The sequence below is a fragment of the Aquarana catesbeiana genome, linkage group LG10, assembly GCF_042186555.1.
Source record: "Aquarana catesbeiana isolate 2022-GZ linkage group LG10, ASM4218655v1, whole genome shotgun sequence".
In the NCBI taxonomy this organism is placed as follows: domain Eukaryota; kingdom Metazoa; phylum Chordata; class Amphibia; order Anura; family Ranidae; genus Aquarana; species Aquarana catesbeiana.
Genome location: NC_133333.1, coordinates 207712028 through 207784116, shown reverse-complemented (window position 1 = coordinate 207784116; position 72089 = coordinate 207712028).

Sequence of the window (72089 nt, the reverse complement as noted above, 5' to 3'; positions counted from 1 at the left end):
CGGTGCCCGAAGCGGTCCCGTTCTGTTCCCCGGCGATCCGAGATGAGGGGGAGGCCATCCGTTCGTGGCCCCCCCCTCGCGATCGCCGCCGGCCAATGGGAACACTCCTTTGCTGCTGTATGCTAAACAGCAGCAAAGGAAATGATGTCATCTCCCCTCGGCTCGGTATTTTCCGTTCCAGCGCCGAGGGGAGAAGACATCAATGTGAGTGCACAACACACACACACACAGTAGAACATGCCAGGCACACAAAACACCCCGATCCCCCCCCCGATCGCCCCCCGATCCCCCCCCAATCACCCCCCCCCCCCTGTCACAAACTGACACCAGCAGGTTTTTTTTTTTTTTTTTTTTTTTTTTTTCTGATTACTGCATAGTGTCAGTTTGTGACAGTTACAGTGTTGGGACAGTTAGTATTAGCCCCCTTTAGGTCTAGGGTACCCCCCTAACCCCCCCTAATAAAGTTTTAACCCCTTGATCACCCCCTGTCACCAGTGTTGCTAAGCGATCATTTTTCTGATCGCTGTATTAGTGTCGCTGGTGACGCTAGTTAGTGAGGTAAATATTTAGGTTCGCCGTCAGCGTTTTATAGTGACAGGGACCCCCATATACTATCTAATAAATGTTTTAACCCCTTGATTGCCCCCTAGTTAACCCTTTCACCACTGATCACCGTATAACCGTTACGGGTGACGCAGGTTAGTTCGTTTATTTTTTATAGTGTCAGGGCACCCGCCGTTTATTACCTAATAAAGGTTTAGCCCCCTGATCGCCCGGCGGTGATATGCGTCGCCCCAGGCAGCGTCAGATTAGCGCCAGTACCGCTAACACCCACGCACGCAGCATGCGCCTCCCTTAGTGGTATAGTATCTGATCGGATCAATATCTGATCTGATCAGATCTATACTAGCGTCCCCAGCAGTTTAGGGTTCCCAAAAACACAGTGTTAACGGGATCAGCCCAGATACCTGCTAGCACCTGCATTTTGCCCCTCCGCCCAGCCCACCCAAGTGCAGTATCGATCGATCACTGTCACTTACAAAACACTAAACGCATAACTGCAGCGTTCGCAGAGTCAGGCCTGATCCCTGCGATCGCTAACAGTTTTTTTGGTAGCATTTTGGTGAACTGGCAAGCAAGCACCAGGCAGCGTCAGGTTAGCGCCAGTACCGCTAACACCCACGCACGCACCGTACACCTCCCTTAGTGGTATAGTATCTGATCGGATCAATATCTGATCCGATCAGATCTATACTAGCGTCCCCAGCAGTTTAGGGTTCCCAAAAACGCAGTGTTAGCGGGATCAGCCCAGATACCTGCTAGCACCTGCGTTGTGCCCCTCCGCCCGGCCCAGCCCAGCCCACCCAAGTGCAGTATCGATCGATCACTGACACTTACAAGGCACTAAACGCATAACTGCAGCGTTCGCAGAGTCAGGCCTGATCCCTGCGATCGCTAACAGTTTTTTTGGTAGCATTTTGGTGAACTAGCAAGCACCGGCCCCAGGCAGCGTCAGGTTAGCGCCAGTACCGCTAACACCCACGCACGCAGCATACGCCTCCTTTAGTGGTATAGTATCTGAACGGATCAATATCTGATCCGATCAGATCAGATCTATACTAGCGTCCCCAGCAGTTTAGGGTTCCCAAAAACGCAGTGTTAGCGGGATCAACCCAGATACCTGCTAGCACCTGCGTTTTTCCCCTCCGCCCGGCCCAGCCCACCCAAGTGCAGTATCGATCGATCACTGTCACTTACAAAACACTAAACGCATAACTGCAGCGTTCGCAGAGTCAGGCCTGATCCCTGCGATCGCTAACAGTTTTTTTGGAAGCTTTTTATTGAACTGGCAAGCACCAGCGGCCTAGTACACCCCGGTCGTAGTCAAACCAGCACTGCAGTAACACTTGGTGACGTGGCGAGTCCCATAAGTGCAGTTCAAGCTGGTGAGGTGGCAAGCACAAGTAGTGTCCCGCTGCCACCAAAGAGACAAACACAGGCCCGTCGTGCCCATAGTGCCCTTCCTGCTGCATTCGCCAATCCTAATTGGGAACCCACCACTTCTGCAGCGCCCGTACTTCCCCCATTCACATCCCCAACCAAATGCAGTCGGCTGCATGAGAGGCATTTTTATGTGCTCCCGAGTACCCCTACCCAACGAACCCCCCCCAAAAAGATGTTGTGTCTGCAGCAAACACGGATATAGGCGTGACACCCGCTATTATTGTCCCTTCTGTCCTGACAATCCTGGTCTTTGCATTGGTGAATGTTTTGAACGCTACCATACACTAGTTGAGTATTAGCGTAGGGTACAGCATTGCACAGACTAGGCACACTTTCACAGGGTCTCCCAAGATGCCATCGCATTTTGAGAGACCCGAACCTGGAACCGGTTACAGTTATAAAAGTTAGTTACAAAAAAAGTGTAAAAAAAAAAAAAATATATATAAAATAAAAAAAAATAGTTGTCGTTTTATTGTTCTCTCTCTCTATTCTCTCTCTCTATTGTTCTGCTCTTTTTTTACTGTATTCTATTCTGCAGTGTTTTATTGTTATTGTTATTGTTATTGTTATTATGTTTTATCATGTTTGTTTTTCAGGTATGTAATTATTTATACTTTATTGTTTACTGTGCTTTATTGTTAACCATTTTTTTGTCTTCAGGTACGCCATTCACAACTTTGAGTGGTTATACCAGAATGATGCCTGCAGGTTTAGGTATCATCTTGGTATCATTCTTTTCAGCCAGCGGTCGGCTTTCATGTAAAAGCAATCCTAGCGGCTAATTAGCCTCTAGACTGCCTTTACAAGCCGTGGGAGGGAATGCCCCCCCCCCCCCACCGTCTTCCGTGTTTTTCTCTGGCTCTCCTGTCTCAACAGGGAACCTGAGAATGCAGCCGGTGATTCAGCCAGCTGACCATAGAGCTGATCAGAGACAAGAGTGGCTCCAAACATCTCTATGGCCTAAGAAACCGGAAGCTACGAGCATTTTATGACTTAGATTTCGCCGGATGTAAATAGCGCCATTGGGAAATTGGGGAAGCATTTTATCACACCGATCTTGGTGTGGTCAGATGCTTTGAGGGCAGAGGAGAGATCTAGGGTCTAATAGACCCCAATTTTTTCAAAAAAGAGTACCTGTCACTACCTATTGCTATCATAGGGGATATTTACATTCCCCGAGATAACAATAAAAATGATTTAAAAAAAAAAAAAATGAAAGGAACAGTTTAAAAATAAGATAAAAAAGCAAAAAAATAATAAAGAAAAAAAAAAAAAAAAAAAAAAGCACCCCTGTCGCCCCCTGCTCTTGCGCTAAGGCGAACGCAAGCGGCGGTCTGTCGTCAAACGTAAACAGCAATTGCACCATGCATGTGAGGTATCGCCGCGAAGGTCAGATCGAGGGCAGTAATTTTTGCAGTAGACCTCCTCTGTAGATCTAAAGTGGTAACCTGTAAAGGCTTTTAAAGGCTTTTAAAAATGTATTTATTTTGTTGCCACTGCACGTTTGTGCGCAATTGTAAAGCATGTCATGTTTGGTATCCATGTACTCGGTCTAAGATCATCTTTTTTATTTCATCAAACATTTGGGCAATATAGTGTGTTTTAGTGCATTAAAATTTAAAAAAGTGTGTTTTTTCCCCAAAAAATGCGTTTGAAAAATCGCTGCGCAAATACTGTGTGAAAAAAAAAAATGAAACACCCACCATTTTAATCTGTAGGGCATTTGCTTTAAAAAAATATATAATGTTTGGGGGTTCAAAGTAATTTTCTTGCAAAAAAAAAAAAACTTTTTCATGTAAAAAATAAGTGTCAGAAAGGGCTTTGTCTTCAAGTGGTTAGAAGAGTGGGTGATGTGTGACATAAGCTTCTAAATGTTGTGCATAAAATGCCAGGACAGTTCAAAACCCCCCCAAATGACCCCATTTTGGAAAGTAGACACCCCAAGCTATTTGCTGAGAGGCATGTCGAGTCCATGGAATATTTTATATTGCGACACAAGTTGCGGGAAAGAGACAAATTTTTTTTTTTTTTTTTTTTTTTTGCACAAAGTTGTCACTAAATGATATATTGCTCAAACATGCCATGGGAATATGTGAAATTACACCCCAAAATACATTCTGCTGCTTCTCCTGAGTACGGGGATACCACATGTGTGAGACTTTTTGGGAGCCTAGCCGTGTACGGGACCCCGAAAACCAAGCACCGCCTTCAGGCTTTCTAAGGGGCGTGAATTTTTGATTTCACTCTTCACTGCCTATCACAGTTTCGGAGGCCATGGAATGCCCAGGTGGCACAAAACCCCCCCAAATGACCCCATTTTGGAAAGTAGACACCCCAAGCTATTTGCTGAGAGGTATAGTGAGTATTTTGCAGACCTCACTTTTTGTCACAAAGTTTTGAAATTTGAAAAAAGAAAAAAAAAAAAAGTTTTTTCTTGTCTTTCTTCATTTTCAAAAACAAATGAGAGCTGCAAAATACTCACCATGCCTCTCAGCAAATAGCTTGGGGTGTCTACTTTCCAAAATGGGGTCATTTGGGGGGGGTTTGTGCCACCTGGGCATTCCATGGCCTCCGAAACGGTGTTAGGCAGTGAAGAGTAAAATCAAAAATTCACGCCCTTAAAAACGCTGAAGGCGGTGATTGGTTTTCGGGGCCCCGTACGCGGCTAGGCTCCCAAAAAGTCCCACACATGTGGTATCCCCATACTCAGGAGAAGCAGCTAAATGTATTTTGGGGTGCAATTCCACATAGGCCCATGGCCTGTGTGAGCAATATATCATTTAGTGACAACTTTGTGCAAAAAAAAAAAAAAAAAAAAAAAAAGTGTCACTTTCCCGCAACTTGTGTCAAAATATAAAATATTCCATGGACTCAATATGCCTCTCAGCAAATAGCTTGGGGTGTCTACTTTCCAAAATGGGGTCATTTGGGGGGGGGTTGTGCCACCTGGGCATTCCATGGCCTCCGAAACTGTGATAGGCAGTGAAGAGTGAAATCAAAAAGTTACACCCTTAGAAATCCTGAAGGCGGTGATTGGTTTTCGGGGTCCCATACGCGGCTAGGCTCCCAAAAAGTCCCACACATGTGGTATCCCCGTACTCAGGAGAAGTAGCTGAATATATTTTGGGGTGCAATTCCACATAGGCCCATGGCCTGTGTGAGCAATATATCATTTAGTGACAACTTTTTGTAAATATTTTTTTTTTTTTTTTTTTTGTCATTATTCAATCACTTGGGACAAAAAAAATAAATATTCAATGGGTTCAACATGCCTATCAGCAATTTCCTTGGGGTGTCTACTTTCCAAAATGGGGTCATTTGGGGGGGTTTTGTACTGCCCTGCCATTTTAGCACCTCAAGAAATGACATAGGCAGTCATAAACTAAAAGCTGTGTAAATTTCAGAAAATGTACCCTAGTTTGTAGACGCTATAACTTTTGCGCAAACCAATAAATATACGCTTATTGACATTTTTTTTACCAAAGACATGTGGCCGAATACATTTTGGCCTAAATGTATGACTAAAATTGAGTTTATTGGATTTTTTTTATAACAAAAAGTAGAAAATATCATTTTTTTTCAAAATTTTCGGTCTTTTTCCGTTTATAGCGCAAAAAATAAAAACTGCAGAAGTGATCAAATACCATCAAAAGAAAGCTCTATTTGTGGGAAGAAAAGGACGCAAATTTCGTTTGGGTACAGCATTGCATAACCGCGCAATTAGCAGTTAAAGCGACGCAGTGCCAAATTGGAAAAAGACCTCTGGTCCTTAGGCAGCATAATGGTCCGGGGCTCAAGTGGTTAATCTTCTTCTGGTGAAGCCATTCCTTTGTTGATTTGGATGCATGCTTTGGGCCGTTATCATGCTGAAAGATGAAGTTCTTCTTCACGTTCAGATTTCTATCAGAAGCCTGAAGGTTTTGTTCCAATATTGACTGGTATTTGGAACTGTTCATAATTCCCTCTACTTTGACTAAGACCCCTGTTCCAGCTGAAGAAAAAGCTCCAAAAGCATGATGCTGCCACCACCATGCTTCACTGTGGGTATGGTGTTCTTTTTGGGATGTGCAGTGTTGTTTTTGTGCCAAACATATCTTTTGGAATTATGGCCAAAAAGTTCAACCTTGGTTTCATCAGACCAGAACACATTTTCCCACATGCTTTTGGGAGACTTCAGATGAGTTTTTGCAAAATTTAGCCGGGCTTGGATGTTTTTCTTGGTAAGAAAAGGCTTCCGTCTTTCCACTCTACCCCATAGCCCAGACATGAAGAATGCAGGAGATTGTTGTCACATGTACCACACAGCCAGTACTTGCTAGATATTCCTGCAGCTCCTTTAATGTTGCTGTATGCCTCTTGGCAGCCTCCCTGACCAGTTTTCTTCTCGTCTTTTCATCAATTTTGGAGGGACGTCCAGTTCTTGGTAATCTCACTGCTGTGCCATATTTTCTCCACTTGATGATGACGGTCTTCACTGTGTTCCATGGTATATCTAATGCCTTGGGAATTCTTTTGTACCCTTCCTTCTTCTGACTAATACCTTTTAACAATGAGATCCCTCTGATGCTTTGGAAGCTCTCTGCAGACCATGGCTTTTGCTGTAGGATGCAACTAAGAAAATGTGAGGAAAGACCTACTAGAACAGCTGAACTTTATTTGGGGTTAATCAGAGGCACTTTAAATGATGGCAGGTGTGTACTGACTCCTATTTAACATGAGTTTGAATGTGATTGCTTAATTCTGAACACAGCTACATCCCCAGTTATGAGTGTGTGCAAACTTATGCAATTTTATTTTTTTATTTTTACTCCCTTGAGTTGTACGGCTTATAAGTCACATTAAAGGTGGAAAAAGTTCTGAAATGATTTCTCTTTTTTACACCACAGAAACCTGACATTTTAACAGGGGTGTGTAGACTTTTTATATCCTTTGTAGCTGTTAAAAAATACATTTACATGAAAGTTTTTGTGTCCTGAGTTCAGCTTTATGTCACATGGAACTTGGCAATCTCTGGTTTTGGTTTTACGATTCTCGGTTCAGTGCCCCAGTCACCAATCCTCCTCCCCGTGTCTGGGCCCTCTGTGCTGCGCCCACCTTTAAAGTTTGTCCAAAAAATTATCAAATCTTTTCAGATCAAACGCGATGGTTCTTCACAAAGCTTGTCAGAAAGAATGTCCACAAAAGTCGGTCAGGGCTTCTCCCCCCACTGGGGCAGACACAGACTGGACATAGGGGTTCACGGGTGTCTTTGAGGGGGCCACTGACTGGCTTCTGAGTGAAGAATGATTCAGTAAATTAAATTTTTGGCAGCATTATTTATGTCAGCGTTTCAATCTTTACATTTCATTTAATTAGATCGGTTAACCAAACGTAATTACTTTGTAAATAGTGCAAACAAAGCTTCTTTAACATTCGCTGCTCCACGAATCTTGTGGCACGCGGAAATATCCAGTCATTTTATCATTCAGCCTTCCATCCAAAATGTACGTGTGTGGGGGGGGGGGGGGGGGGGGTGAAAAACCTTCTGAAATATGCTGCAAAGAATTTCTGAAGTTTTGCAGCCTGTGGGGAAGGTCGCCAAAAAAAAATCCATAAACACGCTAGAATTTTTTTCTCGATAATTTAATGATTTTTCTGTTTTTATCTTGAGTCTGCAGGCTGATGTCACGCAGGACTTTGATGCTTCATCTTTTTATCCTTTAATTGATATTAGAGAAGTCATTATCTTTCTCTCCTCCAGAGCTGCTGAATTTAGTATTAAATACCAAGTGGGGGAGGGGCAATCAGCACTTTGAGGGTCTGGATTCCCCCACTGCAAATGTGTGATGGCAAAAGCAACATTTATGATTACCATTAATGAATGGACATACAACCTACCAACCTAGCAAAAAAAAAAAAAACGCTTTTTTTTTAATTGCAACAGACATTTGAAGAACAAAGAAAAGCAGCACTGGTCAAACAATCCCTCTGTGTCCAATCTCTAAAATAAACCCGTGAATGAAATCATACCCAATTAGCAATCAATATAAAAAAAAAACAAATAAAAATGCGATGCACCAATGTGCAAAATCCGTGTCAATAGTAAAGTGCAAAGTGCTCAAACAAAGTGCAAATTATATCAATGATCAAAAAAAATCTGTGCAAACAGTCAATTAAAAAAAAGTCCATAAAGTGATCCAGAAAGATCCCAAAAAGTGCCAGACTTCCAATGTTTGAGTAGTGATCCTTGTGCTTTAAAGTGCACCACTCCACCATTCACAATAAAGTCAATTAAAGGGTAACTCCACTTTCGTGGGGAAAAAAAAAATGGCACAGAAAAAATAATATAGCGTATACAATTGCGACACAAGTCATATTGTAATTGAATGTTATTACAAAATTACCTTTCCTTTTCGACCTGCTGCTCTGTAATTTTGTGAAAATGCAATATGGCTATCTGGAGGTGTTCTGTACACAGATTGTGTATAGAACACCCCCCAAAGACATCATTTTCTGCTTGTGTGATTGGCTCACTGATTTTCCCAGAATTCTGCAAGATACAAGTCAAATTTAAGGCATCCCCTGCACCAAAAATTTTATTTTTGGTGAGATACTCCCAATAGGAAATCACATCTAAAGGGATGCAGGCCCAGCAGCTTTCCTCATTAGAGCCCTGCAGGTGCACAGCTGATTGATAATTATGAAATCACTCCTTTTAGGAGTCTCATGCACAAGGAAGCTGATAAACTGACGTTTTTGGGAGTTTGAGCGTTTTTTTTTTTTAACAGCCCTTAAACTCCCCTCTGTGCTATCCTATGTGTCCATGCACACATGGACGTTTATTGAAGTTTATCAGCAGGGGAGTTTATGGCCTATTGTCTGAACGCCCTATAACCGCATTCAAGAGCAGTTCTTCTGATCACAAAAAACGATAAACGCTGAAAAACACATATTTTATCAGCGTTTTTTACATTGTAGAGCTGAATGTAAGCTGGGTGTAATTTTAAAAAAATGCCTAAAAACACTGACGCTGAAAAACATGCAAAAATGTGCATAAACGCATTTAAAAAACACTGTTAAAAGCATGTTTTTAAAGCAGCGTTTTCCTGCCAGCATCTCATCCGACCAGATGAGATCTGATGAAAACAGACATGCTGTTCGTTTTGGTCCGATCTCCCCACAGAAATCAGCGGGGCTCTGACAGGTCCCATCCCGCTCAGTGAGCAGAGACGGACCTGTCATCCGCCGGCTCGGCGGAGATCAATGGAGTGGTTCATCCATAAGGGCGCACGGGCACCACCCCTTCTCTCCAGCCACCCCCTCTGTCACCAATAGATGATGCAGGAATCTATCCATGGCCGCCGCTGCCACCCCCTATTCAGGCGCACGCCCCCTTTTTGGCGCTGGGCGCCTAAATTACAGCAGCGGGGGGATTTTTTTTGAAGCACCTGATTAGAGCCATAGGCTCTAATAGGTGTCAAAAAAGGTATGGAGCTCGCAATTCACCCAGCTGTGTTAGAAAAGCGAATGAATATTCAGTTTCCTAACACTGAACCACCTTTCCGCCAATCAGGTGCTCGGGTCTGTTATCCATCACCTGATTGGCTGAAACGACAGGCGCTGTGATTGGATGCTATCAGGCGTCCAAACATAGGAGAGGACAGGAGGAGAGGACGGGAGAAGAAGACATCGAGGACATCACTTGTTGCCCGCTGCCGTCACCCGCTGCCCCACCGGGATAGGGTAAGTACTGGGCAGGGGGGCACAGTGGCAGCATTTGATGGGGCCCAGTGAGAGCATTTGATGGGGCACAGTGGGAGCATTTGATGGCACAGTGGCAGCGTTTGATGGGCACAGTGGCTGCATTTTATGGTAGAGTGGCTGCGTTTGATGACACAGTGGCGGCATTTGATGGGCACAGTGGCAGCGTTTAATGGGCACAGTGGCTGCATTTGGTACAGTGGCTGCGTTTGATGGCACAGTGGTAGTGATTGATGGGCACGGTGGCTGCGTTTAATGGGCACAGTGGCTGCATTTAATGGGCACAGTGGCAGCATTTGATGGGCACCGTGGCGGCATTTCATGGGCACAGTGGCGGCAAATGAAGGTCACAGTGGCGGCAAATGATGGGAACAGTGGCAGCGTTTGATGGTACAGTGGCTGCGTTTGATGGGCACAGTGGCTGCGTTTGATGGGCAGAGTGAGGCTGCAATTGATGGGGTTTTTTTTCAGAATTTTTCAGTTTATTTGCGCCCCCCAAAAATTTTGAGCACCAGCCGCCACTGGGCCTTAGACTCACTTTCCCACATTGATACAGACAAACACAGGGATTTTTTCAGAATCTGCAACAAAGCTTGTTAAAATCCTTGTAATGTACATAGATCACCCAGAGGGGAATGTTTTTTCTCAACAAAAGTGGCGTTACGCTTTAATGGCTGCTAATATTATCTCTTGAATGGATCCCCAAAAATACTGCAGATTCTCACGATTGCACATGAATTCAGAATAGAAGGAAAACTGCCATTGTGTAATAACGTTTAATGCTTTATTAAATAAAGGATAAAACACTCACAATTTCATAGTGTCCAATGTACAATGTCATAGTGTCGGGTTGGACACTGAAATTGTGAGTGTTTTATCCTTTTTTAAATAAAGCCTTTTTAAACGTTATTACACTAGGGCAGTTTTCCCTCTTCTATTCTGCATTCATGTGCAATCGGGACCTGTATGAGATGTTTAGTGAGAGAATCTGCAGTATATTCAGGGATCCATTCAAGACATTGTTCAAAGGGGCAGTTGCTGGTTTATATTATTACCAGCCATTAACTCTGGTGAGTTAATTTAGTGTGAATGTTTTTGGGAGACTTCAGATGTGTTTTTGCAAAATGTAGCCAGGCTTGGATGGGCTGTGGTGTAGAGTGGCAAGACGGAAGACTTTTCTTACCAAAAAAAAAAACATCCAAGCCCGGCTACACTTTGCAAAAGCAGCAAAGTGGAGGGTTACTGCTGAGTGGGGGGGTCAGCAGAGCTGGAGATTACTACTGAGTGGGGGGTCAGCAGAGCTGGAGATTACTACTGAGTGGGGGGTCAGCAGAGCTGGGGGTTACTACTGAGTGGGGGGTCAGCAGAGCTGGAGATTACTACTGAGTGGGGGGTCAGCAGAGCTGGAGATTACTACTGAGTGGGGGGTCAGCAGAGCTGGGGGTTACTACTGAGTGGGGGGTCAGCAGAGCTGGGGGTTACTACTGAGTGGGGGGTCAGCAGAGCTGGAGATTACTACTGAGTGGGGGATCAGCAGAGCTGGGGGTTACTACTGAGTGAGTGATCATCAGAGCTGGGGGTTACTACTGAGCAGAGGTAAATATTCTGGAAGTGTCTGGTGCAGACATCACATCTGGTGTGCAGCAGGAAGGTGAGCGGGGTCCAGTCCGGAACAAGCAACTAGCAGATGGCACAGGTGGTGTGCAACAAAACAATGCTATAGCGGAAGATGACCGGGACTGGAGAGAGAGGACTGAGTGGTGGAGGATCAGTAGAGCTGGTGGACCAGAGCAGGAGAAACTAGCAGGTGTCACATGTGGTGCACAGCATAGGAGCAATATAGGAGGAGCTGAGAGGGGACCGGAGAGAGGTGAGGAGCTGAAAACCAGTGCATCAGCAAAGCTGAGGGTTACTGCTGAGTGGGGGATCAGTAGAGTTGGAGATTACTACTGAGGGGAGATCAGCAGAGTGTGGGGTTACTACTGGGTGGGGGATCAGCAGAGCTGGAGGTTACTAATGAATGAGGGATCAGCAGATCTGGGGGTTACTACTGAGCAGAGGATCAGCAAAGCTGGGGGTACTACTAAGTGGGGCATTAGCAGTGCTGGGAATACTACTGAGCAAGGGATCTGCTGAACAGGGGTACTAATGAGCTGGGGATCTGCTGAACAGGGGTACTAATGAGCTAGGGGGTCTGCTGAACAGGGGTACTAATGAGCTGGGGATCTGCTGAACAGGGGTACTAATGAGCTGGGGATCTGCTGAACAGGGGTACTAATGAAACAAATTGAAACTAAAAAAAACACACAGGGCATTTGCCAAGTTTAATTAAAGCCTCATAAAAGCCACGCTTGTTTTGTCATTCATTCTTAATGGCACCTCAAACACGGCAAAACAGTTGCACATTTTTTGTTGTCATGGGACCCGGGGGTCCAAGAAAGACAGCTTCCATCTGAAACTTCTTGCGTTGTGCGATGGATTCTGAAAACGAGAATGTTTTTCCTTCCCTTCCACCCAACTGGAGAGAACACAAAAAAAAAAAGTTCTTTCTTGTTCAAAAGCACCTGACGAGCTCTCAGCCAAGAAAAAAAAATTCGGATACGGCCTTGGAAAAGAGGTCACGCACACGGTGGGTGGGCCTCCCCACACTTTTTAACGCGCTGCATTACGAGACCACACGGCGGGAGCCGCGCGATCTGCCACTTTAACACACTTTACAGAACATCATTAAAAAAAGTGTGACCCGCTCCGAACCGCCTATAAATAAATCTATAATAAGTGAAAGGGAGGGGGATGAAAAAAAATATTTAACCCCATCGTGTCTGAAATACTGCGAAAACTGCTGGACTCATAAAATGAGTTAAAGTTTTAAAGTGACAAATTCATAATGTCACTAGTAAAATAAAACTTTTTTTTTTTTTATAAACGAGCTTGACGGATTCTTTAATTAAGTGAAAAGCGCGGCAGGGCCGGAGCGCTGGCAGCTGCCCAGCGGGAGACAAGGGGAGCAGTATTCACCGCAATGCTTTAAAAGGGGAGACAGAGGGGAAGTGTGTAATTTCAGGAGATCGCCTTTAACTAAATGAGCCTCTCTGTGCCTTTCAATGGCTCCTTGTCTGTAGTTTGCTTTCACTGGGAAACCTTATCGCGTTGGAGGAGATTCATTCATGTCTTATTATGCAATGACCGCATCCCAATCAAAGGTGGAGAGGCGACTTTAAAGGGGAACTCTGCTGAGCATCCTGTGTATCCACGCTGAGCATGTTAACTCGCTTTCTCAATAATAATAAAAAAAACCTATGTACACACAGTCTAACAGAAAAAAAAGAATTTCAAGCACTAGAGTATATCCGCAGCCAAAAATAATAAGAATGGATAGCCCATTAGAAGATAAAATCAAAAAGTAATTTTGGCTGCAATATAAATATTTTTAATCCAGAGCGATGCCCTGCAGTATTTCGGTTCTGCCACTAGATGTCCTCAGTCTGACAGCCAGCATCATTCAACCCACTCAGTCTGAGCCCGCGTTGTCCTGGGTCCACCCATAGCCTGTGAATGGACAGCAATGAGGTCACCAGGTAATAGGAAATTCAACATTTTACAGTTGTCACCAGAAAAGTGAGGGAGGGGAAATCTTCCAACTGTCTAAGAGGAAGGGGAATCCTGCTGCTTGATGACATCGCTCCACTCCATTATGTAACTCTCCTTTCCTGAAATACTCTGCTCTGCTGGAGGACTCTGCTCCTTCCTCTAACTCTCCTCTCATGGAATACTCTACACTGCTGGAGGACTCTGCTCCTTCCTCTATCTAACTCTCCTCTCCTGAAATACTCTGCACTGCTGGAGGACTCTGCTCCTTCCTCTAACTCTCCTCTCCTGAAATACTCTGCACTGCTGGAGGACTCTGCTCCTTCCTCTAACTCTCCTCTCCTGAAATACTCTGCACTGCTGGAGGACTCTGCTCCTTCCTCTAACTCTCCTCTCCTGAAATACTCTGCACTGCTGGAGGACTCTGCTCCTTCCTCTAACTCTCCTCTCCTGAAATACTCTGCACTGCTGGAGGACTCTGCTCCTTCCTCTAACTCTCCTCTCCTGAAATACTCTGCACTGCTGGAGGACTCTGCTCCTTCCTCTAACTCTCCTCTCCTGAAATACTCTGCACTGCTGGAGGACTCTGCTCCTTCCTCTAACTCTCCTCTCCTGAAATACTCTGCTCTGCTGGAGGACTCTGCTCCTTCCTCTAATGCCCTGTACACACGAGCGGAATGTCCGACATAAAAAGTCCAACGGAAGCTTTTCATCGTATATACTGATCGTGTGTATGCCTCATCTGACTCTTTTTTCGAAAAATCTGACGGACCTAGGAATAGAACATGTTTTAAATTTTTCCGACGGACCCAATTCCTAACGGGAAAACCGATCATCTGTATGTTGGTCCGACGGACCAAAAACAACGCATGCTCTGAAGTACGAGACGGAAGCTATTGGCTATTGAACTTCCTTTTTCTAGTCCCGTCGTACGTGTTGTACTTCACCACCTTCTGGACGGTCAGACTTTGGGTTGGCCGTGTGTAGGCAGAACCGCTTGAATGGAATTCAGTCAGGGTTATGTCAGAGAAACCGCCGGAGTTTATTACGACGGCTAAACCGGTCATGTGTACGCGGCATTACTCTCCTCTCCTGAAATACTCTGCATTGCTGGAGAACTCTGCTCCTTCCTCTATCTAACTCTCCTCTACTGAAATGATCTGCTGGAGGACTCTGCTCCTTCCCTGAAATACTCTGCACTGCTGGGGGACTCTGTTCCTCCCTCTATCCAACTCTCCTCTCCTGAAATACTCTGCACTGCTGGGGGACTCTGTTAATTCCTCTAACTCTCCTCTCTTGAAATGCTCTGCTGGAGGACTCATCTCCTTCCTCCATCTAGCTCTCCATATATTATACATTCAGATTGTACAATCTCCTTTATAATACGAACACTATGTAATATGAGGAACTACCTAAACAACCCATTTAATTTGTATCCAATCAGGCAGGCCCCTGCCCAGGTGATGGCAGAACTAAAAAAAGATTGTACAATCAGATTGTATAGTATATGGTCACCTTTATACTCTTGCAGTGAGTTAATGCATGTGTGTTAATAGGTGTTGAAATTGATGGGCTGAAAATGCACCAAAACCTCCCTGAAAGTTGGACGTGTCATTCAATTTTTAATACAACACATTATGGTGTGTTCTGGGGCAGTGAATGTACATTGCCCTGGTGCATTGGAGTTGCTGCATTGCACCAGATTGCGTATTACAGTGAAAACGCATAAATAAAACAAAACGAATCCTAAAAGTTTTAATCGACAGATGACTTTTCACATAAATTAAGAACAACTTTGTTTCAGAAAATGAAAAGGTTTCTTGGACTTCTGATCTGATCACTCCCGCTGTCGCTCTCCTCATTAACATCCCGCATAAATTGCACGATGGTGGCAGAGGAGAACGGTGCGCCAAGTACAGAAATTCAAATCGACGAGGGAGAAAAGCCGAGGAACTTAGCATTAAAAAGGAGTCTGGGCACCCCGGCCTGGGAAGGGGGCTGTTAATGAAGTTAGCAGCCTGGGCCAAAGATAAATTAGTGCTTCATTAAAAGCCTCTTATAGTTCTGGCCGAACAATCGGTTAACACCAGGCGACAAAGGGAGCCCAATTGTCCACCAAAATCAATACGACGTGGCACAAATTAAATCTCTGCCTGCAGGCACGGACAGTCATGGGATGGAGACGGGCCAAGAGCGGCTCAATGGGCTGCAAATCACATTCATTTTCCCGACACACAATGGGCGGCCAGAACTGGCACGGAGCACGATGTGTCGCTGGGACTCGGAGATGGTGAAGCTATGGTGGTGAACCTGAGAACCGGTCGCAGATGTTAAAAATCCCATATTCAAAAAAATTAGATGTTATTTTTTATGTTTGCCAAGTATTGACAATTGTTTTAGGCTGTTGGCCATTTCAGGCTTGAAGCTGCCAATACACTATACAATCTGATTGTACAATCTCCTTTAGATCTACCATCAACTGTAGTACAGGGGCCTGCCTGATTGCATATAAATTGGTTGTATAGATTGGGTAGGTCCTCATATTACATTTTGGTAATTATAAAGCAGATTGTAGTCTGATTGTAACCTGTATGGTGACCCCAAATATGATCGTATTGAGACTGTAAAATCAGATAGTATAGTTCAAGGCTCTCCACACTACGGCCCAGGGGCCACATCTGGCCCACTATGAGGTTTTATCTGGCCTGCAGTTAGGGCCAATGGTGTATCCTGAAATTGCACAGATTGAGGATTAAGGTCAGCAGAGACTGAGGGCCCACGCTGATGTAAAGGGAGACTCTGATGGGGATTTTGATGTAATGGGGTACCTCTTATGAAGGGAGGACTCTATTAAGACCCTGATGTAAGAGGGGGACTCCAATGGGGACTCTGATATAAAAGGGGACTCTGATGGAGACCCTGATCTAAGGAGGGGGAGACTCAGATGGAGATTCTGATGTAAGGGAGGACCCTGAGATAAGAGGGACCTATGATGCAAGGTGGACTCTGATGGGGACCCTGATGTAAAGGGGGACTCTGATTTAGACCCTGATGTAAAGGGGGATTCTGATGGAGACCCTGATGTAAAGGGGGACTCTGATGGAGACCCTGATGTAAAGGGGGACTCTGATATAAAAGGGGACTCTGATGGAGACCCTGATCTAAGGAGGGGGGGACTCAGATGGAGATTCTGATGTAAGGGAGAACCCTGAGATAAGAGGGACCTATAATGCAAGGTGGACTCTGATGGGGACCCTGATGTAAAGGGGGACTCTGATGGAGACCCTGATGTAAAGGGGGATTCTGATGGAGACCCTGATGTAATAGGGGGACTCTGATGGAGACCCTGATGTAAAGGGGGACTCTGATGGAGACCCTGATGTAAAGGGGGACTCTGATGGAGACCCTGATGTAAGGTAGGGGGTTACTTGGATGGAGATTCTAATGTAAGGGAGAACCCTGAGGTAATAGGGACCTAAGATGCAAGATTGGCTCTGATGGGGACATTGATGTAATGGTGGAGGGGACTCAGATGAGGACCCTGATGTAAGGTGGACTTGGATAGGGACATCGATGTAAATGGGAACTCTGATGGGGACCCTGATGCAAAGGGGTACCTCTGATGTATAGAGTACTCTAATGAGACCCTAATGTAAGAGGGGAGCTCCAATGGGGACCCGGATACAAAAGGGACCTCTGATGGGGACCTTGATGTAAGGGAGGGGACTCAGATTGAGATTCTGATGTAAGGGAGGAAACAGGTAAAAAGGAACCTATGATGTAAGGTGGACTTTGATGTAGACATTGATGTAAGGAGGGACTCAGATGGGGACCCAGATGTAAGGGGGGACTCAGATGGGGACCCAGATATCAAAGGGGACTTTGATAGCGACCCTGATGTAAGGGAGGGGGCGGACTCCGATGGAGATTCTGACTATGATGCAAGGTGGACTCCGATAGGGATATTGATGAAAGGGAGGACTCCGATGGGGACCTGGATGTAAGGGGGGCTCTGATGTAAGGTGGACTTGGATAGGGACATTGATGTAAGGGGGGACTCCGATGGGGACCCTAATGTAAGGGGGGGTACCTCTGATGTATAGAGGACTCTAATGAGATCCTAATAAAGGAGGGGACTCCAGTGGGGACCCTGATGTAAAAGGGGACTCTGATGTAAGGATAACTCTGGTGGAGATTCTGATGTAAGGGGGGACTCTAAGGTAACAGTGAATTATGACGCAAGGTGGACTCTGATTGGGACATGTTTGGAGGGTACTCCATGTAATTCAGTTAAAGCCCATTTAGATAGATGCATTTGTGCTGTCATACATTTACATGCGTTTTTGATACATGTTGCTGATGGTTTCCCATGTGCAAATATAGAATTTGGAGTGGATTGCGGTGCAGATTGCAGGCATTGAGCAAGGCCTAGATATACTTATTGTCAATCTATCTATTTCTGAGCTGTCAGAAAATAAAGAGGTTGGAGATCTGAAGTTACACTCTGCAGAGCTCAGTGAGGAGAGCTCTGAGAGCTGATTGGAGGGAAGGGATACACCACCCTCCACACAGCACACAGAAACAGAACTGAGGCTGTCAATCAGCTGGAGGTCCCTCCCCTGTCACTCTTTTTCTCTTGGTGTCAGGAAAACTTGTCAGACGTGATTCATGTGGATAGCAGAGGAATGAAGAAGCAGACAGAAATGACACTTAGGGGTCAATTCACTAACGTTTACGTGTGCTATAACATGGTCACCTGACTCATTTGCATAAGTTATCACATGCGGTAAATTAAGTCCTACCAATATCCAAAAAAATAATGATTATGCGGTATTTACCACAAAAAAAAAAAAATGCCAGGAATTAAAAAGTATAATTCACAAACGGACCAGAGAGTAAAAAAGTATGTGATATTTACTATTTGTGGTGGTATCACATGCAGTATTTGTCAAAAAATAACTGGTTGTCAATCAGCAGGCCGGGAAGCTGACCGCCGTGTCCTTAACAACAGATGACTCATCAGCTGTCAGTGGGTTACCTGCTGACAGCTGAATGTAAAAGAAAAAAAAAAGAAAAATGGCGACAATTAAAAATGGTGAAAAAAAACAGCGTGGGGTGCCCCCCCCAGTCCCGTCTGGTATAGATAAAAAATAAAATAACTGGATGCCAAAATAAAAAAAAATAAAAAATAAACAAAAAAACACAACGGTGTGGGGTCCCCCCCCCCAAAATCCATACCAGACCCTTATCCGTGAATACAGTGCGGCAAGTCAGGAAGGGGGGGGTGGGTATAGGCGAGGGCCCCCCCATCCTCTTGAACCATATCAGGCCACATGCCCTCAACATGGGAGGGTGGGTGACAGACAGTTTTTGACAATTCCTTTATAAAAAAATGTTTAAAAAATGTCTCCCAATGTAAATCCATCGTCAATTACGTCACCTGCACACCACTGACCAGACGAAAAAAAAAAATACTCCCACTGCCCATGAACGCTGGTCACCTACTGCAGGCTTCACCGTTTAACAGTTCTTATATAGGTAAGGGGTGGAGCCACCTGGCTAGGTCACCTGGTGGTCCCGCCCCCTTGTGATGTCAAGGACCGGTGCATGACATTTTTTTTCATAATTTTTTACAGTCTGCATTTTTTTTACATTCAGTTGTCAGCGAACTCGCTGACAACTGATGAGTCATCTGTCGGTAAGGACTCAGCGGCTGGCTTTCCAACCCGCTCCTTAGCAACCAGCTCAATGGGATAAATTACCACATTAAATAATGCAGTAATTATCACTAAATCAAACAAATACCACATTCGGTATTTATCAGAAAATTATTGATGGATTGAACACTTGCACAATTGTTACTGTTTTACCACATTTTATTTGTGGTTATTTAACTCTTAGTGAATTGACCCCTTAGTGCTCTGAACTGAGACAGGTACACACTATAGAGAAATATGCTTTGTTCATATTTCATGTCTGAGGTTTATAACCACTTTAACTACTTCAATACCAGGCACTTAGACACCTTCACGCCCAGGCCAATTTTCAGCTTTCAGCGCTGTCGCAATTTGAATGACAATTGCGCGGTCATGCTACACTGTACCCAAACAAATTTTTTATCATTTTGTTCCCACAAATAGAGCTTTCTATTGGTGGTATTTGATCACCTCTGCGGTTTTTATTTTTTGCGCAACAAATAAAAAAAGACCAAAAATTTCGAAAAAAAACAAGTTTTTCTTTGTTTCTGTTAAAATTTTTTGTAAATAAGTACGTTTTCTCCTTCAATGATGGGCACTGATATGGCTGCACTGACGGGCACTGATACGGCGGCAGTGATGGGCACCGATGAGGTGGCACCAATGAGGTGGCACTGATGAGGTGGCACTGACGGGCACTAATGATGGGCACTGATGGGCACTGATAGGTGGCACTGATGGGCACTGATAGGTGGCACTTGTATGCGGCACTGATGGGCACTCATAGGTGGCACCAATGGGTACTCATAGGCGGCACTGATGGGCACTCGTAGGTGGCATTGATTGGTACATATGGGTGGCACTGATGGGTACTTATGGGTGGCACTGATGTGTGGCACTGATGGGCACTGATGGGCACAGATGAGCACTGACAGGTGGCACCGATGGGAAATGACAAGTGGCACCGATGGGCAATGACAGGTGGCACTGATAAAACATTGGGGGCATTGCTGGGCAGACCTGGGACATAATGGTGCCAATCAGTGCCCATTTGTGGTGCCAATCAGTGCCCTGGTGGTCCAGTGTGGTGATCTGAGGGGGGGCTGTGCTGATAAACAATCAGCGCAGACCCCCCCCCCTGCCAGGAGAGCCACCGAACGGCTCTCCTCTACTCGCGTCTGTCAGACGCGAGTGAGGAAGAGCCGATCAACGGCTCTTCCCATTGACAGCGTGATCAGCCGTGATTGGACATGGCTGATCACGTGGTAAAGAGCCTCCGCCGGAGGCTCTTTACCAAGATCGGTGGAGCGGTGTGTCAGGCTGACACACCGCTCCACCGATCGCCGCGATGTGCGGGGGGCGCGCAGCGGCATGTTATCCTGCTGGACGTCATATGACGCCCAGTCAGGATAACAGAACCACTTCCCGGACGTCAATCCGCTATAGGGCGGGCGGGAAGTGGTTAAAGTGATTGTAAAGGCTCTTTTTTTTTTTTTAATAACAAACAGTACCTCGTCTGTGCAGTTGGATTTGCACAGAGCAGCCCCAATCCTTTTCTTCTCAGGTCCCTCTTTGCTGCTTCTGGCTCCTCCCTCCTGTTTAGTGCCCCCACAGCCCAGCAGCTTACTATGGGGGCACCCGAGCCAAGCTGCAGCTCCGTGTGCCCATTCAGACACACAGCTGCTGTTCGGCCCCACCCCCTCTCTCTTGATTGGCTAACTGACTTTGATTGACAGCCACGGGAGCCAATGGTGCTGCGACTGTCCCCCAGACAATTAGGAGGAGAGTCCCGGACGACTGAGGGAATTGTGGACATTGCAGGAGAGAGATGGGGCTCAGGGTAAGTATTAGGGGGGTGATGGGGAGGCTGCTGTACACAGAAGGTTTTTTATCTTAATGTATAGAATTAAGATAAAAAAACCTTCTGCCGTTACAACTCCTTTAAGTGTATATGTTAAAAAAGTGGAATTTAACGTGGTGACTCTATGGATACACTGATAGCAGTATGTCAACGTCCTGATATTCAATGGAAAAGACTAAGGAATTGCAAGAATGGACTTTATAGGCACACACATAGGATAAAAAGTATATGAAATTTTAATTGGATAAAGTTAAAAAGGTAATATACAAAACATAAACAGAAAACACATCATACTAATGATGACATATAAATACATGACCCCATGGACTCAAATAACACCTCCAAATATTATAATCTAATCCAGTGGGATGAAAAATGAGATATAACCAGTAGCAGCATCCAAGAGGAGTAAAGTGCATGGAGTAGTTGAGTCACCGTGTGAGGTCACAAGAAGATTTTCTGCTCTACATGTTGCCTGCACATATTTATATGTCATCATTAGTATGATGTGTTTTCTTTTTATGTTTTGTATATTACCCTTTTAACTTTATCCAATTAAAATTTCAAATACTTTTTATCCTATGTGTGTGCCTATAAAGTCCATTCTTGCAATTTCTTAGTCTTTTCCTTTAAGTGTATATTTTTTTTACTGATAAATTTTGCACTTAATGAAGCGTTGTTTTAATTTTATGCATACAAAAAAAATTGACACCAGCGCTATTTTATTCTCCAGGGTATCTGCTTTCAGAAAATATATTGTGTTTCAGGGTTTTAAGTAATCTTCAAGCCTAAAATGATTTTTTTTAAACATGTCTGCAAAAAAAGGCAAATATGGCTCTGGCAGGGTTAATGTGAGCCGCCGTGCGTTTTCATGCGTTGCCATTAAATTTTAATAGGGAGGAAACAGTCACTATTGTTAATACAGGGAAGATGGAAGTGTGCGTTTTTAGCATGTTGCAATACGTGTGTTAAAACCCAGCAGTGTAAATGGACCCTTCGGGTTTATGTAAACTTTATTTAGACAATCAAAAGTTCCCCCCCCCCCAGGAGCGCCATCTTCCCGGGAAAGCCTCTCAGGTGGGGGGAAAGGACCCGGATTTGAGGAGTAACAATGTGTTAAGTGTGAAGTCCTGGTCCAGGAAGCGTGGTGGCGGTCAGTGTCCGGGGACGGCCGTCTGTCGCTCCAGCGGGTTTCATCCGGAGAATTCCTTGGACCCTTTTATGGTGTCATGTTAGGCTGGCCAGTCTCTCATGAAAAGGATCTATTGTTCGGGAGGAATGAGACCGGATCTCCGCTCCACTGGCCCGATAAAATGCCCGTTGATTTAAAAGAACCACCTTGTCTGCCCGCCGGATTAGCAGATTAAGAGCCTGGATGGCATTTTACTTTATCTAATGTCACCCGACATCTTCCCTCCAACCGCTCAAAGATCTCCTCTCTCATCTTCTATCCATTAAAGCTGAACTTTAATCTGCTTATATTTTGCCTTCCCTGGTTCTTCTCCCCTATCCTCATCAATACACTAATTACAGTTATACATCAAATCTGTATTCATTACAGACCTTATTATAGCGCCAATGGTATAATCACTGGGTCTCTTTGCTTCTCTATGCAATGCAGGCAGATCATGGCTGACGGGAGGGGCCAGCAGAGTGCTGTACATAAATCCTGAAAACATCACAGCACCCCCCTGCCTTAGTACTCTTCTCCCCTCCTGGAAGGAAGCAAATATCAAAATGCCCCAATGGGTGAATGTCAGTCTGGAGCAGTGGGTGTTCCCGAGCAGGCTGTATTTGCATACAAACCACAAGTGATGCTAACCTCACTCAGTGCACACCCAATGTGTTTTATATAACCGTGGCTGAATTCAGCAGACCTTTCACAGTGCTTCTGGGTGGAGCTGAAGCTTCCTGTTACCTAATTATGTGTATTGGAACCTTACTATCGAAACACTCCAGGGGATGGGGCTTGAACCACAGAGGCGTTGTCACAGGCTACGAAGAAGAGAAAGACAGTAATGTGGACAGCAGAATTGTTAATAATGCGCAATGAAAATCAGGGGTGCTCAATTTGTGCATTTTTACTTATAATAGATTGTATTGATCACTTTCAGTTGTATTTTTGCTGAGGATGACTCAAAGTGTGAGTAAGATTTTAGGGGCCCCTTGGGATGTCTGTTTCTCAGCTCCAGAGTGTGCATGACACTATAAAATGTCTATATTGGTCCGCACCCTCCTCCTCTGTGCGTTACTCTGTGCAAGCTTCTACTTATAACCACAGTCACGGTGTCAGTGTGGCTTGTACATGTATTCTATACACACTCCTAGACTGGATTCACACCTGAGAGTAGCATCTTTTAGCATCTTATGCCGCGTACACACGGTCGGACTTTTCGTCTACAAAAGTCCAACGGACGCCGACGGACTAAAGCTGGCTGGTAATCCGTTCGTGTGTGGGCTGCTCCGGACTTTCAGCAGACTTTTTCAGCCTCAAATCCGACGGACTTTAGATTTGAAACATGCTTCAAATCTTTACGTCGTAACTACGACGGACCCGAAATCCGCTCGTCTGTGTGCTAGTCCGACGGACAAAAACCCACGCTAGGGCAGCTATTGGCTACTGGCTATGAACTTCCTTATTTTAGTCCGGTGTACGTCATCACGTACGAATCCGTCGGACTTTTGTGTGGTCGTGTGTAGGCAAGTCCGTTCGTTAGAAAGTCTGCTGCAAGTCCGCCGAAAGTCTGTCGGACAGGCTGTCGGACTTTTGTAGACGAAAAGTCCGACCGTGTGTACGCGGCATTAGAGTTTTTCTGGCATTTTTTTTGTGTGATTTTGGTACGTTTTTACAGTTTTTTTGAGCTTTGGCGTTTTTTTATTAGCCAATAGGAAAAACGATCATCTGTTTCATCATTTGTTGTTCGGTATTTCAGCTTTTTTAGCTTTTCCATTAGCTTTTATTTCATTTTTATAATATATTATTATTCTTTTTTCTTTTTTTTTTCTTTTAGAGTAAGAGGTTAAAGGTTAGGTTAAGTTATAATAAATAAATAATTAACCCCTAACCCATGAAAAATAAAATAATAATAAATAACTAAACACCCTAACACAAAATAAGTTATTATTATTACTATTATTAATAATTTAATACTTTTTAAGGTTAGGGGTTAATTATTTATGTATTATTACATATTCATTTAATTTTATTTATGAGGATTTTTAGTTATTTGTATATTTATTTTACATTTATTCATATATTACTTTTTTATTTAAAAACATTTATATTAGCTTTTATTTCATTTTTATAATATATTATTATTCATTTATTTATTTTTTCTATTAGGGTAAGGGGTTAGAGGTTAGGTTTAGGATTTGGTTTGGTATGGTTATAATAAATAAATAATTAACCCCTAACCCTTGAAAAATGAAATAATAATAAATAACTAAACACCCCAACACAAAATAAGTTATTATTATTATTACTATTATTAATAATTGAATACTTTTTAAGGTTAGGGGTTAATTATTTATGTTTTATTACATATTCATTTAATTTTATTTATGAGGATTTTTAGTTATTTGTATATTTATTTTACATTTATTCATATATTACTTTTTTATTTAAAAAATTTCCCATTAGCTTTTATTTCATTTTTATAATAGTATTCATGTATTTATTTTTTCTAATAGGGTAAGGGGATAGAGGTTAGGTTTAGGATTTTGTTTGGTATGGTTATAATAAATAAATAATTAACCCCTAACCCTTGAAAAATAAAATAATAATAAATAACTAAACACCCTAACACAAGATAAGTAAGTTATTATTACTATTATTAATAATGTAATACTTTTTAAGGTTAGGGGTTAATTATTTATGTATTATTTCATATTCATTTATTTTATTTATTATGATTTTTAGTTATTTGTATATTTATTTTACATTTATTCATATATTCCTTTTTTATTTTTAACAAATGAAATAAATGACGCGTTTCCATTAGTTTCTATGGGAATAAAAATGCACCAAAAATGCTCAAATCTGCCCGATTCGAGCTACAAAAAAAGCACCAGAACTTTTTTGAGCTTCAGGCATTTGGCTTCAGCGACTTGGAGTGGAGATGTGACCCATCTCCATAGGGAGGAATTCATTTTTTTTCTCCTCCAGCGTATTGAAGCTTTGAACTTCAAGCTACAAAACGCTGAGGTGTGAATGGGGCCATATAGTCAGGTCCATAAATATTGGGACATCGACACAATTCTAATCTTTTTGGCTCTATACACCACCACAATGGATTTGAAATGAAATGAACAAGATGTGCTTTAACTGCAGACTTTCAGCTTTAATTTGAGGCTATTTATATTTATCAGGTGAACGGTGCAGGAATTACAACAGTTTGTATATGTGCCTCCCACTTTTTAAGGGACCGAAAGTAATGGGACAGATTAACAATCATCCATCAAACTTTCACTTTTTAATACTTGGTTGCAAATTCTTTGCAGTCAATTACAGCCTGAAGTCTGGAATGCATAGACCTCACCAGACGTTGGGTTTCATCCCTGGTGATGCTCTGCCAGGCCTCTACTGCAACTGTCTTCAGTTCCTGCTTGTTCTTGGGGCATTTTCCCTTCAGTTTTGTCTTCAGCAAGTGAAATGCATGCTCAATCGGTGATTGACTTGGCCATTGCATAACATTCCACTTCTTTCCCTTAAAAAACTCTTTGGTTGCTTTCGCAGTATGCTTCGGGTCATTGTCCATCTGCACTGTGAAGTGCTGTCCAATGAGTTCTGAAGCATTTTGCTGAATATGAGCAGATAATATTGTTCAAAACACTTCAGAATTCATCCGGCTGCTGTTGTCGGCAGTCACATCATCAATAAATACAAGAGAACCAGTTCCATTGGCAGCCATACATGCCCACGCCATGACACTACCACCACCATGCTTCACTGATGAGGTGGTATGCTTTGGATCATGAGCAGTTCCTTTCCTTCTCCATACTCTTCTCTTCCCATCACTCTGGTACAAGTTGATCTTGGTCTCATGTGTCCATAGGGTGTTGTTCCAGAACTGTGAAGGCTTTTTTAGATATTGTTTGGCAAACTCTAATCTGGCCTTCCTGTTTTTGAGGCTCACCAATGGTTTACATCTTGTGGTGAACCCTCTGTATTCACTCTGGTGAAGTCTTCTCTTGATTGTTGACTTTGACACACATACACCTACCTCCTGCAGAGTGTTCTTCATCTGGCCAACTGTTGTGAAGGGTGTTTTCTTCACCAGGGAGAGAATTCCTTGGTCAACCACCACAGTTGTTTTCGGTGGTCTTCCGGGTCTTTTTGTGTTGCTGAGCTCACCGGTGCGTTCTTTCTTTTTAAGGATGTTCCAAACAGTTGATTTGGCCACACCTAATGTTTTTGCTATCTCTCTGATGGGTTTGTTTTGTTTTTTCAGCCTAATGATGGCTTGTTTCACTGATCGTGACAGCTCTTTGGATCTCATATTGAGAGTTGACAGCAACAGATTCCAAATGCAAATAGCGCACTTGAAATGAACTCTGGACCTTTTATCTGCTCCTTGTAAATGGGATAATGAGGGAATAACACATATCTGGCCATGGAACAGCTGAGCAGCCAATTGTCCCATTACTTCTGGTCCCTTAAAAAGTGGGAGGCACATATACAAACTGTTGTAATTCCTAAACCGTCCACCTGATTTGGATGTAAATACCCTCAAATTAAAGCTGAAAGTTTGCAGTTAAAGCTCATCTTGTTTGTTTCAATCCATTGTGGTGGTGTATATATCCAAAAAGATTAGAATTGTGTCGATGTCCCAATATTTATGGACCTGACTGTAGATCCAACAATTGTTCGCTCTTTATGGATCTGTTAGTTGATTTAAAAAAGCTGATATGACAGTGTCAGGTGGCAGACCTCCTCATACTACTAACTGCCTGTCATCCTCACCTTTGCAGTTACTTCCGAATTCCAGGTGTGGGGTCTCTGATATTCAAACGCCCCCCCCCGGGTCCACCTCCCCAGGTCCTCCTCCATCCTGTATTTATATCTGGAGGTCGATGGATATTAGAAGACAACATATTCCGTGCAGAGCAGCACAGCCTGCAATCAATGCAAATCACACAATGAAAAATATGAAAATGGGATTGTTCTTTTTCGTCCCAGTGCTCCAGCGCTGCAAATCGCTCCGCCATGAATAATACACAAGCTGTGCGCTAATGGCTGAGGTTTCAATAAATATAGATTTTACATTATGATCTCTGTGAAGTTTCACACGCATGGCGGAGGCAGAATACAGCGGGGGCGATGCTTGTGGGGAAGGAGTGGAGCTTCACTCCCTGGGGACGGTCGCTGCCCCTTTTCCATACATAAAATACGGCCTCGCGCTGCCATGGGAAATGGCTCCGCCAGAAAGAGTCCAATACGTTTTGGAGAAAGTGTGAAGAATTCATATTAGGGAGTTAGGTTTGAGGACTGACGTTCAGTCTTTGGAGGAGGTTAGGTTGGGGGACTTGTGTCAGAATCGGTCTTTCAGGGGTATCAAGGATATTGGTTTTAGGCAGTTAGGTTTAGGGGATTGTGTCAGGTTTGGTGATAGGTTTAGGAACCAGTGTATGGGTCATGGGAGTTAGGTTTAGTGGCTAGTGCCAAAGTTGGCCTTAGGGGGGTGTACATTTAGGGGCCAATGTTAAGGTCTTTGGGGTTGGTTGGGGTACTGGTTTTAAGTTTAGGGTGTTTGACATAGGGAGCTAGTGTCAGAGTCATTCCTTGGGGGGGGGGGGGGTTAGGGGCTAGTCTGAGGGTTGGTCCTAGACAGTCAGCTGTAGGGCTTTTGTTAAGTTCAGTCTTAGGAAATTAAGTTTAGAAAGTACTGTCAGGGTCATGGGGGTTAGGTTTAGGACATTGCGTCAGGAAAGGTGTTAGGTTTAGCAGTTAGTACCAGCACTGGTTTTAGGGGTCTACGTGTAGAGGCCAATGTCAGGGTCAGTTGAATGAGGGGAAGTAGGTTTAGGACATTGTGTCAGAGTCAGTGTTTTGGTGTTAGGTTTATTGGCTAATGTCAGGGTCAGTCTTAGGTAGTTGGATTTAGAGCTTTATGTAAGCTTTGGTCTTAGGTAGTTAGGTCTTGGTGCTTGTGTCAGGTTCAGTCTTAGGAAATTAGGTTTAGGAGCTAGTGTCAGGGTCAGTCTTTGTGGGTTAAGTTTAGGGACTAGTGGGTTGGTATGGGGGTCTACATTTAGGGACTAGTGTAAGGCTCAGTCTTTGTTGGGTTTAGAGACTAGTGTTAGGACTGGACTTAGAAGTCTAGTTTTAGGAGCAGGTATCAAGCCTTGTCTAGGTATAGAAAGTATAGAGGCTTGTATTCAGAGCCATTCTTAGGAAGTTAAATTTAGGAGCTGGTCTCAGGGTTTTAGGTTGAAAGCGGTGTTCCAGCCGCAAGTCAGTAGCTGCTGACTTTTAATAAGGACACTTACCTGTGCAGGGAGCCCGCAATGTCAGCCCCCCGAGGCCGATCCGTCCATTGGATCGGGTGCCGGCACCGCCATCTTAACAAAGGGAAACAGGCAGTGGAGCCTTGCAGCTTTACTGCCCGTTTCCTACTGAGCGGCGCTTTGTGAATGGCCCTGTTGATTTCTGGGACACACACATGTCCCAGAAGACAACGGGGCATCTCGCTGAAGAGGAGAACAGCACCACGGAATAGGAAGAGGCAGATTAGGAAGACCGCCTAGCAACATGGGTTTCTGGTAAGTAAAAAAAATGTTTTTTTCAATTTTTTTTTATATATTTTTTTGAGAATATTAATGTAATTTTTTATTTTAAGGTGGACCTCTGCTTTAAAGACTAATATCAGGATTGGCCTTAGGAGGTTGGGTTTTATCACTGTTCTTGTTCTTGTCCTTTACTTTTATAGGCAATCTGCAAGGCAGTCCTATTGGCAGAACTAAAATGTATCTGACCAGCAGATTATTACTGAACTCTGATATTTGCTAACCAACTGGCTGTGTGCAGGAGCAGAGTCAGCACAGATCTGCAGACTCCATCCCCCCCCTTCATTATTTATTCTTCCGCCACCATTAAAGGTGCAGCACCTGCTTCTAATGGTTGTCTCAGCCTCGCACAGCTTCCTCCTGTTTCTAGATATTGTGGTTTTAGCTCAGCCACTATGAAGACTTTGCCCCCTACTGGCACTGGCCATGCACATGGGCCCTGTGACCCACTGCGGCCCTTAGGACAGGACAGAAAATGGCACAGTAAGACTGAAACAGCAGAAGATAAGGGAAATTAAACATTCTCCTGTCCATTTACACATACAGTGGAACCTCGGATTGCGAGTAATGCGGTTTACGAGCGTTTCGCAATACGAGATATTTTTTTTTTTAAATTATGACTCGCTTTGTGAACGTTCTCTTGCAAGATGAGCAGGATTCAAGCCTCTGGAGTGTGCAGTACCGCATTTGGCCAGAGGTGCGGGGGCGCCGGTGACACTCGGAGACACTCGAAAACACTTGGAGTGTCTCTGAGTGTTTCCGGTGCCACCGCACCTCTGGCCACATGCAGTACTGCATAGACAAGCAGTGGCTGTGGAACAGATTATCTGAGTTTCCATTATTTCCTATGGGGAAACTCAATTTTATGAGTGCTTTGGATTACAAGCATTCTTCTAGAATGAATTATGCTTGTAATCCAAGGTATTACTCTACACACTTAGTGGAGGGCTCCTTTATAAAAAAAAAAAAAAAAAAAAAAAAACTACTTAAAGGCCACAGCCTTAGTGGAAAACTCTGTGCCATGCCAACAATCTGCAGAGAAGAACCTTGCTTCTCTGTGCGGAAATAGTGGTCTCTCTGCAGAAGACCTAGAGCTCTCCAGTCAGCAAAACTCATGCTCCCTGCTGATTGGCGAGCTCTAGCAGGGGGTGTGTCAGATCTCTACATGGAGACCACTGCTTCCACACAGAGTAAAGCTGGGTATGCACATTGAGCTTTTTTTGTTCAGTCAGCAAGTTGAATGAAAAAAAAAAAACTGACAGATTCCTTCATCCACACAAGCAATGTGAATTCAGGAATCTCCCCAGGTGCGCTATTGTTGTCTGACAAGGGGGACTCTCCTGTCAGAATACACTGATCAGCCCGAATGCTGGTTTTCCAGCAGGATCGTCCCTCAGAAGCCCGTGAAACAACCAGCTTCTGTTGAAAAGAGGGAGCTACACAGGGAATTTGTCCGGTTCCTACTGAACTGACTGGCTGAGTTTCTATACGTGTAAACCTGGCTTTAAATGTCCTTCTCTGCAGCATGCTGGCAGGAGATAGGCTTTTCTACTTGAGCTGTGGCTACTTTTTAAAGAAAAAACTTTCAGACTAAAGTTTATTCCTGATTTAACAAGCAGAAGTTCATCATAAAGCCAAAAGATAAAGTGGCCAAACCCCATCAATCAGAACCATTCCATCAATCATTCCAAACAGCAGAGGATTTGTTAATATAACACACCTTTATACACCTTTATAAGAGATACATGCCCCGTCCACTCCGCTACATTGTATCAGTCAACAGCAGTGATAAAAGAAGGAGAACCTGTCACATTGCGGGGACTGTGCCTTCCTGTTTCTAACGAGGACAGGACACTCCAAATCTATGACCATGTACAATACCTGGCGGACAGGACACAGGTTCAGGATCATTTTTCTTACATTTTTTTTAGCTCATTATGTTACATACAATTCTCTAAATGGAAGCCATGGGGGTTATTTACGAAAGGCAAATCCACTTTGGACTACAAGTGCAAACTACAAGTGCAAAGTGCACTTGAAATTGTACTGAAAGTGCACTTGGAAGTTCAGTGATTGTAAATCTGAGGGGAAGATCTGAAATGAGGGGAAGCTCTGCTGATTTTATCATCCAATTATGTGCAAGCTAAAATGCTGTTTTTTATTTTCCTTGCATGTCCCCCTCGGATCTACAGCGACTGCACTTCCAAGTGCACTTGTAGTGCAAAGTGGATTTGCCTTTTGTAAATAACCCCCTATGTGTCTAATCATGGAGTCAAGTACTGTAACATTTACTAGAAGGCCATTCCTGATGTGACTTTTACATTCTTGCTGTTCCATACTTTGAATGTTGCGATTCCCATACTGATCTGTAGATTCTGTTTCTTTCGATGCAGAAATGAGGTCTGTCTTTTTAACAGCTATCTTTAATTCAGGGAACGTGATTACCATAATGAGACTGTTGAGATGCAATTCATTGGCCGTATAGCAAGTCTATTGTTTCCTTTATGTCCAAGCAAATGAAAAAATAATTCTGACAGCAAGGAACAGAAATCACAACCACCGTACATGTATAACACATACATAAAGATATATCAATCAAAGGGTAATCTGCTTATATTTACCTACAGGTGCAAAAAATTTGAATATCATCAAAAAGTTAATATATTTCAGTAATTCAATTCAAAAAGTAAAACTCATATTTTATATAGATTCATTACACACAGAGTGATACATTTCAAGCATTTCTTTCTTTTAATTTTGATGATTATGGCTTAAAGCGGAGTTCCACCCAAAAATGGAACTTCCGCTGATCAGATTTCACCCCCCCCTCCGGTGTCACATTTGGCACCTTTCAGGGGGGAGCATATACCTGTATAATCCAGGTATTTGCTCCCACTTTCAGGCATAGATCACCGCAGGCTCCACGGTGATCTACGCCATGTCTGGCCCCTCCTCCGCCCCCCCACCCGATGTCTTCTGGGAGACACACGGGTCCCAGAAGACAGCAGGGACCAGTGAGGACGCGCAGCGTGACTCGCGAATGCGCAGTAGGGAACCAGGCTGTGAAGCTACAAGGCTTCACTTCCTGATTCCCTTACCGAAGATGGCGGTGCCTCCATCTGAGAGCCGAGGGACGGGTCGGCTTCGGGTGAGGACATTGCGGGCGCCCTGGACAGGTAAGTGTCCATATTTTAAAAGTCAGCAGCTGCAGTATTTGTAGCTGCTGACTTAAAAAAAAAATTGGGGCAGAACTCCGCTTTACAGCTACTGAAAACCTCAAATTCAGAATCTCAGAAAATTTGAATATTGTGAAAAAGTTGAATATTGTGGACTCCTGGTGTCACACTCTAATCAGCTAATTAACTCAAAACCCCTGTAAAGGTTTCCTGAGCCTTTAAAATGTAAATCATCTCTTAGTCTGGTTCAGTAGGTTACACAATCATGGGGAAGACTGCTGACATGACAGTGGTCCAGAAGACTGTCATTGATACCCTAAACAAGGAGGGTAAGTCACAAAAGGTCATTACTAAAGAAGCTGGCTGTTCACAGAGTGCTGTATCCAAGCATATTAATGGAAAGCTGAGTGGAAGGAAAAAGTGTGGTAGAAAAAAAGGTGCACAAGCAACAGGGAAAACCGCAGCTTCAAGAGGATTGTGAAGCAAAGGCCATTCAAGAATTTGGGGGAGATTCACAAGAAGTGGACTATGACTGGTGTCAGTGCTTCAAGAGCTACCACACACAGATGTATGCAGGACATGGGCAACAGCTGTCACATTCCTTGTGTCAAGCCACTCCTGAACCAGAGACAACCTCAGAAGCGTCTTACCTGGGCTAAGGAGAAGAGAAAATGAACTGTTGCTCAGTGGTCCAAAGTAAATATTTTGCATTTCATTTGTAAATCAAGGTCCCAGAGTCTGGAGGAAGAGTGGAGAGGCACAGAATCCAAGTTGCATGAGGTCCAGTGTGAAGTTTCCAGTGTCAGTGATGATTTGGGGAGCCATGTCATCTGCTGGTGTTGGTCCCCTGTGTTTTATCAAGTCCAACATTAGTGCAGCCCTCTACCAGGAAATTCTAGAGCACTTCATGCTTCACTCTTCTGACCAGCTTTATGGAGATGCCGACTTACGGACTTGGCACCTGCCCGCACTGCTAAAAGTACCAATCCTGGTTTAATGATCATGGTATCACTGTGCTTGATTGGCCAGTAAACTCGCCTGACCTAAACCCCATAGAGAATCTGTTGGGTATTGTCAATAGGAAGATGAGACACCAGACCAAACAATGCAGACGAGCTGAAGGCTGCTATCAAAGCTACCTGGGATTCCATAAAACCTCAGCAGTACCACAGGCTGATCGCCTCCATGCCACATTGCATTGATGCAGTAATTCATGCAAAAGGAGCCCCAACGAAGTATTGAGTGCATACTATATTGTACATGGAGGAAATACTTTTCAGTAAGCCAACATTTCTGTATTAAAAATCCTTTTTTTTTTTTTTTTTTTATGGGTCTTATGTAATATTCAAATTTTCCGAGACACTGAATTTTGGGTTTTCACTAGCTGTAAACCATAATCATCAAAATTAAAAGAAAGAAATGCTTGAAATATATCACTCTGTGTTTAATGCATTTTTTATAAAATATATGAGTTTCACTTTTTTATTTAATTACTGAAATAATTTAAGTTTTTGATGAAATTCTATTTTTTGGAGATGTACCTGTATACAATGCAGGCAGATCATGGCTGGTGGAGAGGCCAGCAGGGTGCTGTACACAGCTTTCAGAAAACATCACTGCCTCAGTACTCCTCTCAAGAGCTCTCTGCCCTGATGTAAGCAGTGGGTTGGCTCTTGGGAGGAGTTATGCAAATAATAAAATCTCATTGAAGGTGTATTCCTGTGAATGTCATTTCAAAGTTGGTTTCCACATTTTTAAATGTGCAGCTCTCAAACAATCCCTGGTCATCCTGCCTTGAAGGTCCTTGTACAGACACTTCCTGTTACAGGGTGACCACTGTGCCCCAGTTGTGCTCCTGCATTGTCACCCTGTCACATGCTCCCCCTGGTGGAGACTATAAGTGGTATCAACACATGCAGTTTAGGTATGGCCCACCATTGTCATTATCAGGAGGTTGGTCTAGAGCAGTGGTCTCCAAACTGCGGCACAGGGGGTGGATGTGGCCCTTTGCTTGCTTTTATCTGGCCCTTGGGGCACTATTTTATCCACTGATACCAACAATTGGGCATGTGTCCTCCCATTTACACCAACAATTGTTCTCTCACGGACACCGACAATGGGACACAATTCTTCCCACTGACACCAACAATGGGGTACTATTTCTTCCACCAACGACATCAACAATTGGGCATATGTCCTACCACTGACACCAATGAAGGGGCACTATTCCTACCAATGAGACTAATAGGGCACAATTACTCCCAATGAGACCAGCAATGGGGCACAATTCCTCCCAATGACACCGAAGATGGGGGAGGGGCACAATTCTTCCCACTGACACCAATGATGGGGCACTATTCTTCCCCATGACACCAATAATGGGGCACAATTCTTTCCACTGACACCAATGATTGGCTACTATTCCTCCCTCTGACACCAACAATTGGGCATATGTCCTCCCACTGACAACAGTGAAGGGGCAAAATTCCTTCTAATAACATCAACAATGGGGTACAATTCCTCCCAATGACACCAACAATGGGGCAGGAGTACAATTCTTTCGACTGACACCAATGAGGGGGCATTGTTTACTCCCACTGAAACCAGGAAAAAAATGTCTAGTCCCACTGGCCTGTCTGCTACCCCCCCCCCCCCCCACCAATCTTAAGGGCAGTTTATTGGCCCTTTGTTTAAAAAGTTTGGAGACCCCTGGTCTAGAGCAATGATGTGCAGCCAATGCTGGGGTGGGGGCATGTAGACTGGAAGTGGTTGACAAAGGCTAGAGGAGATGAGCAGCGTGAAGATGGGGAAACAAGTAAATTTCTAAAATATAAAACATAGGCAGATTAAATGCCATCTAGTGGGGGTCAGATCTAGTTTAAGCAAAACTCTTCCTTGTACAGAACGACCGATCCCCTTGGAGCAGACATTTCCCTCTTTTTTACGCACAGTCCTCTTTTGAGTCCCCCGTCTTTTTAATGACGGAAGGTTAATTTGATTTTGGATAGGAAGGATGAAAGCAGGCAGTAATTATCTCCTTTCATAAACTACCTGATCCTCCCCACCCCTTTCCTGCAGACTTTCCCAGGTCCCGGCTGGACGCATTCGCTGGGTTTTGGCTCGGCTCCATGCTGCAACAAAGGCCCGGCATTCCAGCTGTCTGCGGCTAATCTCCAGTGTCAACTCTTGTTAACGTTTCAGCGTGAAATCGGGGCCGAAAAAGCTGCCTGGAATATTAAAACCGAATTCTGACACAGACTACTGAACTTTACTGGGGGGGGGGGGGGGCTGTGGTCCAGATCTGACGATCGATAAGGGCAGAGGAACTGCCAAACGCGTTGCACCGCCTCTCTGTCCAAGACAGGCAGTGCCAGATCAGCAGGGTTATTCTATATTCATTTTAAAGATCTGTGTAGCACCCTGGAGTTTAGGCAGGGTTGCTCCTCACAAATTTACTTGCCAGGAATAGTTATCCTGGTTGATTGTTAGAGATCTATTGATTTCTCCCTAAGTTTGACTTTGTTGCATTTTTCTCTTCTACCACTAGGTGGCCGGGTACTTGGTGGTACTAGATAAGAGAAGGGCAACCCAAGGTCAGGTTATGGGTATATGGGGTATCTCAGCCAAAGGGCAGGGGTTTTCTTGAATCCCTTGGCCTGCTGGGAGAGCCTATATATTTGGGTGAGGTCAGGTGATCTATGTTCTGTGCCACCTGGACGGCTGTCTGGGTGGACATGTGTTGTGTGCCCCGGGCTGCTAGGCCAGAGATTGGGCCTATCCCGGTGGCATCTGGCTGCTAGGCTGTCTGAGGTCCTGTCCAGAAGCAAGAGAGCAGCGCAGGGTTGGGATTGCGGCTGGCAGTCCAACCAGAAGTGACAGTTCTGTCGGCCGGAGAACCTGTCATGGTTAGAGGTAGAGGGGATCTGTCGCCAGTAAGAGACTATCCACCTTATTACCAGGGACCACAGTGAGTAACTGAAGCAAGTACCGGAGCAGAATTCTCACCAACCGGGGACGGTGGAGAATCGGGAAACTTCAGTGGGAATCAAGCCAGGGACCCAACCAGCGGAGGTGAGGCTTGCAGAGCAGCCTTGTGTGTCAAGCCAAGGACCGAGCAGGCCAGCGGGGGTGAAGCTTGAGGAAGATACCACTGTGAAGATTGGAGGAGCTCAAGGGATTCAGTAGCAGTGAATCAGGGGGTCTAGTGAGAGACCGGGAGCTCAGTGGGCTGAAGAACTATAAGGAAAGTTGTAGTGAAGGTGAAAGAACTGTTACGCTTTGTGTAAGGAACTATTAAAGACTGTTGTCATGGGATACAGCATTCCTGCACATGCAGATGTGGCATCTTGTGGCTGTCCTCCTGTTGAAGTCTCTGAGTCTGTCAATTAATCTTGCAACTACCTAAGGGTGTCCTGGCCCTAACCCTCTCTCCCCCCAAAAATACATAAAGGACTGTTAAGAGAAATAAAACCTCTTTTGCATCCATGAAGTGTCTGGCACCCAATAACTTTACCCATCTTACACCCACTATGCCTCACAACCCATCATATGCAGAAGGATGTCAGCTATCCCTGGCCCTAAAGGTTCTCATCAGACCAAAGGAGGCCTGGGACCTTGCTACATCTGTATATAGTCAGGTAAATAATCATGTTAGCGTGTGTTAAAGTGGATTTGCCATCAGATTTGTCAAGTAATGTGTCAGTGTAACATTTCAGGTATTAATTAAAATACTTCCCCTTACAATGCCTTAATCTGTTTTTCTTTCCAGAAGGACGGCACCATCTTTGTTCAGGCATCATCCAGGGTTATCACCTAGGTCAGGGGTCAGAAACCTTTTTCCACTTAAGGGCCAGATTCAATGTATGTGAATGCATGGAGGGCTGCATTCACCTAATAAATTAGGATAATAATAATCCTAACATAGTAATAATAACAGTACAGGTTTACCTCACTTAAAGGTGCTTCACTAATACAAAGCCAGTTTCCCCTGAGGGAGCATGCAGGTTCACTCACTTGAGTATCAAGCATCGCTGCAGGGTCTAACCTTTACCTCTAGACCCCTTTACATTACAAAGCGCCCACCCCTCTCATTCCCTTTACATTACACAGCCCCCACACCCCTTTACATTACACAGCCCTGCCCGCATCTCTGGACCCCTTTACATTACACAGCCTCCGCACCCCTTTACATTACACAGCCCCGCATCTCTGGACCCCTTTACATTACACAGCCCCACACCTCTGGACCCCTTTACATTACACAGCCCCTGCACCTCCGTACCCCTTTACATTACACAGCCTCGCATCTCTGGACCCCTTTACATTACACAGCCCCACACCTCTGGACCCCTTTACATTACACAGCCCCTGCACCCCTGCACCCCTTTACATTACACAGCCCCCGCACCTCTTGTTCCCTTTACATTACACAGCCCCTGCACCCCTTTACATTACACAGACCCGCCCCGCACCTCTGGACCCCTTTACATTACTCAGCCCCCGCACCTCTTGTACCCTTTAGATTACACAGCCCCAGCACCCCTGGACCCCTTTACATTACACAGCCCCACCCCGCACCTCTGGACCCCTTTACAGTACGCAGCCCCCGCACCTCTTGTTCCCTTTACATTACACAGCCCCCGCACCCCTGGACCCCTTTACATTACACAGCCCCACCCCACACCTCTGGATCCCTTTAAATTACACAGCCCCTGCACCCCTTTACATTACACAGCCCCGCATCTCTGGACCCCTTTACATTACACATCCCCTGCACCTCTGGACCCCTTTACATTACACAGCCCCCGCACCTCTCGTTCCCTTTACATTACACAGCCCCCGCACCTCTTGTTCCCTTTACATTACACAGCCCCCGCACCCCTTTACATTACACAGCCCCACACCTCTGGACCCCTGCACCTCTTGTTCCCTTTACATTACACACACACCCCGCACCCCTGGATCCCTTTACGCACCCCGCAAAATTGCACCCTATTCATGCAAATCGATGTAGGTGTGTATGTTACGAAAATCAGTTTGCAAAACACAGTGCAATCTGCAGAATCGTATCGCATGGGTGTGCAACTTCTGTACAAAATCACATGCGGTTCCCTGCACTGCATAGTATGAAGCGGGTGAAGGAAAGGTCAGAACAAAACACTGACACATTCAGAAAATCTTCAGTCTGCAAACCCCCAATGATGAGAATACAAGCCACCTGCAGACTGATGGCCTGATTGTGCAGTTATTTCATGGTGATATTCTGCAGTCTCACAGTAGGGGGCGCTGCCTTGCTCTTATATCACATGCACAGTACAAGGATATGACAGAGGTGGCTCACATCTGTGTCTGATTACAAATCCTGAATTTCCCATTACATTGTTCTGTATTCCTGCACACAGTATATACCCACCATGGTCGTTCATGGGCAGTGCTTCTCTATAAGTTAGAGGGCTCATTAAATGTAGAAGCTTTTGTCTGATTCTACATCTCTGCAGAAGCGTATGCACCATCCCAAAAAATTACCGCACAGGTTTTGGAACACGAATGCTACCGGTATCTGAAAGAAAAAAACCCCCAAACCTACAGTGATGTCATATTAATCCACTGGCTTCGATACTTTCAGGGCCCACATTACTGCAACATACCTGTTTTACGTGTGGTACATGGTCATTGTGACCCGACGCATTGTACAGTGGAGCAACGCTCTGTACAGTAGAGCCCAATGCACAACCCACATACCTTGCGTTGTGGTGCGTTGCATTTCCAAAAATGACTCATGTCCTTTTTTTTCCATTGTGGTGAGTTGTTGGCCCATTCGTAATGACCGGGCAGCCTTTACACAGCACTTTAATTCCACCCTTTCTCCCCTGGATGCGTCCGACTCTGCCCTTTCTCCCCTGGATGACTCAGACTCTACCCTTTCTCCCCTGTATCACTCCGACTCTACCCTTCCTCCCCTGGAGGATTCCGACTCTACCCTTCATCCCCTAGAGATTCCAACTCTACCCTTCCTTCCCTGGATCACTCCGACTCTACCCTTCCTGCCCTGGATCACTCCGACTCTACCCTTCCTCCCCTGGATGCCTCCGACTCTACCCTTCCTCCCCTGGATGCCTCCGACTCTACCCTTCCTCCCCTGGATGCCTCCGACTCTACCCTTCCTCCCCTGGATGCCTCCGACTCTACTCTTCCTCCCCTGGATCATTCTGACACTACCCTTCCTCCCCTGGATGACTCTGAATCTACCCTTCCTCCCCTGGATGACTCTGAATCTACCCTTCCTCCCCTGGATGACTTTGACTCTACCCTTCCTCCCCTGGATGACTTTGACTCTACCCTTCCTCCCCTGGATGACTCCGACTCTACCCTTCCTCCCTTGGATGCCTGCGATTCTACCCTTCCTTCTTTGGATGCCTCCGACTCTACCCTTCCTCCCCTGGATGCCTTCGACTCTACTCTTCCTCCCCTGGATGCCTCCGACTCTACCCTTCCTCCCCTGGATGATTCCGAATCTACTCTTCCTCCCCTGGATGACTCTGACTCTACTCTTCCTCCCCTGGATCACTCCGAATCTACCCTTCCTCCCCTGGATCACTCCTACTCTACCCTTCCTCCCCTGGATAACTCCGACTCTACCCTTCTTCCCCTAGATGACTCAGACTCTACTCTTCCTCCCCTGGATGACTCTGACTCTACCCTTCCTCCCCTGGATGACTCCGACTCTACCCTACCTCCCCTGGATGACTCCGACTCTTCCTTTTCTCCCCTGGATGACTCCGACTCTACCCTTCCTACCCTGGATGACTCCGACTCTACCCTTCCTCCCCTGGATCAATTCGACTCTGCCCTTCCTCCCGTGGATGACTCCGACTCTACCCTTCCTTCCCTGGATGACTTTGACTCTACCCTTCCTCCCGTGGATGACTCCGACTCTACCCTTCCTCCCTTGGATGCCTCCGACTCTACCCTTCCTCCTTTGGATGCCTCCGACTCTACCCTTCCTCCCCTGGATGCCTCCGACTCTACTCTTCCTCCCCTGGATCATTCTGACACTACCCTTCCTCCCCTGGATCATTCTGACACTACCCTTCCTCCCCTGGATGACTCCGACTCTACCCTTCCTCCCTTGGATGCCTGCGATTCTACCCTTCCTTCTTTGGATGCCTCCGACTCTACCCTTCCTCCCCTGGATGCCTTCGACTCTACTCTTCCTCCCCTGGATGCCTCCGACTCTACCCTTCCTCCCCTGGATGATTCCGAATCTACTCTTCCTCCCCTGGATGACTCTGACTCTACTCTTCCTCCCCTGGATCACTCCGACTCTACCCTTCCTCCCCTGGATCACTCCTACTCTACCCTTCCTCCCCTGGATAACTCAGACTCTACCCTTCTTCCCCTAGATGACTCAGACTCTACTCTTCCTCCCCTGGATGACTCTGACTCTACCCTTCCTCCCCTGGATGACTCCGACTCTACCCTACCTCCCCTGGATGACTCCGATTCTTCCTTTTCTCCCCTGGATGACTCCGACTCTACCCTTCCTACCCTGGATGACTCCGACTCTACCCTTCCTCCCCTGGATCACTTCGACTCTGCCCTTCCTCCCATGGATGACTCCGACTCTACCCTTCCTCCCCTGGATGACTTTGACTCTACCCTTCCTCCCGTGGATGACTCCGACTCTACCCTTCCTCCCGTGGATGACTCCGACTCTACCCTTCCTCCCTTGGATGCCTCCGACTCTACCCTTCCTCCTTTGGATGCCTCCGACTCTACCCTTCCTCCCCTGGATGCCTCCGACTCTACCCTTCCTCCCCTGGATGCCTCCGACTCTACCCTTCCTCCCCTGGATGCCTCCGACTCTACTCTTCCTCCCCTGGATGCCTCCGACTCTACTCTTCCTCCCCTGGATCATTCTGACACTACCCTTCCTCCCCTGGATGACTCTGAATCTACCCTTCCTCCCCTGGATGACTTTGACTCTACCCTTCCTCCCCTGGATGACTCCGACTCTACCCTTCCTCCCCTGGATCACTCCGACTCTGCCCTTCCTCCCCTGGATAACTCCGACTCTACCCTTCCTCCCCTGGATGACTCCGACTCTACCCTTCCTCCCGTGGATGACTCCGACTCTACCTTTCCTCCCTTGGATGCCTCCGACTCTACCCTTCCTCCCCTGGATGCCTCCGACTCTACCCTTCCTCCCCTGGATGCCTCCAACTCTACCCTTCCTCCCCTGGATGCCTCCAACTCTACTCTTCCTCCCCTGAATGCCTCAGACTCTACCCTTCCTCCCCTGGATGCCTCCGACTCCACCCTTCCTCCCCTGGATGCCTCCGACTCTACCCTTCCTCCCCTGGATGACTCCGACTCTACCCTTCCTACCCTGGATGACTCCGACTCTACCCTTCCTCCCCTGGATCACTCCGACTCTGCCCTTCCTCCCCTGGATAACTCCGACTCTACCCTTCCTCCCCTGGATGACTCCGACTCTACCCTTCCTCCCGTGGATGACTCCGACTCTACCTTTCCTCCCTTGGATGCCTCCGACTCTACCCTTCCTCCCCTGGATGCCTCCGACTCTACCCTTCCTCCCCTGGATGCCTCCAACTCTACCCTTCCTCCCCTGGATGCCTCCGATTCTACTCTTCCTCCCCTGAATGCCTCAGACTCTACCCTTCCTCCCCTGGATGCCTCCGACTCCACCCTTCCTCCCCTGGATGCCTCCGACTCTACCCTTCCTCCCCTGGATGCCTCCGACTCTACTCTTCCTCCCCTGAATGCCTCCGACTCTACCCTTCCTCCCCTGGATGATTCTGAATCTACTCTTCCTCCCCTGGATGACTCAGACTCTACTCTTCCCCCCTGGATCACTCCGACTCTACCCTTCCTCCCCTGGATGATTCCGAATCTACTCTTCCTCCACTGGATGACTCCGACTCCACCCTTTCTCCCGTGGATGACTCCGACTCTACTCTTCTTCCCTTGGATGCCTCCGACTCTACCCTTCCTCCTTTGGATGCCTCCGACTCTACCCTTCCTCCCCTGGATGCCTCCGACTCTACTCTTCCTCCCCTGGATGACTCCGACTCTACCCTTCCTCCCCGGGATGACTCCGACTCTACCCTTCCTCCCCTGGATGACTCCGACTCTACCCTTCCTCCCCTGGATCACTCCAACTCTGCCCTTCCTCCTCTGGATAACTCTGACTCTACCCTTCCTCCCCTGGATGACTCCGACTCTACCCTTCCTCCTTTGGATGCCTCCGACTCTACCCTTTCTCCCTTGGATGCCTCCGATTCTACCCTTCCTTCTTTGGATGCCTCCGACTCTACCCTTCCTCCTCTGGACGCCTCCGACTCTACTCTTCCTCCCCTGGATGCCTCCGACTCTACCCTTCCTCCCCTGGATGATTCTGAATCTACTCTTCCTCCCCTGGATGACTCTGAATCTACCCTTCCTCCCCTGGATGACTCCGACTCTACCCTTCCTCCCCTGGATGACTCTGACTCTACTCTTTCTCCCCTGGATGCCTCCGACTCTACACTTCCTCCCCTGGATGACTCCGACTCTACTCTTTCTCCCCTGGATGCCTCCGACTCTACACTTCCTCCCCTGGATGCCTCCGACTCTACCCTTCCTCCCCTGGATCACTCTGACACTACCCTTCCTCCCCTGGATGACTTTGAATCTACCCTTCCTCCCCTGGATGACTCCGACTCTACCCTTCCTCCCTTGGATGCCTCTGATTCTACCCTTCCTTCTTTGGATGCCTCCGACTCTACCCTTCCTCCTTTGGATGCCTCTGACTCTACCCTTCCTCCCCTGGATACCTCCGACTCTACCCTTCCTCCCTTGGATGCCTCCGACTCTACCCTTCCTCCTTTGGATGCCTCTGACTCTACCCTTCCTCCCCTGGATGCCTCCGACTCTACTCTTCCTCCCCTGGATAACTCCGACTCTACCCTTCCTCCCCTGGATGACTCCGACTCTACCCTTCCTCCCCTGGATGACTCCGACTCTACCCTTCCTCCCCTGGATCACTCCAACTCTGCCCTTCCTCCCCTGGATAACTCTGACTCTACCCTTCCCACCCCTGGATGACTCCGTCTTTACCCTTCCTCCCCTGGATGACTCCGACTCTACCCTTCCTCCCCTGGATCACTCCAACTCTGCCCTTCCTCCCCTGGATAACTCTGACTCTACCCTTCCCACCCCTGGATGACTCCGACTTTACCCTTCCTCCCTTGGATGCCTCCGATTCTACCCTTCCTTCTTTGGATGCCTCCGACTCTACCCTTCCTCCCCTGGACGCCTCCGACTCTACTCTTCCTCCCCTGGATGCCTCCGACTCTACCCTTCCTCCCCTGGATGATTCTGAATCTACTCTTCCTCCCCTGGATGACTCTGAATCTACCCTTCCTCCCCTGGATGACTCCGACTCTACCCTTCCTCCCTTGGATGCCTCCGATTCTACCCTTCCTTCTTTGGATGCCTCCAACTCTACCCTTCCTCCCCTGGATGCCTGCGACTCTACTCTTCCTCCCCTGGATCACTCCGACTCTACCCTTCCTCCCCTGGATGACTCCGACTCTACCCTTCCTCCCCTGGATGACTCCTACTCTACCCTTCCTCCCCTGGATGACTCCGACTCTACCCTTCCTCCCCTGGATGACTCTGACTCTACTCCTCCTCCCCTGGATGACTCCGACTCTACCCTTCCTCCCTTGGATGCCTCCGACTCTACCCTTCTTTCTTTGGATGCCTCCGACTCTACCCTTCCTTCCCTGGATGCCTTCGACTTAACTCTTTTTCTCCAGAATGCTTTCATCTCTACCCTTCCTCCCCTGGACACCCTGACTCTTCCCTCCCCTGGATGCCCCTGCTCTATCCTTCTTCCTCTGGATGCCCTGACTCTACCCTTTCTCCCCTGGATGCATCCAACTCTACTGTTCCTCTCCTAAATTGGGTCATAGACTGAGGTAGGGATAACTCAGACTCTACTCTTCCTCCCCTGGATGACTCTGACTCTACCCTTCCTCCCCTGGATGACTCCGACTCTACCCTTCCTCCCCTGGATGACTCCGACTCTACCCTTCCTCCCCTGGATGACTCTGACTCTACTCCTCCTCCCCTGGATGACTCCGACTCTACCCTTCCTCCCTTGGATGCCTCCGACTCTTCCTTTTCTCCCCTGGATGACTCCGACTCTACCCTTCCTCCCCTGGATGACTCCGACTCTACCCTTCCTCTCCTAAATTGGGTCATAGACTGAGGTAGGGACAAGACTTGGAAGTGAAAATTGGTATCAGCCTCTATGAGTCCCTGTGCAGCAGAGCTCAGACTGGGAGAGGTAGAAGAAGCACAAGCACAAGGAACCAATCAAGTGTGCTGAGGAGCTCATGTACTAATAAAGGAACATGCTGATAGGAGGCGAGGGCAGAGTTAGAGATTGGCTTATGGCTGTGCTCTTTTTCATATCACTGTCCATTCACAGGCTGGGGGGAGGGACTAAATCTGTAAGATGATTTTTCTGCAGCAGATAAAAATAAGGTTTTCTGCCCTGCCAGACAAAGTTGTATGACAGAGCTGTTTAAATTTCAAGTTTGAATGGACATATATACAAATTCCCTTGGCAGGTAAAATAGCTTTCCTGTATGTGTTTTATCTGGAGCTTGGCTTTTATAGATTAAAAATTGTAGTTTGAAAAAAAACTACTAATAAAGCAGCTTGGGACAACTGTCATATTAGAAGCCACACCCTACCCAACATGCTTTTCTTGTATTTTATATAAAATTATTTTCTATATGCCTTTGCTTGTTTTTGGATATTTTTATTGGCACTGCCTGTGCTTTATGGTCCAGGTGTGAATTCTTTACATCTCTGGTGGTCAGATAGTCACAATTTCACCTGTGAATTGCTATACCCTTTCGTCGCCAGGGAATTAATTTTGTTCCGTAGTTAACGTGAGTAAAAAAGGAGGGTTTTTTTTCTTTTTTCTTTTTTTTTCCCGCCCTGGAAGAAGAAAGCAGAAGGCGGCGGCAATGGCGATGCAGCACTGCACAGGAGAGGCGTTTTGCTCTGTCAAGTGCGATCCAGCCTTGATGAATGACAAGGTGGAATAATAGGCCATGGTTTCCATGGTAACCAGACGGCAGAGCCGCAAGACTGCCGCTTTTTTTTTTTCTCTTCCCAAAAATGAAACCAGAATTGGGTAAAAAAAAAAAAAAAAAAAAGAATTCTTCTCCTCTTCACCCTGCAGAGAACTGCAGGAAATGTGGGAACGTTATCCTGGCTAGCACTCGCAGAATCCTCTGCCCGGTGATAAAAGACGCAGGAAGCATAATTAAAAAAAATGCCTTTTAATAGGAAGCAGAGATTTTTAAATTTTTTAATGTATAATGTGTATCTGTTGGACTTTAATTTTCAGCATCAAATAAGATTGAATATTTTAGCCCCCCCCCCCCCTTTAAGACAGCAATACACATAGATACATGAGCAGGGTGGGTGGAGCTTTACTAACTGAGACAATTTTTTATTTTATTTTTTGCACACGTTAAAATCAGCATTTTTTGCTAGAATTATTTAATTTTCTGCACACAGAAGCCCTGGAGAATGAAATGATGGCAGCTAAAAATTTTATGCCCCATAATATTTGCACAACTGTTTATCAAAACCCATATTTTTGGGAAAAAATACACTAAAATTCGTTTTAGTGCACATAAACCCAATATCTAATTTTTAGGTACAATATAAAAGATGGGGTTGCATTGAATAAATAGATACCAAATATTTCAAGCCCTAAAAATTGCACCCACCTGGGAAATGGTGAAACAATACTGTACCCAAAATGGTCCACAGGCAACGCTCTAAAAGTCATTACAGGTTATCCATTTAGAGTTAACCATGGGTTGTTGCACTAGAATTGTTGCCCCCACCCTGATGTTTGCGGCGATACATCAAGTGTGGCGTAAACAACGTTTACATACACACGCATGCCCTACGTGTGCATTTGCATGGGGCAATAGGGGTGCTTTTACATTTTTTAAACATTTTTATTATATTTTTATTAAATTTACCTTTATTGCTATCACCAGGAGGCCAGCATGTGATAACCCTCTATGTGATAGCATTGAGCAGGTGACAGGGCCTCATTATAGATACATCAGGAGGTCTATTAGACCACTGCAGCTAATCCAGCACAGATAAGAATGACAGCTCTGAACCAGGAAGTGACAAATTGCCTGTCGCTTCCGGGTTCATTCATCAACAGATGTTCCCAATCTCCTCCTGCTCAGAATCCCGAAGCTGTGGCCCCAGGCCCCTGTGAGGTGGGGAACAGGGTGCTAGCAAGTTCTTTAGTGTACTGTAAAAATAAGCTTGGATCACTTTAACACAATAGCTGAGAGCTGGCTGAAAAAAATCAATACCAAGCTTATGGCTGCCGCAGCTGTGAGCTTGCTTTAACCGTTTGACTACCAGGACTATATAAACGTACCTTGATAGACAAGTGGCTAACACCCACCTGCTACCTATATGTGTCAATTTCTTTTTCCAGGGCTTGTTATTTTGGGGCCCCCAGAACTGCTACCACTGACAGCTCTTGGTCACCTACCAATAATTGGGAACAAGCTGGCTGGGCTCCAGATGTCAGAGCTGCATGATTGAAGCACCCCCTCTTATCAGCCTTGGTCATCATGGCCCATGTAAAAGGGGTTTAAAAAGCATTTGGACAGCTGCCCGTATTCTATAAAAAGTTCCAGTATATGTAGCATTGAATATAAAGCCACTGACCACATCAGCAAGCATATTGGGTTACATAACACACAACTCGCATTGCATTGCAAATTGCATTGACACGTTTCGCGGACAGTGTCTGCTTCTTCAGGACTCTCCCCCATTCATACATGGTGTTACAAGCAGTGTAAACTGTTCTCAATGGAGGAGAGGGCATGACCCAATCATATGATACTTAGTGCAGTTGTGACCGGAAGCTGGTAACCCCCACAGTGCACTACTTTTCTGCGACTTTGGTGCGATTTGAGTGCCACAAACTAATGTTAAATTACAGAGGTCGCAATTTGTACAACTTTGGGGTTGCAGCAGTGTGAATTGAGTCCCCCCCACAGTGATGGAATGCAAGTGCGACCTTTGTGACCCTTTAAATTCCGCCACTATGCTCTGTCCTGCATAGTAACTGTCAGAAACCATGAATCAGACTGAGACAGAAGTACAGTTAAATCACACTTGTTTAATAATAATTAAAAAAAAAGGAAACAGAGTAAACGTAGTCAAAACAGCCAGAGTTCAGGAACAGATAGTCAGACAAGCTAAAATGCCAGGGAGCCAGAGAACAGCATAGTAGAACAGCAAACAGAATCTGGAGCCAGAAGGAATGTCAGCTAAGCAGGTCTTTAACAGGAACACAGGTGAGCGTCTCTAGAGATGTGACCAGAGATCATCTGGGCTGGATGGCTTAAGTAGGCAGGACCGGCAAGCAGGATATCATCAACAGGTGGGTCACTGTGGAGAGATGGGAGCTGGCAATTAGCCGACAGCTGAGCGGCCAGATCAGAGAAGGAAGGGCTGAGCCCTGCCCTGACAGTAACACACTGATGTGGAGAATTGCAGTGAGGCCCCCTCCCCCACACAGCAAGGATTAAAATAAAATCTAAGGTCACGGCATACACATATTTTATCAGTATTGAAATAACAAAATAAATGATAGTTATTATGGACAATCCAATATAGCTTACTAAGATCTCCTTTCATGTTGTGCTGCCTGTCTGCTGGTAATCTATTCCCAGAAGTATTTCCTCCATGCTTTGTAGCTTCTCCTCTGCTGTTTACCTTCAATTCATAAGGACTACATGTTCCATGGTACCTTGCTGCCTCCAAGCAAAGATTCTTGTACTGACTCCACCTCCTGAAACTCCTCCTCTCAGTTCCTCTGTAGTTCAGAAGGCAGGCTCTGTGAAATGTGTGACACAGTAGTGCCTACCCACGGTCAGGGACAGATTTATAAGGGGTTCCCGGGTCCCCCTGACAGAAGGCCCCCCTCCATACAAAAATTATATAAAACAACATAAAAAATACATAATAATAATATAAAATGTATAATGAAAAACGTATTTCAAAACAAACTTCTTTCATGTTGTCATTATGGGGTATTGTTTGTAGAATTTTGAGAAAAATAATGATATTAATCCATTTCAGAATAAGGCTGTAACATAAAATGTGGAAAAAGCGAAGCGCTGTGAATACTTTCCAGATGCACTGTATGACATCCTCCCGGAACGCACCTCCCGGAATGCTGCGGCGCGATCTGTCACCAGCTGTGTCTCCTGGACTGGTACCATGTGATCACTTTGTGTAAAAAAAGATAAACATTTCATATGGGTACAGTGATGGATGACTGCGCAATTGTCATTCAAAGTGCGACAGCGCTGAAAGCTGAAAATTGGCCTGGGTAGAAAGGGGGTAAAAGTGCCCAGTATTGAAGTGGTTACAAAATGTATCTTGAGAAGTAATATTTTGCCGGCCATTGTCTGGACTGGTATGTTGTATCATTGTTCAAAATGAATTTTGGAAGCTCAAGCAAACTACACATAGAGCACTATGACTGCGTGTGCGTGGGCATGTGTGACCTCACAATCACATTGTGTCATGCATTTTAAAAATGTGTGACCGTCATTGAGAATGTAAACCATTTTTGTGTATGAGGGGCCCCAAACTTGAAGTGCCCTGGGCCCCCCAAGGTCTAAATCTGTCTATGCCCACAGGACATGGTAAATACATGTCACAGAATTCAAGGAAGTAAATGTGTGGGATCAGTGCTGGGACAAGGTCATCCAGAGCCCAGCGCAAACTTACCAAAATGCGCCCCCCAGCAAGATGTATGAACATTATGTGTCAGCAAAAATCCCCCCGCAAAAGAAAATTTAAAAAAAAAATTGAGCACTAATCTGCATGTTTACCCTCTAATTCCCCCTCCTCCAAGTACAAATCCCCCCCTTGCTGAAATTCCCCATTCCAGCTCAAATCCCCCCCCCATCCACCAAATCCCCCCAGCACAAATGTCCCCACCAAAAAACCCTTGCAGTGTGGGGGAAGCCCTACTACAAGGAAGCAGAGATGGGCTTGGACCTCATTGACATGGGCATACAGATCCATATGTCCGTGCAAAGGGCCATCTTTAGCCGCCTGGCATGGGCAGGTGTTCCGTGCAGGGGCATAGTTACATAGTTACATAGTAGGTGAGGTTGAAAAAAGACACAAGTCCATCAAGTCCAACCTATGTGTGTGATTATATGTCAGTATTACATTGTATATCCCTGTATGTTGCGGTCGTTCGGGTGCTTATCTAATAGTTTTTTGAAACTATCGATGCCCCCCGCTGAGACCACCGCCTGTGGAAGGGAATTCCACATCCTTGCCACTCTTACAGTAAAGAACCCTCTACATAATTTAAGGTTAAACCTCTTTTCTTCCAATTTTAATGAGTGGCCACGAGTCTTGTTAAACTCCCTTCTGCAAAAAAGTTTTATCCCTATTGTGGGGTCACCAGTACGGTATTTATAAATTGAAATCATATCCCCTCTCAAGCGTCTCTTCTCCAGAGAGAATAAGTTCAGTGCTCGCAAACTTTCCTCATAACTAATATCCTCCAGACCCTTTATTAGCTTTGTTGCCCTTCTTTGTACTCGCTCCATTTTCAGTACATCCTTCCTGAGGACTGGTGCCCAGAACTGGACAGCATACTCCAGGTGCAGCCGGACCAGAGTCTTGTAGAGCGGGAGAATTATCGTTTTATCTCTGGAGTTGATCCCCTTTTTAATGCATGCCAATATTCTGTTTACTTTGTTAGCAGCAGCTTGGCATTGCATGTCATTGCTGAACTTATCATCTACTAGGACCCCCAGGTCCTTTTCCCTCCTAGATTCCCCCAGAGGTTCTCCCCCCAATGTATAGATTGCCTTCATATTTTTGGCACCCAAATGCATTATTTTACATTTACTACATTAAACTTAATTTGCCATGTAGTTGCCCACCCCATTAATTTGTTCAGATCTTCTTGCAAGGTTTCCACATCCTGCGGAGAAGTTATTGCCCTGTTTAGCTTAGTATCGTCCACAAATACAGAGATTGAGCTGTTTATCCCATCCTCCAGGTCATTTATGAACAAATTAAATAGGATTGGTCCCAGCACAGAACCCTGGGGAACCCCACTACCCACCCCTGACCATTCTGAGTACTCCCCATTTATCACCACCCTCTGAACTCGAACTTGTAGCCAGTTTTCAATCCATGTACTCACCCTATGGCATGCCAATGGACCTTATTTTGTACAGTAAACGTTTATGGGGAACTGTGTCAAATGCTTTTGCAAAATCCAGATACACCACGTCTACGGGCCTTCCTTTATCTAGATGGCAGCTCACCTCCTCATAGAAGGTTAATAGTTTGGTTTGGCAAGAATGATTCTTCATGAATCCATGCTGATTACTGCTAATGATACCATTCTCGTTACTAAAATCTTGTATATAGTCCCTTATCATCCCCTCCAAGAGCTTGCATACTATTGATGTTAGGCTAACTGGTCTGTAATTCCCAGGGAGGCAGCCTGGTGAAATCAGTAACAGATGCCAGCTCTATGGACCCGTATGAACCTCCAGGCGCATCTTTGCAGGTCTGCCTGCATCCTGATCTGTGCTTTCTGTGATGTCCGTTCTAGGATGTGCATGGAGATCCAATCCTCCAGCGCCTTTCATTGAGTTCAACAGGCTGCCTGCACACAATGGCTGTGCGTTCAAGACAGTCCTCCACCCTATGGATCAGTATGCGGCCTAAATCAAGCTCAGATGAGTGCATTGCATTTTTGAAAAATCCTCTTTGCTGCCTCTCTTGTGCGTTTTTGTAAAACCCAGCTGGCACTCTCCTCTACTCCCCTATGCTCCGACAGTGGACTGTCCCTTGGTGTCCTCATGTCCAGTGTAGAACTATGGACCCTCCATCAGTCTTGATAACATTAGTTCACCTGGGACCGCTGGAGTATGTGGGAGAAGAGGCTGCAGGAACCGGTCTTACAACCCAGAGGGAGCCTGTGGGAGCGGAGGATCAGGTAAATAAAACTGATTTTTGTGGTCCCCTAGATGTAAGCAAGCATTTAACCCTTACAGTGTGGTACCAGATCCACTGAAATGGAGCATATAGGTTTTTTTCCTGGAGTTCAGCTTTAACCACTTGCCGACCAGCCACCGTCATTATACTGCGGCAGGTTGGCTCTATTGCACGAATCGCCGTAGCTGCACGTTGGTTCATGTAATAGATACGCGTGACCATGCGCATGACCGGCGGCTGCGATGTCCGCCGGCCACCTGCGATCGCTCCACAGAGAGCCAGAAAGGGGATCTGTCAATGTAAACAAACAGATCCCCAATCTGTCAGGGGAGTAGAGAGAGTCTGAGAGATCGTCTTTTCCTAGTGATCAGGAACAGCGATCTCTCTCCTCCTCCAGTCAGTTCCCTCCCCCCACAGTTAGAAACATCTCCCAGGGAACATATTTAACCCCCAATTTTATAGCACTGATTTTATAGCACTGATTGCTCTATAAATGTCACTGGTCCCAGAAAAATGTTAATAGTGTTCGATCTGTCCGTATGTCACAGTTCCGCTAAAAATCGCTGTTCACGACCATTACTAGTAAAAAAAAAAAAAATTATAATAAAAATTACATAAATCTTTCCCCTATTTTGTAGACGCTATAACTTTTGCCCAAACCAATCAATATATCATACCTCCCAACAATTTTAGATGGGAATGAGGGAAACCTACTAGCAATAGGACACGCCCCTGCCACACCCTCTTAAAGGAGAATTAACAAAAACAAAAGGTTAATTAAATCCACAAGGACTTTTTTTTTTTACCACTACTATTCCTTTCTATTAGCTTTTAAAATTTACAAATGCACCAATTTAGAATTTGGATGAAAGGTTTAGCACTGGGAAACACTTTTTTAACTAAAAAAAGTGCATTTTATATACAACTATATAGATCAGACCAAAATGAGGGACAAATGAGGGGGAACGAGGGACAGAGGGACATTGCTCCAAATCAGGGACAGTCCCTCAAAGTCAGGGACAGTTGGGAGCTATGATATACGCTTTTTGTGATTTTTTTTTTAAATATATGTAGAAGAATACATATTGGCCTAAATTGATGAAGAAATTCTTTTTTTTTATATATTTTTTTTGGGATATTATAGCAAAAAATAAAAACTATAGCTTTCTTTTCAAAATGGTCGCTCTTTTTTTGTTTATTGTGCAAAAAATAAAAACTGCAGAGGTGATCAAATACCACCAAAAGAAAGCTCTATTTGTGGTTAAAAAAAGGACATAAAATTTTGTTTGGGTACAGCGCCGCACAATCGCGCAATTGTCAGTTAAAGCGACGCAGTGCGTATCGCGAATGTATGCATATCGTATGGCCTGGTCAGGAAGGGGGTAAATCCTTCTGGTTCTTAAGTGGTTAAAGGGTAACTAGTTTTTATGCACTGTTAGCTCACGGTGATCCTGCGTTGTAGTGCAGGAAATGGTGTCGACGGGTCTATCATGAAAACAATATATAGCTGCATATCTAGTAATAGAAAAATAAGCAGGTAAATCATTCACCACTTTCTAAGATTTTGCCTCATTGGTACGAGCCTCATGTCTATCACTAGCGCCCCCCCCCCCCCAGCTGCACTACAAGTCCCAGCATGCCGTGCAGCCAGGGTCTCTCTCTGCCGCACTCGATGAGGAGGACATGTTAGAAATCTACATTGGACATCCAACGACAAAGAGAATTTTTTTCCTCCCTCTAATAACCCAGACACTGTTGTCATGTCAACACTAACAGTGGACAGAGAGCGGAATTCATTACAGCAAAGATGGTTTTGTTGGCGAGAAGCGGCGGTGGGGGGCAGGGCAGGTCAGAGACAAGCCTTCGGTGCTCAGATAAAATAATATTTTCCTATTATTACAGCTGCTATCACAAAAGCTTCTCAGAGAGCGCGCTGCAAAACCTACGTGTGCGAGACAACGCGACAAAGGCGACGGGTCTGAGCATCACCTGGGACCAATCGGGTCACAACAAAGGAGTAACAAATACTCCCGAATATCAGAAACATCGCATTCTGCAACACTGTCATCATGGCGGTGCGACGACTCGCCAATCGTTACCTTCTCTCTATAGATAAGAGACTGTGTGCTGACAAAATCTAGTGCCGCATGCTAAATACTGTGTTAGTGTTTTCCAGGTATTACCTCTCACACAGATCACAGTACTCCCCCCCTTCCCCAACAATGCTTTTATTTGATTTCCTCTCCAGAAGGATGGCACCATCTTTGTTCAGGCATCATTTAGGGTCAACATCTACTTCATGGACGGAGGATCAACAATCACCAAAAATAGGGTGCCTATGTAGATCTTGGCTGTGATCCCAAATGTCTGACAAAGATAGGGCTGCCACTTTTTCTTCAAGCCAAACCCCAACATTTTATGTTCATATGACACTGCGTCGCTTTAAGTAACAATTGCGCGGTCGTGCGACTCTTTCCCCAAATAAAATTGATGTCCTTTTTTTTCCCCCACAAATAAAGTTTTCTTTTGGTGGTATCTGATCACCCCTGCGGCTTTTATTTTTTGCGCTATAAACAAAAAAAAAGGCCGACAATTTTGAATAAAAAAACAATATTTTTTTACTTTCTGCAATAGAACATTCCCAATTAAAAAAATATTTTAAAAAATCTAATTTCTTCATCAGTTTAGGCCAATATGTATTCTGTTACATATTTTTGGTAAAAAAAAAAAAAATGATTGGTTTGCGCAAAAGTTATAGGGGTTTATTTACTAAAGGCAAATCCACTTTGCACTACAAGTGCACTTGGCAGTGCAGCTGCTGTAGATTTGAGAGGGACATGCAAGGAAAATAAAAAACAGCATTTTAGCTTGCACATGATTGGATGATAAAATCAGCAGAGCTTCCCCTCATTTCAGATCTTCCCCTCAGATCTAAAGCGACTGCACTTTCTAGTGCACTTGCAGTGCAAAGTTGCCTTTAGTAAATCAACTCCATAGGGTCTACAAACTATGGGATAGATTTTTGGACTTTTTATTTTTGTATTGTTTTTACTAGTAATGGCAGCGATCAGTCATTTTTAGTGGGACTGCGACATTGCAGCGGACAAATCTGACACTAAGTGATACTTTTTGGGGGACCAGTGACACCAATACAGTGATCAGTGTTATAAAAATACACTGTCACAGTAGTGAAGGGGTTAGCACTAGGGGCGAGCAAAGGGTTAAGTGTGTCCCTGGGAGGTGTTTACTAACTGTGTGGGGGGCGGATATACTGGATGAAAAGAAAGAGCCGTGTTTCAGCTCAGCTGAACCACAAGATCTCTCTTTTGCTCCCTGACAGATCAGCAGTTTGCCTTGTTTACATAGGCAACCCACTGCTCCGTCTCTCTTCTGAACGATCGGCGGGTCACTTACTGATTGGCTCCCGCTGTGTCCAATCATAGCGAGAGTGGCGCGAACACGCCCCCTACACTTTTGCGCAGCCAGGCTGCCCTATATAGTGTAGTATGCGGTGGGCGGTCTGGAGGCAGTTAATATACATTAGAGCTTTATAAAATGTATAATAATAATAATAGTGTATGACTGTGGTGGGACATTAGAGAGAAATCTCCTCTGGTGCAGGGACTGGTGTTACTGGCTGCCTATGCAGCACTGCAGAAAATATCAGAGCTATATATATATATATATATATATATATATATATATATATATATATATATATACGCGATATGTGTAAGATTAATGGGATTGTCATGGAAACAGAGTGTAAGCTCCTCTGTACAGGGACTGGTGTGAATGGCTCTCTGCACAGGACTGAGGAATACACACACACACACACACACACACACACACACCCCATTGTCCCATGGAATATGTTACAGTTCTAGAAAGTTTGGAAATAAACCATGTAAAATAACTGTATTACTATTTGTTTTTATTGCTCACACACCTTTTTGAGTCACAGACCTGAAACAAGTGTCTACTAAGTGATCTACTGATCTGGTTGCTTGTTCCCGGTCAGTGACTCAGATAGAAGCAAAGCCAAAGGATTGGCATGACAGCAGGAAGTCAGCCCTGGCAGCAGAGCTGTGACACCCATAAAGCCAACAGAGGCGACACTCATGGAGGCATGATGGGGCATGGGGGTGGCACTGATATAGTATGAATGCTCGGCCCCCCGGACGCACTGCGTCACTGTTTTGTATGCTGCAACAACAAATGATGCTGTGTGGCCCTTGCCTCCTTTGTCATAGTAACCAATGAATCCAAGTATCCTGGATTCCGCAGGACTGTCCTAGGATTTCAACAAAATCCCGACATCCCGCAGATCTGAGTGGCGTCAGCCTCCAGCTGGTCAATCTGCTTCTCTGCTCTGCTCTGGCCACCTCTATTGGTGGTCAAGACATTGAGGTCCTGAAGAAGCAAATTCTGCGAAACGCGTCAACCTCTTACAGAGTTACATAGTAGACCTTCCTGTAGCTGTGACTCCCCTTCGGCCTTCTGGACCGGCAGTCGTGATTTGGACCATAGAGGAAAGATTCCCCTTGAGATTCGGGGTTTCTGGGACCAACCATTTTCCATCTGGGATCTCTGAGCCTGTTTGATTCGGTGTCACCGGCATCCGAATCCACCTTCTTTGGTAAGCGTATTTTATCTGTTTCCAGTTCAAGATCGTATAATCAATGACATACAGATGAGAAGATTTCCATACCAGTTCAATATATTTCATATATAGTACATTCTGGGACTTTTTGTCACATTGCCATCATTCATTGCCATTCATCTGGACATTATTGAACTTCATTCACCATGTCACATGTGTTTTATTTATGTTTCTGTTGCAATGGTCACCACCACTGACGTGTCTATTACCATTGTTCATTATTACTAGCGCTACATTTTATTTTTTAGATCTGAGCGGTGTCCCGCACTCCTGTTGAGCGTCTACGGGTAACTACTGCAGGTCCCTTACATTGCCTGTGTGGACTGAACAGACTGCACCAGTTGCTTTTTGGAACTAGCTTGTGGATCTACTGAGGGCTGGTGCCAGGCAGGACTAGATGGCATCATAGGTGGCCTGGCTCTGTACAGGAAGCTGGACAGGTTGGTCCTCAAACTCTGGAGAATAAGTAGAAAGCAGCCAAATATGTAAAGAAACGGGTGCAATGTGTGTGTGTGTGTGTGTGTGTGTGTGTGTGTGTGTGGGGGGGGGGTAGGGTTGCCACCTCATCCCTTTAAACCCGAACACTTATGAATTACACAGGTTCTGGGGCTAATTTAATGCAGATAAGGCACCAAGTGAGTTTTATTACCACCTTAATCAGCCACAGAACCTGTGTAATTAATGTGTGTTCGGGTTTAAAGGGATGAGGTGGCAACCGTAGGGGGGGTGCACAGGGGCAATGTGTAAAAGAGGGACAGTGTATACAGCAAGGGGTAGAGTGTGTACAGGGGGGGGGCACTGTGTACAGGGACGATGTGTAGAGGGGGGACATTGTGTGTAAGGGAAAAGGGGAGACAGTGTGTACAGGAAAGGGGGGGAGTCAGTGAATGTAATTCCCAGGTAGTCCCTTTTTCCCTATACTATCCCTAATTCTCAAGTTCAAAAGTTGGGAGGCATACCAATGTTGGAAAGCAATGCTTGGGCCATCAGCGTCCTGGCAACCAAAGATGCTGTGCAGCCTAGGCTGCCAGCATCCTAGCAACAAAACACTGTGTGGCTCTGGCCACCAGCGTCTTAGCAACCAACAACTGGGAGGGAGTAGGGGATGACAAAAATGGCCACCTTAAGCAGCATCCTTTCCTGGCATGGCCGTCTCTCTCTCTCGCCCTACACATAATCCTAAAAAACCAAAACATTTTTTAGAAGACCTTGAATGCCTTTAAATGAAAAGAACTCACCACTCCAGGTGTAACTGATACGCCCACTGGAACACACACCTGAGTGCTAGTAAATCATCAAAATAAGAAACGGCTGCACCTCATGTGGGCTCCAAGTAAAGTTTATTGGAATATGAAAATATCCAAAATGACACCAGAGGGCACCAGCAGTGGTCAAGGTAGATGCGTTTCACACAACAGAAATGTGCTTAATCCTTACAAATGATTAAGCACATTTCTGTTGTGTGAAACACGTCTACCTTGACCACTGCTGGTGCCCTCTGGTGTCGTTTTGGATATTTTCATATTCCAATAAACTTTACTTGGAGCCCACGTGAGGTGCAGCCATTTCTTATTTTGAATGCCTTTAACCAAAACCCTAGGCAGACCCTTCTATGCGCCCCCTATTTGTCAACGTCTCTCCTGCCAATGGCGGCTCATCTATCCCTCTATTTGATCAGGCAGAAGCATTTCCCAGATAATGACGAATCTTCCCCTGACTTTTAGCAGCACAGAATATTCTGTTTTTCCACCGTCAGGCGGGATGTGGCGATGAGTATCCTGGCCCTTCACCAACCTCAGCGCTTTATGACTCAAGAAGTCCTAAATGAGGTGTGTGAGGCTGATGAGCAAGGCAAACACATACCGGCTGAACTGCCCCTTTCATTTTTATGTATGGCGTGTCGGTGCACATCGAGGACGTGTGTGTGTGGGGGGGGGGTGGGGTGATTGAAGCTTGGCGTCTTTTCACTTCATCTCTACAAGTTCCGCCCCAGGTAACAAATTATCTGTCATTAAAAAAAAATTGAACGGTGTTAACTCATAGAGCAAACTGACATGCGCATATTACTCTGCCATTACCTGTCAATTTGCAACTGGTGAGACAAGTAGGAGCACGGGCTATGGGATCTGTCATTATCTGCAACATTTAAAGCAGAACTCTACAAAAAAATGCCAAGATAAAAAGTACAAGGTCCATTAAATAACAAAATAATTTTTTGCTGCAACATTCACCTTCAATTCAGAGCTCTCTCTAGCAGTACTATTTTTTGTCACTAGATGCCATTCAAAAAACTTTCTCTGAGCCATGGCCGCCTTGGACCCGCCCTCAGCTTGTGACTGGACAGTGAAATGAGAAGTCACACAATAATGAGCTCATCTCTCTGTCACTCTGCTCTCTTCTTCTATCAGCATGCTTCTTGTCAGCACATGAACTGATTGGCACCTTCTACTTGTTCTCCCTCTCAAACATCAGCCCTGCTGGACTCCAAGAGGCTGAAACCTGGTCACATTCCATTAGGCCCCTTCCACACTGGGGCGGTGGGGGCGTCAGCAATAAAACAGCGCTATTTTTAGCGCTGTTTTACCGTCGTTTTTGCGGCTGTATTCGGCCACTAGCGGTGCGGTTTTAACCCCCGCTGGCGGCCGAAAAAGGGTTAAAACCGATTGAATAGCGCGGCTATAGCCGCGGTATAGCCGCGCTGCCCCATTGATTTCAATGGGCAGGAGCGGTGAAGGAGCGGTGAATACACCACTCCTTCACCGCTCCAAAGAAGCGGCTTGCAGGAGTTTTTTCTTCTCCTGCCAGCGCACCGCTTCAGTGTGAAAGCCCTTGGGCTTTCACACTGAACAAACAGCAGCGGCTGTTTTGGGTCGGTTTGCAGGTGGTATTTTTAGCGCAATAACGCCTGCAAACTGCCCCAGTGTGAAAGGGGTCTTACACTGCCTGCATTTAAAAAATATATTTAATGATGTATGGGTGATTACAGAGCTAAATTAACTGGTGTCTTTTATATCTGCCTGGAGCTCACATTTAAAGTGTAAACCCAATCACTAAAATCTCACAAAACTAACTTTGTAATGTGAAATTTCCTTCTCTATATTTATATCATTTTCAGCTTTCATTAACCACTTGCCTACTGGGCACTTTCACGCGCCTTCTTGCCCATGCCAATTTTCAGATTTCAGCGCTGTCATGACAATTGAATGACAATTGGGCGGTCATGCAGCACTGTACCCAAATGAAATTTAATCACCACTGTTTTTCATTTTTTGTTAAACAAAAGAAGACTGAAAATTAAAAAAAAAAAAAAGTTTCTCTTAGCCTGTTCACATAGGTGCGATCTGACAAGCCAAATTGCAGCCTATTGCTGGCAACGGTAGTGTCCCAACCGGTGCGACACTGCACTGATTTCCAAAAGTAGTTCCTGCACTACTTTTGGCGACTTGGGGGGAGATTTCAAGACATCTGTGCATGAACCTGCACAGATGTCTTTCAAATTGCCCCTGAACTCGCACTGAAATGCAGGTTTGAAACCTGAACTCGCACGATTTCAAACCTGCGTTCAGTGTGAACACGTACCCTTAGGCCTGGTTCACACCTATGCATTTTTTAATGCGTTTTCAGTTTTGCAGAACAAAATATTTTACAGCACACACATACAAGAATGACATTTCCTGCAGGGCTAGTTAAAAACACCTGAACATATTCAAAAATTACGGGGGTTTGGTCACACTATATGGTCATATAGTGCTAAGCCCACTAAGGCCCCTTTCACACTGAGGGGGTTTGCAGGTGGTATTGCGCTAAAAATACCGCCTGCAAACCGCCCCTAAACAGCCTCCACTGTTTGTTCAGTGTGAAAGCCCGAGGGCTTTCACACTGAAGTGGTGCGCTGGCAGGACGGTGAAAAAAGTCCTGCAAACTGCTTCTTTGGAGCGGCGAAGGAGCGGTGTATTCACCGCTCCTAAACCGCTCCTGCCCATTGAAATCAATGGGACAGCGCGGCAATACCGCGGCAATACCGCGGCTATAGCCGCGCTGTACGAGGGATTTTAACCCTTTTTCGGCCACCAGCGGGGGTTAAAACCGCACCGCTAGCAGCCGAATACCGCTGCAAGAACGACGGTACAGCAGCGCTAAAAATAGCGCTGTTGTACCGCCGACGCCCCCACCGCCCCAGTGTGAAAGGGGCCTTACTGCGAAAAAGTACCCCGAATTAGTGGGTCCTACACTAGTAATAGAATGGAAGATCCTTTGTCTCAACCATGGGAGCTGAACTCCTCTATGTGGGAGAACTGAAGGGGATACATCCTAATCACTGGTGGCCACTAAATAGGAGGTAATGAGGAGGGGGAGGGGTGCTCCAGCCCAAAAGACCTGGTCAGGGCCTAAGTTTTGCAGAAACACACTACAGTCCATTTAACATGGTTTCCTATGGATGTAGTTCACATCTGTGCATTTTTTGGAAAGGGCCAGGGACTTTTTTTTCTGGTTTTTGGTTTCATAGACTTCAATGGATCAAAAGCTTGTACTGAAAAACGTAAAATGCACCTGGAATATGCAAACTGCAACCTGCATGGGTGTGAAGCGGGCCTAATGCTGGCCATACACTATACAGAAAATCGGCCGAACCCATTTTCGAAAAACGAACGTTCGACCGTGACCGCAAACGATCGTGCCATCATATAATGTCCGATAATCTGTTCAGTGGACATGAATAAATAATTTTGTGTTCGTTTTTTTACATATACCTAGTGCAGGCAGTTCGGACGGGAAACACATTAACCTTGCAATTTATCGTACGTTCGGCAGAAATTTTCCAAACATGCCGTTCGTTTTTTTTCCACAAAAACGTCATAAACGATTATCGATTTGTACCCACTAACTTGCCGAAAAACGAACGAAGTGTCCATACGAACGATTTTTCGGCCGATTTTTCGTATAGTGTATGGCCAGCATTAGGCTCGATTCACATCTATGCATGTTGCTTTTGAGCGTTTCTGGAGTTTTTTTTGTGATGCTTGCCACGTTTTTGAGCAGCGTTTTTGCAGCGTTTTTACAGCGTTTTTTTTTTTTTTTAGACTGTATACAGTCTAAAAAAAAAATGACAAAAACGCTGCAAAAACGCTGTAAAAACGCTGCACTTGCGTTTTTGATGCTGGTCCATTGAATTCTATTACATGCAAAACGCTGCATTTTGCATGAAAAAAAGTCCCTGACCCTTTCCAAAAACGCAGAGGTACAAAAAGGCATTGATGTGAACATGTTCCATAGGAACCCATGTTAAAAAATTCTCATGCATTTCTGCAAAATGCAAAATGCATCAAAAAACGCGCTAGTGTGAATGGAGCCTTAGTTTCTGTTATAAAATTTTCTAAATAAGTAATTTTTCTCCTTCGCTGATGTGCACTGAGAGGCTGCATTGAGGCGGCACTAATGAGGAGGCACTGATAGACGGTAGTGATGGGCACTGATAGGCAGCAGTGAGGGGCAGCACTGATGGGCACAGATTGGCAGCACTGATGGGCACTGTTGGGACTGCACTGATGATCAGGGAAGATGTGCCCTGTGTGGACTTGTCAGTTATCGGCTCTCCTCACGTGCTGTCAGCCTGAGGAAAGGACTGCCGATAACTGGCAAATACTGTTTACACTGTGATTGGACACAGCTGGTCACATGGTAAAAAGCCGCAGTGATTGGCTTTCCCCCTCGATCACAGATCTGGGTAAGCGCGATCACGGGAGGACATCCATAGACATCCCCGGCTACAGCGCAATGTAAACCTGCACTGTAGCCGCCATTCAGCGATAGCGCAGGTGGGAGGTGGTTAAAGTAATCCCTAATGATCCTGTTAAGAAGGTCCTCATTCAGGCACTTCCTGTTATAGGGTGACAACGCTCTGTCCCTGTCTTTCAACTGCGCTCCTGCGTTGTCACACTGACATCTGTTTAAGACTAAAAATGTCAGCAAACATTACACAGACATGGTCCACTGTTGTCACCATCAGGAAACCCTCCTTGAGAAATGTTATGCAGCCATCACTGTAGTGCGTATAGACAGGAAATTGTTCGCAAAGAGACAAGATGAGATCAGCAGAACTGAGATGCAAAAAGGATTAAAAAAAAAGAGAAGAAGATAAAACTATTTTTGTTGAATAGGATAACAAAAAAAAAAAAAATCAACAAAATCATTATACATCAAAGGTTTTTAGAAACCTTACCTGCTTCTATCCTGGAGATACTGCAACAACTGAGTCCATTTCTAAAGCCTTGTACACACGGTCAGATTATTGGACAAATTTTCGTTCATTTTTTGTTGGATGCTAGTCTCAAATCGAAAGTGAAGAGGGTGGTAACTATCAGAAAATTTTCTGACGACAGAATTCAACGTCAGAAGTGAAGTAATGTGTTGAATTGTTTTGTATGTGTTCTTTCATTTCTGAGCATGACTAGTCTTGCTCTTCAGATTTTTTTTGGGCAGAAAACCGTACTAATGAAATAAATAAATCAATAAATAAAATCGGACATTGTGGTCACATCAGACAAAAATTTTCAAGCCTGCACATCCAGTTTTTGTCTGCCGAAAATTCGTAATCGGCTGTCAAAAGCAGCATACTAACGATCAGAAAATGGGCAGATCGTTCATCGGACAAAATTTATCTTCAGATTTTCTGACCGTGTGCATGGGCTTTTAGGATGCTCACGATAAGAAAATCGGCAGATTGTTCATCAGACGAAATTTAACTTCAGATTTTCTGACCGTGTGTATGGGTTTTTTTTACCAAAACCATATAATATAAGGTTAAACCTTAAGAGTTTCAATTTGTATGCAATCAGGCAGGCCCTTGCACTACATGGTTTTGGTAAATCTGAAGACAAAAATCTAGTGTGTATGTGGTTTTAGACTAATTACGCCAAATTGTAGATATACGGCCAAAAGATCAAGGAGGGATGAAAGGCTACTTCCAGCACAACTAAGCTCCTAAGCACCGTGCAGGGGATACCTGTAGTTTACATTTAAGCTCTGTGCAGACTTTTGGGAAAAGCGGCAAGCCAATTGCATGAGCAGATGGGATAGCTGGGAGGTCTGCAAATGGAGTACCTCTAGCTATGGTTGCAGGGAAGTGACATTTAATTTTTTTTCTAGTTTCTCCAAAATTATTTTTTAAGAGCAAAGCATTTTGACAGCACAAAAAAAAAATACACATTTTTTTTTTTGTATTGTGGAGGGGGAGATTAGAATAGTGTAAAGTGTTAAACTTTGTGTAAGGGTCTCTTAAAATCCTGACAGGTTTTCTTTAACAAGACAAATTCCGAAAATATACATTTTGGTCATTAGAAACCATAAAACAAGTTATTTTTTTTATTGAGGTCAGAGTTCCCTTTTAATGATGATCAGCAGTACTACAACCAAATCCTATCACATGGCTCTCAGTTCTGATCTGCACTAAAACAACTCCTCTACAAATATAAAAACATGAATAAAAAAAAAAAAAGAAGTGTCAGCTCCGTCCAGGAAATGTCTGGAGGCTGAATTGTAGTATTTATATAGAAAATCGGAAACGGTCGCTGTGACTCACATACCACTCATTGAATAATTCGGCAGACTTTCTCCTGTGTCTACAATTCATAGATGAGTAATTCTGGAAAATACACAAGTGACTCAAGATGGACTCAGAAAAAAGCCCCAGAAAGGCTGTGGCTGGGCTGGGTCAGGCTGAGTGCTGAGAGGACAAGAGGAGTCAGTACAGCAACAATACCATATAGCCCTGGTGCCCAATCTGCAGCACGAGGGCCACATTTGGCCCTCTGATACTTACTGTGGGGCCCTTTGGAAAACCCAGCAGTCAGTAGTGGAAGTATTAATATGTAGAGGCGGTTTCTCAAACAGCGTTCCTTCAAAGGTTGCTAGGGGTTCCTTGAGCAATGACCAATTCATGCCTCTCAGATTAGTTCCCACTGACATCAATTATCTTTTTAGCAATCTGTAAGGGGGAACCTATTCCCGATGACTGCAAATGTAAGGAGCATTCTTCCCACTGACTATCACACTAATGCATCATGAGTTGTAGATGTGGTAACTTTTAGCAGGGGTTACCTGAGCCCGGAAAGTTATTTCAGGGGTTCCTCTGTGCTGAAAAAGTTGAGAAAGTCTGATGTAGAGTCTATAATGGCAGTGATTTCTATCTGTCTCGTGTAGCATGTCCCCAGTCTGCCCATTTCCTATAGTGTGTCTTCAGTCTCCAATCATCCCTCTCTGACGGTCTTCAGTCATAAACTGAATATTATGTGTGGCCCCAAAGTTGGGACCCTCTACACCTTCTAGGTAGACAACCACTACTGTATAGGATGGCAATGCCATAGATCCCAACTGTCCCTGATTTCGAGGGACTGTCCCTGATTTGGAGCAATGTCCCTCTGTCCCTCATTCCTCCTCATTTGTCCCTCATTTTGGTCTGATCTATATAGATGTATATAAAATGCACTTTTTATCTATTAAAAAGTGTTTTCCAGCACTAACCTTTCAACTGATTTCTAAATTGCTGCATTTGTAAATTCCAAAAGCCAATATAAAGAAATAGTAGTGGTAAAAAAAGCATCTTGTTTTTTTGTACACTTCTCCTTTAAGGGGGCGTGGCAAGGGGTGTGACCTTTGCCTGCATACTTTTGCTGATAGGTGTCCCTCATTCCCATCTCAAAAAGTTGGGAGATATGCAATGCTGCCAATGGCATCTCATTGTCGGTGGACTTTTTCTGTTGTGACCCTACAGCCAAGGTACCCAACCTGAGGGCATTTGATATTTGCTGCGTGGCCCTTGGCAGACCCCAGCAGTCATTAGTGGAGGCTCTAATGATACCAAAGTCTATTTTGATAGTGACCTTTATCAGTATCATGTAGCATGTCCCCAGTCTGACTATTTCATGTGTCTTCAGTCTCCAACCCCCCCGTCTGACGGTCTTTAGTCATACAATTAATATTGTGAGTGGCCCCAAGGTTGAGCCCCTTTATACCTTCCACCGTATAGGATGGCAATGATGCCAGTGGCATCCCATTATTGGCAGAATTTTACATTGTTAGTCAGTAGTGGAGGCTTTAATGATTGTGAAGGCTACTGTGATAGTGGCGTCTATAAGGACAGTGATCACTAGCAGTCTTAGTGTCCAGACTATCTCCTGTAGCGTGTCTTCAGTCTCCAATCACCCCATCTGACAGTCTTCTGTCTATAGCGCTACCCCTGTAAGGGCCACTGGGTTTTTGGGTCCTCCTCATTCAGGCAACAGGAATTTTTGCAGCTTTCATGCAGACTCAAGAACCAGTCCAAGGGATGTTTGTTTTAGTTTTTGGTTTATTTAGGGGCTAAAGGAGTTGTAAAGGTTAGTTTTAAAAAAATAAAAATGACAAACATGTAATACTTACCTGCTCTGTGCAAGGGTTTTGCACAGAGCATCCTCCTCTTGATCAGGTGCCCCCACCAAAAGCCGCTTTTCATGGGGAACCTGTACAGGCTCGCTCCTGAGTTCCGGTGCTGCATCCATTGACACAGACAGCAGGTCTCGGCCCCGCCCCCTGCTCCCCTGTCACTGGATTTGATTGACAGCAGCAGGATCCAATGAGGTGAAAGACAGCGGCTGGATCCTCTGGGCTCATGAACATCGCTAGATCGGATCTAGCTCAGGTAAGAAAAAGGGGGGGAGAGCTGCAGCAAAGAAGGTTTTTCACCTTCATGCATAGAATGCATGAAGATGAAAAACTTTGAGACTTTACAATCACTTTAAACTTGGATGGGTAATGGGGAAAACCATGGGATGACCCAAACTGTAGAACTTAATTGCAAACTTGAGGATGTTTTTAGCTACTTGGAATTACCATTACAATGCTGTCCTCCCGTAGGTTTGATGGTACAGCAAAACAGATAGCAAAAAGGTTCCAACTGCTGAATACAGTGCACCAGGTTGCTCTTGAATCTCCAGCTAGAGATAAAGGATGACTTTCCTGGTTGTGTTCGGTCACTAAGCTACTAAACTATTGAACCTTGCTTCCCCTCCTCTATCCCAGCTTGGGTTGTGAAGAATGAGAGGTACTCACTTGATCCCTCTTTGGTGAGTTCAGAAGTCCAAGTGGCAGCTGCACAGGTTTCTTGCTATACATGCCCAGATCTTAACTGTGAGGATAGTTTTAGCTAAGCCTAGCTGAGGCTGGAGAGGGTGTAAAACTTCTGCTGCTCCTTCTCTCTTCCACTGGCTTTCTCCTGTCTAGTGGTCCCTTCTAGGGAACCGGATCCTGGACTCTGCTCCTTCACTGCCAGACTCCTAAACATGTATGGCCTATCTCCTCACCTTCTGGCCTTTGCCTAGCCAGGGATTGGTGGAGACTCCATAAATATTCAGGTCTAAGCCTCTGTTCCTCCACCCTCTAAGTTCCAGATCTATCCAGAAATTCTGGGAGGTAACACAGACCCAGCCCTTGGAGTTCTGCACAGCAAACACATGATCTCGTTTACATGGGCAGTTTTTTTTTTTACAGCACAGAAAATTGATCTGCGGCGAATGTCTATTTTTTTAGGGAAATCACGACACACCATGCCACATCTGTGTAATACGTCTGGGATTCCATTCAAGTAGCAGGTGCAGATGAAATTTTAAAGCTGAAGTTTAGGTATGGTCCAGCCTGGACCCATGTAACTATGCATATACCATACCTGTGGGATCCCTGTGGAAGCTGGAAATGACTGTAAGTTGCACCCCTAATACAGTGATTGTCACTGGCTTCCAGGTCCCGTGCTGAGTGGCTACCCTGTTGCCTAGTGAACACAAGAGGTCGCTTACTTGGCAAAGGCACCATTCACTGAACACTTTCCATTTGCTTAATAAATTCAAAGTGTTCTCATATTTGATGAGGTGGGGTGGTGACATCACAATGACCACCTTGTCCAATCTGAGAACACTTTACGTTCATTCAGAAAGTGCAAAGTCTTCTCTAAATGGTGCCCATGTCCAACAAGCGATCTCCTATGTTCACAATGCAGCAGGGCATCCACCCGGGACAGACCCAGAAGTTAGGAGATTATAGTAGCAGTGTAGTAGCAGAGATTTCCAACTTCCACAGGCAGGGGCGTAACTAGAAATAGCAGGGCCCCATAGCAAAATGTTGTATGGGGCCCCCCTGCAAACAGCCCCCCCCCCCCACAGCTGCCCTAGTGTCAATGCAGCATGACCTGTGCCACATACAGCGTGACCTGTGCCCAATGCAGCGTGACCTGTGCCCAATACAGCGTGACCTGTGCCCTATAAGGCGTGACCTGTGCCCCATACAGCGTGACCTGTGCCCCATACAGTGTGACCTGTGCCCAATACAGCGTGACCTGTGCCCAATACAGCCTGGTCTGCCTGTGCCCCATACAGCCCCACCTATGCAGAGGAAGAGGCAAGCCACCCGGATCAGCAGAGAGCGGGATTGCCCGCTGTAATAGCTTTCATTTGAATTTCCTGTCTTCCCGGGGCTCATCGTCACATAGCCCCACCTCTTGGCCCGACGCCTTTGATGACGTCACATGTCCCGCATTGGATCGGCGTTCTGTCTATCAAAGGCACCGGGCCAAAAGGTGGAGCTATGTGACGTGAGCCCCGGGAACACTGGAAGTTCTAATGAAAGCTATTACATCGGGCAATTCAGCTCTCTGCTGATACGGACAGCTCGCCTCTTCCTTTCCTCTCTCTTCCCCTGGCTGGGAGACTGCCGGCGGTGCTCTTATCCTCACTGGGCCCCACTCGGCTGCGGGCCCCATAGCGCCCGCATGGGTCGCTATGGTGGTAGTTACGCCCCTGTCCACAGGGATCTCACAGCTATGGCATGTACATACTTCCAGTGGTCCAAGCTGGACCCAGTGTAACTATGGAAAAATTGCTCATTGTTGTCTCAATGATGGCAAGAAAGGATGTTCCGATGAACAATTTTATAGAATTTATGTACAAATATTTGAACAAAAGTCTACCGTTATATGACCCGTTTATTAGATCATTTTTAGGTATGAACTGATGAAATAGCAGAGCAAAAAACTGAATTTGCCTTCGAAGTCCCGGTGATCCATCCTTTTATTAAAGTGTCAGTTTGTTGCAAGTTGCTCTGAATGTTTGTAAAGTTTCCTAAGCGTCCACTTTGTAAATAAAATAAATACTCTTCTTGTGTTTAGAAGACAACGTCTCGTGTCTACAAACAATAAACTGTTACCAGATAAACACAACAACAACATTACAAGTGGTCCCACTGTACATAGCGCTGACAGCACCGATTTACGCCAATCACAATTATCAATTTTTTCTTTTTTTTAACTGGGAAATGTTTTACCTTGAGCAATGTTCACCACGTGTTCACAGATGGCCCGCTAGAATACACAGTGCAAGTCCGAGAGCTGCTGACGTATGTGCGACATAGATCTGCCTGCAGGATTCCAGGTTATTGGTGGCCTCACGCTTTGATAAATGATCTATTTCTTTTCCAATCGATCTCTTCCAATAGGAATAATTGATCTATAGTCGATAACCCATGCCACATACGGGGAGGTGGATTTTAATTGATAATTAACCCCTTCCTGACGACTGTACACATATATGCAGCTTCACAAACGTGGGTCTTTTTCCATGGGGCTGTATATATGTGTATGTCCCCTTTCACACATACAGACCATTAGATTCATCAGTTCAGTCACGTTTTTTTCAAAGAAAAGACGGATGACGTTTCCGTCAATTTTTCATTGGTTTTTACAACAGCCAGCTAGAGTCCTCAAAGGGGAAAAAAAATAAAAGCCAGCAGCTACACATACTGCAGCTGCTGGCTTTTAATAATTGGACACTTACCTGTCCTGGAGTCCAGCGATGTCGGCACCGCAGATGATGTTTGGGTGCCGCCGCCGCCATTGTGGCTAAGGGAAACTGGCAGTGTAGCCTTACGGGGGAAGCCCCGCTCCTCTCTCCTACTAGCCCAGCGACAGAGGAAGAAGGAGGGAGCCCCGCGGTGACGTCATGGGCCGTGGCACGGACGCCCGGAAGTGGGAACAGGGTACCTGTCAAAGACAGGTATCCTGTCCCCCCTCCCCCACGAAAGGTGCCAATTGTGGCACCGGAAGGGGAGAGGAGACAAATGAGCGGAAGTTCCACTTTTGGGTGGAACTCCGCTTTAACCACCTGGGTTCTGCTGGAGCCATTTTTTCATGCAAAAACGGATCGTTTTCGGTTCACATCTGTTTTTCCATCCGATCTATTTTTTTATGTACAATCAATTTTTATTAATTTTTTGAAACATATTGAACATACATAGGGTTTTGTATCTCACATACAATCGCAAACGTTTTACAACATGTATATCGGATTGGACATAAACAACATCGTTATATTAATGTAATGCCAAATTAAAATTTAGAAATCAAAGTATTTTAATATGAATACTAATAATATGAAAGTATATTAATATGAACCATTTAGGATATAGAAAAAAAAAAAAAAAACGTAAAAAATCTGATCCATTTTTTTAACGAAAGAAAAATAGGGCTCTGATCCGTTCCAAAAAACGGATGTTGGCAGAAGCGAATGTAAACGGATGTAAAATGGATGATTATCCGTTTACATCCGTTTTCCAATAGAGATTCATTGATATCTGTTTTTCATCCGTCAACGGATGGATAAAAAACAGACAAATGCATGTGATACATTGTATCTTTCTCTTCATGCAGGAGAGGAAGATATACAAAGACAAAAGTGTCAAAAAATAAATAAATAAAAATAATTGAAAAGAAAAAAAGAAAAAAAAAACAACATCAACAACAAGATCAAGGTTTGCCATGGTTAGTGTCAAGGTCGGGGTGAAAGGTCAGTTAGCATATTTTTGGTAGAATTATTTTATTTTTATTATTATTTTTTTAATTAGTTTGTGTCAGTGAATTTTAGGCAGGATAAAAAAAAAAAAAAAAAAAAGAAAAATGCACATCACTGTTTCTGGGCCGTACTACGGGTACAACTAACACATATGTGGTATCGCTGTGATAATCAGGAGCAGGAGAATTTATTTTGGGTTGTTCTTTGGTGGTAAATTATGGTAAAAGCAAGAAATATACAGCTAAATTAAAAAAAATTAAAATAAAAAAAGTAGATATCCATTACCATTTACCACCAAAAGAAAGCCCAATTTGTCCAAAAAAAAAAAAAAAAAAAAAAAAAAGGTATAAATCAACCTGGATACACAAAGTAGTTGTGATGTTATGCACAGTTTTACTAACACGTGTCAAAGTTGCAAATTTGTGCTTAGGCATTAACATTTGTTTTACCCTTAGGCGGGAAGGGGTTAAGATACAATCACAACTTGAGATTGTAAATTATCCATCACATCTCTGTTTCCTCTATGTAATCTCATAATCTGAGCGTTCAAAATGCAATCGTATTCATGAGCAAAGTATCCCGATGCAGCTGATCAAAGCAAAACGATTGATAATTCCCCATCCTGGGCCATTGACGCAGTTTGGTCAAAATCCAATCTCAATCCATCAGAAGGGAAAATATGGCACTTCAGTTGTTTGCGGATTCATTTTTTTTTTAGCAAATCGTCCATCAATCAGATAATAGAATCAAAAGTATGTGTGCCTACTATATAACATAACAGCATCAAGTCTGACTAATGCAACACGCTTTACTGTGCATTAAAAACGTTTAAAAATGCGTTTTTCTCTGTACAGACACATTAGGGAGGGAAAAAAACCCCCCCATCCTTCTATTTGTATTTGAAGTGCGTTGCATTGGCACGTATTTAAATGTGTTTTATGCAGCATGCCTACATTCCTCAATGCAATGGTTTTGTGTGATGGGAACACATAAACAACAGTAGTTGCCGTTTCCCTGCATTGTACCTTCTCCATTTGCGGTGCATCAGTATTCCATTTATTATGAATAACCCGCCTTAACAAAAAATAAATAAATAAATAAATAAAAAATGAACATATAATGCACATTAAACACACCACAATGGTGTAAATGCCCTCTAATGAACAGACAGCTGTGTCTTATGTAGTGTTACTTGGGGTGCATTTTGATAAAGCGCTAAATCTGACATTCACCAAACTTTCACTGCCAGTGAATGTTCCAGGTGCATGCATTTTGAATGGCAGTGATAGATTCTCCACCAGAGAATATTTGGTGAAAGTCACATTACCCACTACCATATATAAATAGACCCGTGTTCACTGACAACGCTATGCAGTGTCAGGTGCAATGTGTGAGCACCTACCTGGGAGCCAGCGAGAGGGAAATTGCTTGTGGTTGAGTCAGGATGACCTTAGCGCAGGGTGCGAAATCAGTGGAGGAGAGCAAGAACAAACAGACAGACAGACCTGCTGAGACGGATTGCTCATCTGTCCAAAAACAGCCCACCTGTAGTCATCAATCTTCACCTCCCCCATACTGGCCTGGGCACAGGATACAATAATTATGCAACCCTGACATTCATTACTAATCTGCCCAAAGCATACCCTGCCAAAGAAGACAGCCCCTTTAAAATAATCACATTTTGTTGTTTTCCAGCCTGAAGACACAGTTTTTGCTGTGTCTGCTGCTTTTGCTTTAATTCCAGCCTTTAATCTGTTGGGATATGTCTCTGCGAACTTTACACATCTAGACTTTGCAATATTTTCTCACTCTTCTTTGCAGAACTGCTCAAGTTCAGTAAAATTTGATGGTGACCGCTTGTGGACTGCAGTCTTCAAGTCATCCCACAGATTTTCAATGGGGTTTAAGTCTGGGCTCTGACAAAGCCATGCAAGGACATTCACCCTTTTCTCCTACAATTATATATTTCTCTATATACTGTACCCCCTCTCTCTCTCTCTGTATATACTGTATCTTATCTTTCTCTCTCCCTGTTTATATACTGTACCCCCTCTCTCTCTCTCTGTATATATACTGTACCCCCTCTCTCTCTCTCTGTATATAATGTATCTTCCTCTCTCTCTGTATAAACTGAATCTTCCTCTCTATGTATAAACTGTATCTTTATCTCTCTCTCTGTATATACTGTACCCCCCTCTCTGTATATAATGTACCCCCCTCTCTCTCTCTCTCTCTCTCTCTCTCTCTATATATATATATATATATATACTGTACCTAGGGTTGCCACCTGTCCAGGATTCACCCGGACAGTTCGGGTTTGAAATCATGTGTCCGGGTTTCAAACTGCCTGAAACCCGGACACATTATTCAGACTCGACTGTGGCTTCCCAGCGGGGTTGCTGGCTGCAGATGTCAAAGCCGAGAGTGTCTGTTACACTCTCTTTCACACTGCACAAAGCCAGCACTGACAATTCCCCCCACACACAGGAGAGGTAAGAGGGTTCGATCTGCACCTCTTTCTCCCACCCTTACCCCTCTGTGTCTGCCCGCACTCCAATCCCCGGCTCTGTGCCTCAGAAAAAGGAT